We start from the raw sequence: 72,089 nt of genomic DNA, 5'->3' as shown, positions 1-72,089 counted from the left end.
TGAAGTGTTCTGGGTGTGGGGAACCACACCCATTAAAAGACTCTCCACCTAATCCACTATATATTCAGAATATTCCAGAGATCCATGAAGAAACATTTGTGAATGATGTTGCCAAGAATATTCCCAGGATCATCACAATACTAGAAGACAGATAAGATGAGGATCAATCTAACATAATTGAGATTGAAGGTACCAGTTTAAACCAACACATTTTTTTTCAATTAACCCATGGGCTAGCCTAACTTAAATTAGTCCCCAAATTATGGAAAATTGCAAATTAGAAGTTGAAAAATTCAAGAATGCATTGTTGGTCCAGTTAGCAACTGGTACGAAAGGAAAGATGACCATTCAAATCAGATAGTGTTTTTTTTGACATAAATGGTTATCCAACACTAGTATATTTTATTTTTTTCCTTTAGGATACTATGATATAATAATAGGCATGGACTGGTTAGCGAAAGAGGGAGTTGTCATAAACTATTTGGAAAAAATAGTAAATTGTGTGAGTCAAGATGGGAAAGAACACTTAATTAAGCGAAAACGAGAACTGAGATTATTCTGAAAAATTTCAGCTTCACATTTGAAAAGGAATGCAAGAAAAGTATGTGATATATACATTGTATGGGTAGAAATAAATGATTAGAAAATATAAAAGGAAAAATTAGAGACTCTGCTAATCATCAGTGAATTCCAAGATGCTTTTCTAGAGGAAATCGTAGGCTTACCTACTAGAAGAGAAAAAATTTTCCATCGATTTAGTATCAGGTGCCACCCATGTGTTTAGATATCCTTACCGAATGAGTATACCAGAGCTACTATAACTGAAAATGAAATTACAAGATCTATTAAACAAAGGCTGCATCAGAGCTAGTGAATCACGGTCAGAGCCTCTATCCTATTTTTCAAGAAAAAGGATGGCACATTTAGAATGTGCATCAATTATCGTCAATCAAATAAGCTATTTTGTCAAAAATAAATATCCTCTACCCCAAATTAATGATCTATTTGATCAAGTGAGGGGAGATATGATATTTTCAATGATTGATTTAAGGAACAATTATCACCAACTGCAGATAAAAGATGAAGACCTTCATAAGACAACTTTTACAACCATATATGGTCAATATGTGTTCATAGTGTTTCCCTTAGGTCTCAGTAATGCACCCACAACCTTTATGTGGTCAATGAATAATGTACTTTACAAATACCTTGATAGGTTTATGTTGGTCTTCATTGATGATATCTTAGTGTATTCTGTAAATGAATAAGATATCAAATAAAATATATGATCAGAATTACAAAATTTAAGAGAACATTAGCTATATGCTAAACTCAGCAAATGTGAGTTTTACAAAGACATAATACATTATTTGAGTCATGTCATTTCTAAGGAGGGATTGTCTGTTCATCCTGAAAATGTTAGGTATATTATGAATTGGTCCATACCTAAGGATGTGTGAAAAATTCACTCATTTATAGGGATCACAAGATATTGTCAAATATTTATAGAGGGTTTCTCAAAATTGGCTTATCCCATTAATTCCTTATAGAAGAAAGGAAATAAATTTGAATGGACAGTCAAATTCCAGGAATGATTTGAAAAGTTAAAACAACTTCTCACACTAGCTCCTATACTAAAAATTTCAGAACCAAATAAGGAATTTATTGTTTGTATTAATACCTGTTTGTAAGGCCTTAGGGAATTGCTGATGCAGAAAATTGTTGTAGTATCCTATGATTCTAGGAAACTGAAGGCACATGAGAAGAATTATATTGTGTATGATTTCGAATTGGATGCAGTGATAAATGCTCTAAGGCTGCGGAGTCATTACCTTTTAGGAAAGAAATTTACTTTGGTGAGAGATAACATCGGCCTGAAATATTTTTTCAGCCAACCTGATATAAAGGCTAGATAAGCAAGGTTGTTATCTTTCCTTTGTGATTTTAAATTTGATATTAAACACATAAAAGGTAAAGAAAATAAAAATAACAGATTCCTTAAGCAGTCATGCACATGTGTTATTAGGAGTATCAGTGAGAAGTATTAGTACATATTTTGTAGAGAAGATCAAAAATTCAATACAAGAATATTATAAATATCTCGAATTTCAACATAAATTACAACAAAAAGAAATTCCAGAATATGCTGAAAATCATGAAAATTTCTAACCTATAGAAATAGATTATATATTCCCAATGTTCGATGTTTGAAACTAATGATAATAGATGAGTAGCATAACAAACCATATGTACGCCATCCTAATTATCAAAAAATGATAACAAAATTAAATAAATATTTGTTTTGGTTGGGCATGAAAAAAGTAGCAAAATACTTTACAAGCCATCTAGAATGTCAACAATTAAAAGTGGAACGTCAACACCTTTCTGGATTGCTAAACCTATTGCTTATTCCTAAAATGGAAATGGGAAGTGATTTCCTTGTATTTTATTATATGACTTCCAAGGATAAAATGACAACATGATTCCATCATGGTTGTGGTGGGCCCTTTCAGTAAACAACATATTTTATACTAGTGCAGTCTACTTATGGAACATCACAAATTGCCACTATTTTCAGGCTAGATATAGTACTGAAGATGGTAGCGTGAGACAGAGATGCTAGATTTACATGTAAGCTTTCGAAATCTCTATTTGGGGGAATGGGAAGTAAATTAAATTTTAACAATGCATATCAACCTGAAATAGATGGATAAACAGAAAGGACCAATTAGATCCTTGAGGATATCTTGCGAATGTATGCCATGGATAGTCCTACTAAATGGGAGGATTTTCTGCATTTAGCAAAATTTGCATATAACAATAGCTACCAATTTTCAATAAAAATGTGTCCTTTTGAAACTTTGTATGGCAAAAAATGTCATGTGCCACTTAGTTGAATTCAGCGAGAGGATTGAATGGTATTAGGAATGGATGCCTTATAACAAATGGAAAAAGTGGTGCGGGAGATTAGACAAAACATTAAAGCTTCATGGGATAGAGAGAAAAGCTATGGAGATAAGAAAAAAAATCATAACTAACTCAATATTGGATACCATGTTTAATTAAGAGTAAAACCAAGGAAAAGTAGATTAAGAACCTAGACTTATGAAAAATTGGGAAAACAAGTATGTGGGCCTTTTAAAATCTTGGACAAAGTTGGTCTAGTAGCATATCAACTCGATTTTCCTAGTCATATTAAAGTTGACAATGTCTTTCGTGTGTATTTATTAAAGAAATATGTTCATGATAATTCTCACGTGATTGGTTGGAATCTGATACAGGTGGAACGAGAAGGATATTTTCTGCAAGAGCCACTTTGCATCTTAGATTGAAAAGAGATCTTGCTCCGGAATAGTTCTGTTGCTTAGCTTAAAGTTTAGCAGAGGAACTTTACACCCGAGGAGGCTACTTGGGAGTGGGAAGATACAATGAAAGAAGCTTACCCAACATTGCTCAAGAATGAATAAAAAGGGCAGTAAACACCGAGGACCATATTAATTTAAAAAGAGGGGGAAGATGTAATACCCCTCTACATCTATGTAATTATTATTTTTAGATTGAACCATTTATAGATGTGAAGGATAGAATGCCATGACAGATTTGAATTAAAGTGAACAATAAATTAGGATGATGTAATAAAAATGAAAATTTTAATAGAAAATTTGGAAACTACTTGGGAAGGAAACCCTAGAGTAGATAAATTATTGCCAAGACCAGGAAACCAATGTACGTGGACGAGGTAAAACAAATCTTACCTTAAATAACTCCTAAAAATATCTAGGAGTTGATTAGAAATATTTAATATGATTGGAGAGAAAATATATTAAATCACACGGTTCCAGAAAAACACTAAGAAAGGGTTGGAATAAAGCATCATAGGAGAGAAAGGAGGGCTTAAAAAATAATCCTAGGATAGAGGGTTGGCCGACCTTGAAAAGTGGTATGCCGCTAAGAAAAAATCTTCTATGGAAGTAAGGCATAAAATACCTTATTTGGAGTGAAAATAGGTTGTTGATTCCACTAGCAAGAGGTTTTAGCTTGGGGGAAAATTGAAGGATTGGCTCAATGTTGGGAGGATAGTGTTTCCAAAGGGCTATTTCTATAGTAGATTTAGTTAGATTTTTCAGTGTTTTAAATATGAAATTAGTCTTTAATTTTGTATTTGTTCACAAATGAAATTGATGGGGAATTTTTTATTATTTTGGAATATTGTAGGAACAATTAAAGTATATTTAATGTCTACCTATGAGACATCTTGTGCATATGTTCTAATTACTTGCTAATTTATTCTGTTAATATTCGATGTAAATAATTGAGAATGGAATGCCATGAATATTTTTTTCCAAGAGTCAATGATGGGAGAACCCATTGTTTTTTGGTTTAGCATGCTAACTAAGTTATCATTTAGTATATGTATGTATGCGTGTTCTAGAAAATGAAATGAGTGTGCATTGGAGCAAGACATTCATGTTAAAAGAAGAGAATGGAGAATACTCCTTCTCTAATTTCTTCTGTCCGTGACTGTTTATTTTATAAACTCATTGTGGGATTACTAATAGTAGAGACATATTTAGACATTTCAAATGCAAATATTCACATTAATTACTGAGGAACAACGTTGGGTCCCTATAATACTAGTGATTACCCCATTATTATTGTAGTTATACCCCTTATTAATATTGTTGTGCCCCCATTGCCCCCATATTGTTATTATTGTGCCCCATAGAATCCCTTTATTGTTATTTTTGTGGCTTTATATTATTATTGTTATGTCGGTTGGGTTATACTGTGACTCCTTAGACTCCTATATATAGAAAGGAGGTTTTGTCATTTGTATCATCCGAGAATTGTTCATTTATGTAATGTAGAGGAGGTTTTCCCCTTGAAGAGGCTGAATTCTAAGGCATTGATCTATCTTTTCTATCTTTTCTTGAGCTGGTTTCATAACATTTGGTATCAGAGCTTTGGATTCTAGGGTTTCGCTACTCCAAACAGGTCATCGTGAATTTTTGGCTATAACTTTTTTTCTGTGATGTTTCAGAAGCTAAGAAAAAAACCCATTTCAGAAGACATCGCGTTGAATCTCGGTTCTAAATTTCAGAGCATTTTGCACTATATTTACAGAGATATGATCTGAGGAATTTGGTCTTCTTGTAGACTCTTGAATTACATTCCAAATAGGTCACCTGGGGAGATCATCATAACTTTTTCCCTGAGCATTGGATTGAAATTTTGTAATAAGGTGTGGACAGAGGACGGACTGTAGTTTCTTGTATATATTTTTCAGAGCCAAAGGACGAAACAGTGACTCGTGGCACATCGTACAAATTCGCTCTACTGAACTAGTCTATAATTAGGTCACTGTGGGAGATTTCGCATAACTCTTCCTTGGAGAATCCAAATTGGATCAGACTGGTGAGATTGGAAAGACGACACAGAATGCTACCACAGGTTGTAATTTCAGAACTGGATGATCTGAAAGTACAAACATAGATCAGAGGAAATATCGAGCTCCTACAAAGTGAAAAAAAGGTGTGTAGATTCTTTTAAATTTTTGCTTAAGAGTGGTTTGAAAATTTATTTTGAAGGAACTCAAAGGGCTAGTAGAGAATTATTGTCAATCACTGATTCCCCGAGGAAATAAAATGCAAACACCTAGTAAGGAACTTGAAAGCTCTAGCATTACTCATGAAGAAGAAGAAGAAACGCTATATGATATATCAAAATTATAAGAACAAGTGAAACAAGTGTCATTTGCACAAAAAGCAGCAGAATCTAAGATGGATGGTTTAAGGAAAGATGTATAAGTTAATATGGATGGTTTAAAGAAAGGTGTAGAAGCTAAGATGGTTTTTTTAAAGAAAGGCGTAGAAGCTAAGATGGATGGCATGGAAGCTAAGGTGAATGGCATGGATGCTAAAATTGATGGCATGGATGATAATATGGAAGAATTGAAGATAAATATGAATAAGTTGCTACAAGAAATGGTCACTAATGGTGAAAGGGTACTAAAGGAAACTCATGATGAGAACAAAAGAAATGTTAATCATGATTCCATAAACTCTAATGTTGGATCGAAGACTCACCATATTCCAAAAATCGATATGAGGAAGTTTGATGGAAAGGATATCGCCACATGGATATTACCAATGGAGCAATTCTTTGATCTCAATAATGTGCAAAACACACAAAAGGTACGTATGGAAAATTTATATTTGGAACCAAATCAATTTGTATGGTATCAATAGCTTTGCTCTCATAAAAAATTTATCACTTAGGCAATTTTTACGGAATAATTGATAGCACATTATGAGGATACAAAAAGCACCACTTTTTTTAGCCAATTGATAAGTCTCATACAAAAGGGTTCAATAATGGAGCACATTGAGGAGTTCCAAAAATTGAACATAACGGTAAAATATATTCCAGAGGAGCATAGGATTGATGTGTTCATAGGGTCCTTAAAGGATAATATCCAACATGATGTTTGCATTTGGGAGCCTAATTCATTAGAGAAGGCATTCAGGTTAGCAGAAAAAATGGAAAGCAAAATTATGGCAACCAGGAAGCATACCACTCACAATTATGTTCGCTAGATCTCTGCACATCGGAATCATCTATTTCTCCAGATCTCCAGAAAGTCCTGAAAAATCATTCCAAGGTATTTGAGACTCCCAAAGGTCTCCCACCTATGCGTGATCATGATCATGCTATTTATCTGATTCCAGGAAGTGTTCCTCCAAACATCAGGCCGTAGAGATATCCCTATGTTCAAAAGAGTGAAATTGAACATATGGTTGCAGAAGTGTTAGAGGCTGGTATAATTCAACCGAGTCAAATTTCTTTCTTTGCTCCAATAGTATTGGTGCACAAGAAGGATGGATCATGGTGCATGTGTCTGGATTATAGGGAGCTCAACAAGCTCACTATTAAAGAAAATTTCCCCATTCCCGTCATTGATGAATTACTAGATGAATTGTATGGATCAATTTACTTCACCAAGTTGGATCTTCGTTCAGGATATCATTAAATCAGAATGAAGACTGAAGACATTCCAAAAATATCATTTAGAACTCATGAGGGTCATTATGAATTTTTGGTGATGCCTTTTGGCCTTACCAATGCACCTTCAATATTTCAAGGTTTGATGAATTCAATTTTCAAACCATTCCTTAGAAAATTTGTGTTAGTATTTTTTGATGATATACTAATCTACAGCAAGTCTTGGAAGGATCATTTTGAACATGTTGACAAGGTGCTACAACTATTGCTGGAGAAACAATTATATGTAAAAAGATCCAAATGTTTCTTTGGAGTCCAGGAGGTGGAATATCTGGGTCATATTGTATCTCATGAAGGAGTTAAGGTAGACCATAGTAAAATTAAAGCCATTAAGGAATGGAAAATCCCCACATCCATAAAGCATCTGCGAGGATTTCTTGGGTTGACACGGTATTATCGCAAGTTTGTTAATGATTATGGGAGAATAGTAGCACCTCCAACAACATTATTGAAGAAAGATGCATTTTCATGGACTTCAGAAGCAACAACGACCTTTGAACATCTTAAAGAGGCAATGTGCCAAGCACTGGTCTTATCTACACTGGACTTCACGAAAACCTTTATTGTGGAATGTGATGCTTTAGGAAATGGAATTGGTGTTGTTCTAATGCAAGATGAAAGACCCATTGCTTTTGAAAGTAATCCAATCAAGGGAAAGTTTTTAACAAAAGCTATTTATGAGAAGGAAATGTTGGAAATACTCAATGCACTTAAGAAATGGTGACCCTACCTAATGGGACGACACTTCAAGGTAAAAATGGATCATGATAGCCTTAAATACTTTTTAGAACAAAGATTATCCTCTGAAGAGCAACACAAGTGGGTCACAAAGATGTTTGGTTATGACTTTGAAATCATCTACAAAAAAGGGAAGCAAAATGTGGTGGCAAATGCACTCTCAAGAAAGGATGAGAATGTGGAAGCATTGTTGTGCGCCATTTCTATTATCCAACCAGATTGGATAAATGAAGCAAGGGAGGAATGGAAGAATGATGAAGAAGTGTGGGCACTTATTCGAAAATTACAACAAGATTCTAGTACGTCTGATACATTTAGCTAGAAAAATGATTCGTTATGGTACAAAGATCATTTATTCCTTTGTAAGAATTCCCATCTAAAACAAAAGATTCTTATTGAATTTCACACTTCTCCCTTAGGAGGGCACTCAGGATTTTTAAAAACTTACCACAGGGTTAAGAAGGAATTTTTTTGGGATGGCCTTAAATCAGATACTCAAAAGTTTGTGGCAGAATACTTTGTTTGCCAACAAAATAAAGTTGAAACGATTAAGACAATGGGTCTATTACAACCTTTATCCATTCCAAGCCAATGTTGGGAGGAGGTTTCAATGGATTTTATCACAGGTTTATCCAAGTATGAGGGAAAGAGTGTCATAATGGTGGTAGTTGACAGACTTACCAAGTATGCAAACTTTTGTGCATTATCACATCCATTTAGGGCCAGTATAGTTTATACTACATTTATGGAAACAATTCAAAAGCTACATGGAAACCCAAAGATTATTGTAAGTGACAAAGATCCCATTTTCACTGGAAATTTTGGACGAAATTATTTTCTTGTCGTGGTACTCAGTTAGCTCGTAGCTCATCTTATCATCCTCAATCTGATGGGAAAACTGAGATAGTAAACAAATGTTTGGAAGGATATCTTCGTTGCTTTGTATTTGATAAACAGACACAATGGGTCAAATGGTTGCCTCTGGCTGAATGGTGGTATAACACTTTCTTCCATACAACAACAAAAATGACCCCATTTATGGCACTTTATGGGTATTAACCACCATCCATCACATCATACTTAAGAGAAAATTCTAAGGTTTAGGCAGTTGTACATCATATCGAACATCAATGACAAGTCCACCAACTCTTAAAGGATAACCTCGTGTTAGCACAGAATAAAATGAAACAACAGGCAGATCAACATTGCAGTGAAAGAAGTTTTGATGTAGGTGATTGGGTATTCCTACGGCTACAACCATATAAGCAAATGTCGCTCAAGAAAGCTAAGAAGGATAATAAATTATCACCAAAGCATTATGGTCCGTACAAGGTGTTGCAAAATATTGGTACTATGGCATACAAATTGGAGGTTCCTGCAACTTCTCGATTGCACACAGTTTTCCATGTTTCATGTTTAAAGAAGTTTATAGGCGACAAGCTCCCAGTTCAAACAATATTGCTAGAACTTGGTGAGGAAGGAAAATTTATATTGGAACCGGAAGCAATCATAGAAACAAGAACTTGACAGCTACGAAATCAATCAATTTCGGAGTATCTTATCAAGTGGAAGAACTTATCAGCTAAAGATTCCACATGGGAGGATGAGAATTTTATACAGAAGTATCCAGAACTACTCAAGCATTGAGGAAAAAGATTTTTTAGAGGAGAGGGGCATGTTGGGTCCCTATAATACTAGTGATTACCCCATTACTATTGTAGTTATACCCATTATTAATATTGTTGTGCCCCTATTGCCCCCATATTGTTATTACTGTGCCCCATAGAATCCCTCTATTGTTATTTTTGTGGCTTTATATTACTATTGCTAGGTCGGTTGGGTTATACTGTGACTCCTTAGACTCCTATATATAGAAATGAGGTTTTGTCATTTTTATCATCCAAGAATTTTTCATTTACGTAATGTAAAGGAGGTTGCCTCCTCGAAGAGCCTAAATTCAAAGGCGTTGATCTATCTTTTCTTGAGCTCGTTTCATAACAAACAAATGGCTAACATCATACATATTTAGCAGATTCGAGGGAGCCCTGTAGTTAGGAATAAATTAGTTACAGTAGTTGTGATCTATAGATTTAGTAAAGGAACCGAGGATGAGATAATCATTAGTTACTTGGAGGTGGTATCTATAAATTTTAACAAGTACAATTACCCACAGAAATCATGATAAGATCATTAATGTCATGCCAATCAAGAGTATTTTATGTATGTGTGTGTGTGTGTTTGTGAGAGAGAGTATGTGTGTATTTTTCCCATTATAATCTTAAAGAGAGGCCATACTCTTAGATATAGGAATGAATAATTTAACCTACATTCTATTTGTTACTATCATATAATTTAACCATGATAGACACCCAAACAGAAAGGAAACTGAGTAACATATATTCTAGATTATTAGACCATGTAGGCCACTGATTTGTAAAAATAAGAGTGTTGGGAGTTGGCCTATTAATACATATATTATGTTTTCTTTAGTTATCAAGTAAAGAAACCCTAAAGCGGGAATGAATGGCTCAGGATTTAGTTAAGAGTAAGTGCCTTAATTAAGGAAAAAATGGCTTAAGAGCAAATATAGTCTGTTAGTACATGAAATTTGGTTGAATAATATGTATAAGAAACTTGGAAATACACCATGGATGAAAATCAATATCACAATACACATACAACCCAAAGGAAAATTATTAAATTAATAATAATTACATTAACGTTCTATTCTTAAAAAGCAGAGGAATATGGTTTAACTAGTATAGTGAGAACAACCAATTAGGAAATAAATATGCAAAGTCACACCATATCTCCAATAATGGTGAAGCATGAAACAACATAATAAACAAGAGTTGTAATTTCTTAGAAAACTCTTTGTAGACAGGTCTACATTAACACAAAAGAAATTTATACATACATTCTCTGATGGTATATAGTAATTAAAATATGGGTCCCCTCTTGTACCTAGAGGATAAAAAATATCAGTGACAAACATTAAGTCGATGCTATATACAAAACAGTGATATCACTCCCTGATAGAATCATTGAATACAAAACAATAAAAGAAACACATTCTAGAGTATTCTTAAATTCAACCTAGCTAGAGATGAGAGTGGAATCCTCTCTAGGAATTAAACCAAAATACTTGTGTCATACAAGGACTCCCTCAAAAATCATGCATGCAGCACCAACATGTGGGGGGCGAGGGACTATATAGGTCGTTAGAAGTGGCACTCGCAAATTGCTGACCTGTGAACAACACAATCATGGGTTCCGACTATACCTACCATATTAAAGAACCTGAGAACATGGAATTAAGATTTAGAATGTTGAGGTGAATAGAGAAAACGAAAAAAACAAATTTTAGATTGTTAGCGCCTAAATCTACCTTAGGCTGAGAAAGGTAGGATCTTGGGTAACATCAAACCACGCTTAACATGGTAGCTAGCCCTACCAGTTCGCAAGAGGGCTCTCTCCTTGTCAATCTCAGAAAATATGGCCAATGAAAGGTTGAGATGATTGATGCAATGACTGATTTTAGGCTAGGTATGTGTACAAAGGTGTTGGATTGAATTTGATGATGTTTTGTTGGTTAAAATGTGAAAGGCAGATTTTGGGCTCAGGAATGAGGCTTAGTTTTGCAGAGATCTCTATGGGGCAAGGTAGGGAAGTGATTTTGTTCCTCAAATTGAGTGAGATGGATAGGTTTTAGACAGATGACGAGTTGAAAATGGCACGAGAAACTCAAGGATCCTCTTCAAACAGCTGAAAACATAGATAACTAAGCAAAGCCTAGGTAGAGCACTGTACTTTCAATGTATTCTACATTTACCCTTCTTTGATTTAGTTAAGATGAAATAAAGAGAGATAATGGAATACATAAAACACATGTAGACTTACAATTACAGAAGAAAACACAATACCAAAGCAAGATGCCACATGAATCCCATAAAGAGTTGCAAACCATTGGTTTATTCCTTAGCCAAACTGCAACCAAAAGCTCATCCTAGCCTCTAAGGGTCGAACTCATAATATTAGGAGCTGTTCCAACAAAATATAAACTGAGAACTAAAAAGTAGGCAGTGGAATAGCTTGCCTCTAAAAACTAGGAAATTGATTCATTTAGTTGCAAACTACCTTTCGATGGATGAATCTACCTCTATTAGTGAAAATTTAGAATAATTACATCAAAATCCACCATATCACATTAAATTACATCATGAGTTTGAAAATTAGAAGAGGAAAAGTCAAACTGTGAAGAAACTAGGCGAAAAACAGTATTTTTGGCAAAAAATGAGCAAAATTCCTTCAATGCGCTGTGCGAATTTCCCTATGCATAACACTTTTTTGCAACTAATTTTGGAGGCCTTACCGGTGTCCAAAGTCACTCCAAGTGGGCTTGTTGGAAAGGTTTTCCTGTCTACATTCTAGAAGAGGTGGAATATTTGAATTTGGCCTCCATTTACCCCTTCAAAATGGAGTTTTCCCAACACTGCTTTGTGTGTGTCAAAATGGGGGCAGAAAGGTCATTTTTGAGGTGTTTTTGACCTTTTTGGAAGCTGAAAACCTGTGAAAATTTCTTGGCCATTTGTGAGCATGCATATGTTTTCATGGAAAATCAAAATATGCTCACTTTTCCTCAAAAGGAGGTCCCCATCAAAAGTGAGCGCCAGGTGGCATGGCGCATTGGGCAGAAAAGCCTATTTTTTAAGGAAAAAATTCCAAAATTGCAAAAAATGTCCCAAATTTTTCAAATTTATGTTGAGTGTCCTCCATTAAGAGCTGTATTGGGCCAAGGAAGCCTTAGCCAAGATCTGATGTCTATCTTTCTCTTTTCGCCTCCTTGATTCCTTCTTCAACTTGGCTTTCAAATTCCCGATTCTTCTGTTGCACACCATATTTCTTGACAAGTAGTGGTATGCCATTTTTCTCAACATATTTTTCTCGTTGATGGCATTCTCTAGCATCCTTTATAGGTGCATGTTTGTTCTCTCAAGCCAAGATTCACGATTAGCTTGAATTTATTGCTCAAGTGTGGTCAATTTCATTTTCCTCCTCTTGGGAGCTTGCCGGTTTTGGCTTAATGTTTTTGAGCTCCATGGATGAGTGGGACTAATGAGGGGAGGATTTTGATGCTAGCTGCATGTTTTTAGGGAATGAAAGGGTTTATGGGATGATATTTAGGGTTTGGGATGGCAATTAAGGTTTTGGGGATATTTAAGTTGGGTTTGGGATAGTGGGATTAGGGATTTAGTGTTAGTTGATTAGGGATATGGGACATGTGGAATAGGTAGATGAGAATGTAAAGAGAGGGATAAAATGATTGAGGGATTGAAGAAGTGAGGTAGTGAGAAATGGATAGGTTTGGAATTAGCAACAGAGAATACAACTCATAAACCCTATGCAATTGTTTTTTGACAAAAAATGCAAGGAGGTAGGGTTTTAATTTTTATCCATTAAATGACCACAAGGAGCAAGAGAAATTCATTCATTGGTCATGGAGGGATATTAAATTACTTGGGAAATGAAGAATTTATCAATTTGAGAGTCTTTGGAGGAAGATTTGAATGTATTTTATGGTTTTTATCCCAATGCACTGCGCTATCTCAACGTGTAGCGCCAGTTATAAAATTACACTTAGAATGTTGCCCAATGTGCCACGCCATCTTAATGCATAGTGCCTTTTTGTAGACACGTTTTTGAGGCCTTCCCCATGTCCAAATTGTGCATAGGATAGGCCGTTGGGAAAATTATTGAGTCTAATCTCCAACACAACTATAATTTTTCAATTTGGAGTTCATTTAGCTTGCCAAAAGAAAAATCTCCCAAGACTGGTCAAAATGTGAAAAATGAGGCTGCCTCAAGGTAGAGTGCTGTTGTAGTCAACGTTTGAAGGTCTTCCTAAACTCCAAATTGATATCATGATAGCTCACAGGAAAGATACTTGTGTCTAGTTATCATTTGAATCATCAAGCAAGTCATTTGGCTAACCAAGCTAGGAGAAAGCTTGATTTTCCCAAGGTCACTTCAGAGGTGCATCAATTCTCCTGAAGAAACTATATTTTTCACATTTCTCTAAAACCATGACACCTATGTAAAAAGTGAAAGAGGTTTTTCATTATTGGACTATTTTGGAAAAAAAACGTCTCTCAGGTTTCCTAAATTCATCTTTTATTTCTTAGAAAAATCATTGAAGTAAAACCTATCCTGATGTGTGAAACATGGGATTTGTCGAAATGAAGTGAAACGAAGGGGATAAGGGGCTTATAAATTATTGAGAAAATTTTTGGAAGTAGGGAGGGATGTTAAGAAGCGGAGCAACATGGAATTTCAAATATTGAGTGAGGGGAAGGGGTCCAAAAGGGCAAAACACAGGTCTAGCCTAGAAAATTGTCAAAGTGTAGCAAGAAACAAGGGTTTGTGCAAAAATGATGAATTTGAGGAATATCAGTGATGGGAAGTATTTAATAAGGTACATTCAGGATAGGGGAAGGCGTATGAACATCAGGATACAAGTTTTTCCAATGATTTGACCATCCAAGAGAAATTACCTTCAAAACCCGAGGAGAGGAAAATGAACCTTACCTAGGCACAACTAAAGCATGAACAAGATGTAAAATGATCCATTGGAACCTAGCATGATGATGACAACCCTCTAAATGATGGTATACATAGTTGAATGGTGACATGGACTAACATTTGGACAACTTTGACAGGAGTAAAAGAAAACCCTAGACTTAATACCTAGTGACCAAATTTTACTTGAAGACTCATTGAAATGACAAAATTTAACCTTAACACCTTTAAATCACTTTGTAAGATCATGTCTGATCACTAGAGGAAGGCTACAAAGACTGAAACTAACACATATAGGTAGAGAAAATAATATATACCCAGAAATAAGAAATTGTCACCTTTATAAGGATGAGTTCAATAGACCTCTTCCTAGAATCCTGAATATGTGGGCTCCCAACTATAATGAAAAACAAAAAAAAAAATTACATGTTAATTCTTGTGATTTTGGTGTAAGGGAATTTGACTAAGAACAAATAACATGGAGTAATATTAATCACCCTGCTATTGATGGGTTAGAAATTCATTGAGAGAAAACCCAAGTATGTACTAGTTTTGTTAAGAGACATAGGTAATACATTTAACCTTGTGTTCAACATAACTACCTATAGGGAAACAATTCGTCTACGGTAAGGGAAACCCATTAACTGTAGGACCTAGAATTGTAAGATTGTACAAGAGAAAAATTTGTCTCGCTAACAAAAATTACTTGCAAGACAAAAAATGAGCCACTATGCAAATAATTTGGGATTTCTCCCCTATTACTAATTGTACGACCAGGAAAAAGACTTACCTGGTGAGGATTGTGTGAGAACCCAACTTGAACCCTGCATCTCCAACCTTGTGGCTAGCTATAGCTTGAAACTAAAACAACCACAACAAAAAGAAGAAAGAAATCATGGAGGGATAAATTTTCCAGACGTAGGTCAAAAGAACTATAAGGAATGCCATAAAAACAAAAAAGTCTTCAAACAATGACAACTATGGGTCTCAAGCTTACCTTAAAATTTTATCATCAACATTTGGCAAGATTGAGTACAGATGGGTGTTGTGTGGGCATATCGAGTTGCGACAACTCAAATGGACTTGTAGGAAGGAAAGGAGTTGTGAAGGGAAGCCAACGAAAGTGTAGGTTTTCTTTTGCGTGTTTCCACCATTAGGTTCATAACAAAGCATTCACGCCATCCATCATTCATATTATTATATCCATGTGACTTTCACGTGGTCACCATAGAACCCAAAACTCAGGGTGGACACTCCACCCAAGGTACATTGCATGGGAACTTGGAAACCTTTTTGTTTAATCATATAGCTAAGTGAACTAAACTTCCAACACATTAGATTATGGAACTTTTCTAGAGAGTTCCACATAATGTTATGCAAACACATTACGAGTGCCTAGGTATGAAAATACTCATACATATGTCAAATTAATGAAATTATATATAACCGTTAAATCAATGGTAATAAAGGGTGATCCTACTTAATATAAGGGTGATCGGATTTTTAATGTAAGGGTTCACATTCCTAGGGTATAATATTGTTCATATGGTTTATAATTTAACTCATTCGATTGATAATATCAATTTACTATGTTTATTAATTGAAGGGTTGATAATCACAAGGTATAATATTATTCATGGGGTTTATAACACTAATCATTGGGTTATACATAAATCCCTTTTCTGAAATTAATTGACAAAAATAATATAAAATATGAAAAAAAAATATCTATGATTTTAAATAAATTTATTAATAAATTGTTGTTTTACTTTATTATTATTATTATTATTATTAATATAATTATTTATATTTATTACTAATAAAAATATTAATATTAATAAAATATCGCTTTTATTATTAATAATATTTATATTATTTATTTATTTATTTTATATGGAGGAATCAATAACATAGTGATTATCGTACTCACGTTTCATGGGGTTGATAAAACATTGGCTACCACTATAACCCCTTGGTGCGACTGCCCAATCCCCAATAATAGATCACTGGTAAAGCGAGATTTGAACTTGTGACAAACGTAGTGGCATGAATGCCTTAGTGGAATGTTTGCTGGCCAACAGACCAAAGCCTTGGGGGCATTAATATTTATATTATTATTATTAATATTAATATTAATATTAATAATATAATATAATATAATATAATATAAATTATTATTAATAATAATACTATTATTATTATTAATATTATAAATTATATTATTATAAACAATATTAGTTATTAACATTGTTAATAAATAGTAAATGTAGTTAATATATGCCCATCAACATATTTCAATCACTTTATTAATGTGGTTGTGCTAGTTCTATGTGTATTCAATTTATTATATAGTTTAAATGTGTGATTTTATAAATCTCTATAGAATATTTAGAATCAATTATCATATCACTTTATGTATTAATAATTAAAATATACGTAATTTATTTTGATCTAATTGTAAATTAATAATTGATATTAGGTAAAATTATTATTGACTAATTTTAATAAATATAAACAAATTATAATTTGTTTTTGAGTTAAATTTTTTAGATTCAGAAAGGTTTCCCATGAGACGGATATCACAATAAGATATCGTATATATATATATATATATATATATATATATATATATATATATAGATATTACTTTTTAGGATTGTTTTTTTTAAATCTAATCCTAACAACTAAATGATATATCTAAAAGACGTAGTTAGACCTCGAGGGTTTTGAGAAAACTGGAACATACACAAAGTAAGACATGAAACTTAACAACATTTAACCAAAAAATATCTAAGAGGATGGATAAGAGTCAATGGCTTCTACTTAGATTGGATTCTACTTGGATGGGTTCCATCTTGTTTATAGGATAGAGTCCTAGGTTTTGAAGGATGTTCAAGTGTTTTTCAATCTATCCTAGCCTTCTATCCATGGAAACCAGTAAATTACATATGGTTAAAGGAGATTAGCATTTCGATCTAGGAGAACCCTGTAGAGTCGAAGTTTAAGATGTCACTATATGTCCAGTCTAAAAATGTACTAGATCTATCTGCCCCATGTATGTATTGCATTAGGTACTTACTTGGCCACTTCAACTAGCACTTCACAATTAGTTAGATTATTCCATTTATCAATCAAATCGATTTCCATCTAGGTGATTTCATCCTGTGCTAGCTGAGAGGTTAGTTCCTGGTACCTAGTTGTAGATATTTTAGCTCTAAGTTAGGCTCTCATTCACCCAATATCCTCGTAATATGTTGCACCTCTTGAACCCAAACCTATTGGCATGCATTGGCTTCCCTCTCAGGCTGATAAAATGAGTCTGCTACCTGGATAAGAGTGAGAGGTATGAAATCAAGAGTCAAGTGGTCCCTTGATGAGAAGGCTAATCATCTTTGCTTACAAATATGATCCCTATAGCCCAATGAGTGGGTCTAGCAACTAAAGTGACAATCAATTAGACATCTTCCTATATTATAATTGAAAAGTAGAACAATAGAGATGACTAACCTTACTCTGATCCTATTTTGATTTCCTTTGTTGAGATCCTCGAACCACTTGTGTCACAAACTTGTTCTTACTTCTTTTAGCGCTTATGTAACTTCACAAGTGATCAAGAGACAACAAAGCATGCCAAAACCAACAGAAAATCCAATAATAACGTTCTTAGCTGATAAAGGAATGCCAAGCCAATACATACATGAACATATATATTTTGGGAAGATGAACCAACAATTGTATTATTATTGAAATAATAAAGGGAATCTTACAACCATAGCCTTGATGTTGATAGACACTCCTTGATTGGTAACCCAAGTCCCAGCCAAGAAACTCTCCAAAGACTCCTTCTCCAAGTGTAATGAATAGCCTCTAAGCGTAAGCTCAGCATAGGGGTGCAAATGAACATAGATCAACCATTTGGGAAATTTGAGAGGAGGAATTTATAGGCTAGGAGAGGGAGTTAGGACTCCTCAAAAGATAGAATTAGCTCCACATATCAAGGAGGTAACTCATAGGTGTGAGACCAAGATGTCAAATTAAGAGGTTTTGACCTCATCTATGAGAAACCACCTTCAGCACACCGCTCTGGAAGCTTCTGGAGGTTTCAAGGTCCATTTCTTCAGGGAAAGCTGCAGAGATTTTCCAAGGAAAGTTAAAGGAGGGATCTGCGTTGTATGCATGAATGAGTATACTGTATAATGATCATGTTTTAGGCACTTTAGGGTATGTCATAGGGAATTGTTGAAGGCGTGATAAAATACTTTGTAACAGATATCCCCTAAAGCATGAAGGCAGAATGAGGAGTGATGGCTAAGATGCTTTAGGAGCTTTTGGCAAGGATGAGGAAACGCACTGTCAGGAGACCTGCAAATCAAGGAGACATATAAAAGCAATGAATCTACGACATGGAAGCAAACATCCGAATGATGAAGACTATTTGAAAAGATCTATGGTATGGGCGCAACCATATAGATAACAAGGATCATCATAAATATAAAGTCTCACGGTATGGTCACAGCCATCCGTGTAGTCGAAACATGTATAAAATCATGAATGACATATAAATCCATGCAGTCTGAGTCATAATAGACAAGAGTCGGGGTCTTGCTCTCTATCCTGATCCGATCAATGTATGAATTCTAACATACGAATAAAAGTGTTGAAGACAAACATGCTAGAAAACCACCTTATTACCTGCAAATGATGTGGATAATTAACACGTACGAGAGAAACCACCAATAATGACAATGGCTCTCAAGGTACAACAATAAAATCCTTGAAATTGATAATGAAGTTGAGCTCGAGCAGTCATGGAATCACTTGATCGAAAGCCAATAATGAAGACCTGTCATCAAATGTGAAGAGTTGGCTATTAGGGCATGCGAGCTCTAAGGTACTAAAAGGGATTTTCTAAGTTATCTTCATGGACAATGAGCTGAAGTCAACAGGAAGTGACCCGTCGAAGGAGGGAAATGACGATTCCCCCTTCATTGACACGAAGCAAGGAATAACGTGGAATAATATTCAGGATTGTAGTAATGAATCAAAAAAGACAGGTAAATAACTACAGATTGGGCTTCTCTTGAACATATTGGTCACATGACTCCAGAGTGTGGCAGATGTTGGTGTCCGAGTATGAATGATATGATCAAACCCTTTACCACATTAATATGTCAATTCGAAGCCATTTATTATTGCAAGGGTATCATGCACTGTATATGCAGGGTAAAATTCATAATCCAACAATTGTCTAAGAATTCAATTAATTAATTAAACACACAATATTAAATAATAAATAAACTGTAACAACAAATGGAAATGACAGAATAACTAATTTGTAACAACAATGGAAATGATAGAAATAATTAATCGATAACAACAAGCCGATTCACAGAATTCACATCAAACCATTAAAGTGAAAAGAAGAAATACATTAATTAAAAGGAAACTAAGCACACATTACTTCGACAACACCTCATTAGGAGAGCGGGCCCAACTCCCTAATCAAAGATGTGGTAGAAAGTATCAAAGGCTAGATAATCATAATATAAATATTGCATTAATAAAAATGAAAATACAGAAGTCTCATGTTACATTCTCAAAGAAAAACCTTCAATACCTAATTTGCTCCCTTACATGTGTTATGTCTAATTTGTGTCTTTTAAATATGAAAACAACAAAGGGAAATTTAAAGCAAGACTGATTAGAAAATATCAATAAGAAAAATGATATTTGAGAGATCTTTCCATCATGATTCAGTTGGAACAAGTCGAATTTAGTCATTACAATTGTAGCAATCTAGAAAATGGCTACAACATAAAATATGCGAATATATCCTTCAAAGCACCTTGATTTTCTCCCAATCTGAACCAAATTTCAGAAAACTGCTCATTTTGAAACTGATTTGGTCTGTTTTGAACAAAAGTCGTGTCTCAGGTGTTCAAGATTCTTCTTCGTTTACCTGAAATGTCCAATGCAAAACTGTCATGTTTTATTTCAGTGAAATTGTGAGTTGGAATATTTGATTATGCGTTGAAGATGAGATTTGCAATCTGCAAGAGAACTTGGAGGCTAAAATCATGAGTGATGTTATAAAATTTTTATCTACAAATGATTATTAGCAATATCACCCATAATAATCCTCAATTTATTAAAAATAAAGGAGAACAAATATTGCTTATCCACAAGAGCATGATTAATTATGAGATGGAATTATATAATAAATTATGGTCAATAATGTGATAAAAGAATAGTAGAAATGGATCTTAAGAGGTGATAAAAATAATGAAAAATTAGGTACCCAAAATCTCCCCCAAACTGAACATGATGCATGTCCTCATGCAACCCAATGCCTTTGTATTAACGAAGAAGGGGAAGTAGTGGCTGAAAAATAGGAATGAATAATGCTTAGTGGTTTTTTCATGACATTCTCATAAAATTTTAATAAATTAAAACTAATGCTTTTTTGCCTCAAGTTTTACCTCCATAAAAATGTGGAATGGCATGTATGGATTGATATTTATTGAAGTTAATGTATGTTGAGTTGATGTTGAAAGTGATGTGGAAGGTGGAAGCCATGCAAGCTGAAAGAAAGTAATCAGAAAGTGTTGAAATATTTCCTTCCCCCAAACTCATTAGCTTCCCTGTCATCAAGATTTCTACAACACATCTCATGAGTATCCTCAATCAGTAATTCATTGGGATCAGAATCAAAATTAGTCCTCTTTATCCTACCCCAAAATAATAGTAGTGTTTTTAAGCTAGGATTGAATAAAGATTGATTGGGTAAAGCAACTATATTTAGCTAAAGATATGAAGCTTGTAGAATAAAGGAATGATACACTAGATTATACAAAATGTCAAATGTCAAATATCCTAAATGTTTCATCCCGAACATGTAAAGTAAATATTTATAACTCAATAACAGATATAAACCATAACCACCATTATCTAAGAACTTATTTAAATATTACCCCATGAAACATGAATTCTAGCAAACCTTATATATGAAACAATGGGATTTACTAGAAGTAAGTTTTGATAAAACAAGGTAATCAAGTAGATCATAGTATTGAATTAACTTCTATACCATAGGCATGGCCATTGCTGCCAGCAGGCATCCATAGTCCCGAAAGTGATGCCTTTTTATCCCATTCAGATGCGAGTGTTCCATCTATTAGAAATAAGTACATAGTTACAAAGCATTTCAATTTACTTAGATGTCTATTGAGGATCATTTTTCTGGCATTGTAACCAGTTAATAACAATTCCATTCACGAGATCTAAAAAAAGTGAACAAGTCAGCTCATGATGAGACCTCTTGTCCTTCATTTTTATGACTGAATGCCATTAACCTGACTTGGTGACTAGTAGTGGTAATGTTATGAAACCAGCTCACAAAAAGATAGAAAAGATAGATCAATGCCTTAGAAATAAGCCTCTTCGAGGGGGCAACCTCCTTTACATTACACAAATGAACAATTCTTGGATGATTCAAATGACAAAACCTCCTTTCTATATATAGGAATCTAAGGGGTCACAATATAACCAAGTCGACCTAACAATAATAATACAAAGGCATAAAAATAATAATAGAGAGATTCTATGGGGCACAATAATAATAATATGGGGACAATAGGGGCACAACAATAACAATAAGGGATACAATGACAATAGTAATGGGGGAATCATTAGTATTATAGGGAACTAACATGCCCCTCTCCTTCAGAAAAGTGTTGTCTTCGATGCTTGAGTACTTTTGGATGCTTATGTTTAAATTCTCATCCTCCCATGTGGAATCTTCAACGGGTAAGTTCTTCCACTTGATGAGATACTCTGAAATTGATCGATTTCGTAGCTGTCGAGTTCTTATTTCTTTGACTTCTTTAGGTTCCAATATGATTTTTAATTCCTCATCAAGTTCTGGACATATTTTTTAAACTGGAAGCTTGTCACTTATAACCTTCTTTAAGCATGAAACATGGAAAACTAGCTACACCTCGGAAGATGCAGGAAGCTCCAATTTCTATGCCATAGTACCTACCTCTTGCAACACCCTGTACGGACCGTAATACTCTGGTGATAATTTATTATCCTTCATAGCTTGCTTGAGGGACATTTGTTTATATGGTTGTAGCCATAGGAATAAAAAATCACCTACATCAAAACTTCTTTCGTTGTGATGTTGATCAGCCTGTTCATTCATTCTATTCTGTGCTAAGGTGTGGTTATCCTTTAAGATTTGGAGAACTTGTTGTTGATGCTCGATGTGATCTTCCACTGCTTGAACCATAGAATTTTCTCTTAAATATGATTTTATGGATGGTGGATGATATCCATAAAGTGCCATAAATGGGGTCATTTTTGTTGCAATATGGAAGGAAGTGTAATACCACCATTCAGCCAGAGGAAACCATTTTACCCATTATGTCTACTTATCAGATATAAAGAAATGAAGATATCCTTCCAAAAATTTGTTTATTATCTCAGTTCGAAAATCAGATTAAAGATCATAGATGGGCTATGAGTTAACTGAGTACCAAGACAAGAAAATAATTTTGTCCAAAATTTTCTAGTGAAAATGGGATCTCTGTCACTTACAATAATCTTTGGGTTTCCATGTAGCTTTTGAATTGTTTCCATAAATGCTGTAGAAAATGTACTCGCTTTAAATGGATGAGATAATGCAGAAAAGTGTGCATACTTGGTAAGTTTGTCAACTACCACCATGATAACACTCTTTCCTTTGGACTTGGGTAAACTTGTGATAAAATCCATTGAAACCTCCTCCCAATGTTGGCTTGGAATGGATAAAGGTTGTAATAGTCTGGTGGCCTTAATTATTTCAGCTTTATTTTGTTGGAAAACCAGACATTCTGCCACAAAATTTTGCATATCTGATTTAAGGGCATCCAAAAAAAATCCTTCTTAACCCTATGGTAGGTTTTTATAAACCTTTAGTGCCCTCCTAAGGGAGAGGTGTGCAATTCCCTAAGAATCTTTTGTTTGAGTTGGGAATTATTACATAGGTATCACCAATCCTTGTACCATAACGAATCATTTTTCCAGCTAAATGTATCAGATGTACTGGGATCTTGTTATATCTTTTGAATGAGTGCCCACATTTCCTCATCATTCTTCCAGTCATCCCTTTCTTCGTTTATCCAATCTGGTTGGATAATAGAAATGGCACAAATAAATGCTTCAACATCCTTATCCTTTCTTGAGAGTGCATCTGCCACAACAATTTGCTTCCCTTTTTTATAGACGATTTCAATGTCATAACCCAAAATCTTTGTGACCCACTTTTGTTGGTATTCTGAAGATAATCTTTGTTCTAAAAAATATTTAAGACTATCATGATCTGTTTTTACCTTGAAGTGTCTTCTCATTAGGTAGGGTCGCCATTTCTTAAGTGCATGTAGTATTTCCAACATTTCCTTCTCATAAATAGCTTTGTGTAAATACTTTCCTTTGATTGGATGACTTTTCAAAGCACTGGGTCTTTCTTTTTGCATTAAAACAACACCGATTCCATTTCCTGAGGCATCACATTCCACAATAAAGGTTTTTGTGAAGTCCGGTGTAGTTAATCGTGGTGCTTGGCGCATTGCCTATTTAAGATGTTCAAAGGCCTTCTTTCCTTATGGAGTCGATGAAAATGCATCTTTCTTCAATAACATTGTTAGAGGTGCTGCTCTTCTCCCATAATTCTTAACAAACTTGTGATAATACCCTGTCAACCCGAGAAATCCTTGTAGATGTTTTATGGATGTGGGGATTTTCCATTCCTTAATGGTTTTAATTTTGTTGGGGTCTACCTTAACACCTTCATGAGATATAATATGACCTAGATATTCCACCTCTTATACTAAAAAGAAAGATTTGGAGATTTTCACATATAATTGTTTCTCCTCCAATAGTTTGAGCACCATGTCAAATTTTTGGACATGATCCTTCCAAGACTTTCTGCAGATCAATATATCATCAAAAATTACTAACACAAATTTTCTAAGGAAGGTTTTGAAAATGGAATTCATCAAACCTTGAAATGTAGAAGGTGCATTGGTAAGGCCAAAAGGCATGACCCGAATTTCATAATGACCCTGATGGGTTCTAAATGTTATTTTTGGAATATCTTCAGTCTTCATTATGATTTGATGATATCCTGAATGAAGATCCAACTTGGTGAACTAAATTGATCCATGAAATTCATCCAATAATTCATTGACGACAGGAATGGGAAATTTATCTTTAATAGTGAGCTTGTTGAGCTCCCTATAATTTGGACACATGCACCATGATCCATCCTTCTTGTGAACCAACACTACTGGAGCAGAGAAATAAATATGACTAGGTTGAATTATACCAACCTCTGGCATTTTTCAACCATATGTTTAATTTCACTATTTTTGACATAGAGTTATCTGTAAGGTCTAATGTTTGGAGGAACACTTCGTGGAATAAAATTAATAGCATGATCATGATCACGAATAGGTGGGAGGCCTGTGGGAGTCTCAAATACCTTAGAATGATCGTGCAAGACTTTTTGGAGATCTGGAGAAAGGGATGATTTCGATGTGGGAACCCCTAGTGAACATAATTGTGCAATTATGCCTCGTTGTTCTTTCTTTAGATTCTTTGCCATTCCATTAGATCTGATTATCTTTCACAGTTTCCCTGTGATACCCCTTAATTCAAGTTCCTTTCCTTCAAAAGATAATTTTCATGAAAATTTCTTGAAAATTAAACGTTATTGTACCCAAGTATTGTAGCCATTGGACTCCAAGTACTACATAAGCACCACCCATTGGAATGGAAAGCATTGGGCTATTCAATACATACTCTCCCATGGATAGCTTCATATTATGGAACTTTCTTGAGCAATTTATGGTTCCTCCACTTGAAACCATCAGTTGACACTCTAGTGCTAGATATAGGAAGCAATCCAATTCCTTGGCTATCTTACAATGAATAAAACTATGGGTGCTTCCTGAATCAATCAACAATATTACATGTTTCTTCTTGATATGCCCTTCTATCTTGATAGTTTGAGCAGTGGTAATTCCATCCAATGCATTACAAGATATGGTCAAATTCATTTCTCCTTCAAAGGTTTGTTCTTCATGTATATCCTTTTCTTTTGACATTTCTTGTTCCTCTTATTCCTCCTCTTCACTATATATGTAAAATAATTTCTTCTTGTCACACTTTTGACCTTTAGTGTATTTGTTATCACAACTGTAACAAAGCCCTTTTGCTCTTTTTCCTTCCAATTGTTGTGGTGTCAACCTTGTTGGTTTTTGATGGCTAGGGGGAAGTAAAACTTCCATCTTTATGATTGTGCGTGGTAGGCTTCCTTGTTGCCATAATTTTTCTTTCCATTTTTCTTGCCAACCTGAATGTCTTCTCCAATGAATCTCGTTCCTAAAGGTGAACTTCGTGTTGGATGTTATCTTTTAAAGTCCCTATGAATACATCAATCCTATGCTCCTCTGGGATATCTTTTACCCTTATATTCAATTTTTGGAAGTCCTCAATGTGTTCCATTATTAAACCCTTTTGTTTGAGATTTATCAATTGCCTAAAAAAAGTGTTGCTTTTTGTATCCTCATAATGTGCTATCATTTCATCTGTAAAAAGAGCCCAAGTGATAATTCGTTTACGAAAGCAAAGCCATTGATACCATACAAACTGATTTGGTTCCAAATATAAAGTTTCAATGCGTACCTTTTGTGTGTTTTCCACATTATGGAGATCAAAAATTTCCTCCATCTGTAGTATCCATGTTCCCCAATCGTTGCCATCAAACTTCCTCATATCGATCTTTGGAACATGGTGGTTCTTTGATCCAATATTAGAGTATATGAAATCATGATTAACATTTATTTTGTTCTCAGCATGAGTTTCCTTTACTACGCTTTCGCCATTAGTAAGCATTTCTTGTAGAAACTTTGTCAAATCTATCTTCAAATCTATCTTAAAATTTTCCATGCCTGTCTTCAAATCTGTCTTCAAATTGTCCATCTTAGCTTCTACACCGTTCATCTTAGCTTCTACACCTAAACCATCCATCTTAGCCTCCATGCCTCTCTTTAAACCATCCATCTTATCTTCTACGTTTTTCTTTAAAACATCCATCTTAGATTTTGTTACTTTTTGTGCGAGTGACATTTGTTGCACTTGGTCTTGTAATTTTGATATATCATGTTTCATTTCTTCCTCTTCTTCATGAGTCATGCTAGAGACTTTTGGTTGCTTACTAGGTGTTTCCATTGTCCTTCTTTGGGGCATCGATTACTGATAATAATGCTTCACTATGCCCTTTGAATTCCTTCAAACTGATTTTTCAAACCAAGCTTATGCAAAAAAAATAAAAAATAAAACTACACACCTGTTTTTCAGTTTGTAGGAGTTTGATATTAAATCTGATGTATTTATGCAATTTTAGATTTCCAAGGTCTAAAATTTCTTCCTACAGTATCCCTCTAAGTAATATTTCTAACTCTGCAAGACTGATCAAGATTGGATTCTCCAATGAAGAGTTATGCCAAATGTCCCACGATAACTTGAGTATAGACTTGTTCAATAGAGTGAACTTGTATGACATCATGTGGGTCATTGTTTCAACCTTAGGATTTGGAAATGTTACCCACAAAACTACAGTCCATCCTCTTTCTATAACTTCTTACGAAAATTAAATCTGATGCTCAAAGAGAAATTGATGATGATTTTACCAAGGTGACCTGTTTGAAATGTAATTCGGGCGTTTCCAGAGGCCCTAACTTCCTCAGATTATATCTCCGAAAATATAGCGAGACAGAATATGAAATTTGGAGCCACAGTTCAGACCGATTTCTTCTAAAATGTTTTTTTTATCTTTTGAAACTTTGTATCGAAAGACTTATAGCACAAATTCTAGGATGACCTGTTTTAGATGAAATTCTAGAGCTTGCAAAATCCCTAACTTCCTCAGATCATATCTACGAAATATAGTGAGAAAAGATATGAAATTTGGACCCGATGTTTAGAAATATTTCTTATCAAATGGGGTTTTTTTTAGCTTCTGAGATGTCACAGAAAAAATGTTATAGTAGAAAGTCCACGATGACCTGTTTGGAGCAACGTAACCCCAGAATCCAACCCTCTGATACCAAATGTTATGAAACCAGCTCATAAAAAGATAGAAAAGATAGATCAATGCCTTAAAAATAATTCTCTTTAAGGGGGAAACCTCCTTTACATTACACAAATGAGCAATTATTGGATGACTCAAATTACAAAACCTCCTTTCTATATATAGGAGTCTGAGGGGTCACAATATAACCAATTTGAACTAACAATAATAATATAAAGGCACAAAAGTAACAATAGAGGGATTCTATGGGGCACAATAATAACAATATGGGGATAATAAGGGAAAAAAATTAACAATAAGGGATACAACGACAATATTAATGGGGGAATCACTAGTATTATAGGGACCTAATAGTTAATTGTCACTCTATTAGGACCTATGATCATGGTAGGTCGACTCATCATGAGACCTCCTATGCTCCATTTGACTATTTATGTTTAAAATTAAACTATTGTTATTGTTAATCAACAAAATATTACTTAATAGATGGGGTGGCAAGCCAGCTGCTTAAGAGCTAGGGATGGCGTAAAAGGTTTTGTAGTAATTATTTTCAACTTGGGTAATTTTGCTTCTAAAAATCTAATAAGCTTCAAATGATTGTTGATAAATATATTTTGCTTTGTTAAGATTGGGGTTGAGGAATAGCTCATTAGATAGTGACGGAAAGATTTAAGTACAATTTTGTGGTCATCATCATAAATTTTACATGATTACGGACTCAAAAAATTAGGAAAGTTGATAGTTGGCATGATGAAATCATCTTTCCATAATTATTCCTTAAATATGATATTATGTTTATTGATAAGAAAGGATAAACTAGTTACCCAATCATTTTGTCAAAGAGGACCTAGACACTTAAAAGTATTTCCAATTCACCAAGTTAATGTTGTCGTGCATGATTCAAGTTCCAATGTGCATGGATAAGCAAGGGTTATAGATTTTTATGGATTATAGTAGTAATAATCGTGATATGTACGAGTTGACATGAAATTTTAATAAAAATGATGACATGACATCATTATGATATATTTTCTATTAAATGCAACACCTCCCCCTCTCCCCAAAACTCACTTATGACCATCCTCAATCATGGTTGGTCATGTCATAAGTGAAACGTGAATCAAATACATGGAATCGATTAGGGACGTACCTGGTGACTTACCTAGGCAGAGTATCAACACGGGTGGAGTAACATCACTAGGTTCTTAGAAAAATTTTCACGACGAAGTAGCAGCACCGAGGAGTAATTGCATCGGAGGAGTAACAACATCGAAGGAGTAAAAACATCAAGTACTTAGAAAACTTTTCACCACAAGGTAGCAGCATCAGAGGAGTAACATCATCCAAGGAGTAACAACGTCCAACATTTAGAAAATTTTCAAGAGTAACAAGAATGGTGGGGTAATAGCACCCAAGGAGTAACAACATCGCCGGAGTAACAACATCTAAGGAGTAACAACATCTGACACTTAGAAAATTTTGAGGAGTAACATTAGTGGCGGAGTAACAACACCCAAAGAGTAACAACATCCGATACTTAGAAAATTTTCGGTAGTAACATCATCGGTGGAGTAACAACATTAAAGGAGTAACAACATCTGACACTTAGAAAATTTTTGCGAGTAACAACAGTGGCGGAGTAACAACACCCAAGGAGTAGCAACATCCAAGGAGTAATAACATCTGATACTTAGAAAATTTTAGCAGTAACAACCTACAAGGAGTAACATCATCAAACACTTAGAAAATTTTCGGGAGTAACAACATCATCGAGGTAACAACATCCAACACTTAGAAAATTTTTGGGAGTAACAGCAGTGGCAGAATAACAATGCCCAAGGAGTAACAACATCCAAGGAGTGACAACATCTGATACTTAGAAATTTTTCAGGATTAACAACATCATCAGAGTAACAACACTCGAAACTTAGAAAATTTTTGGGAGTAACAATGGCGGTAGAGTAACATCAACCAAGGAGTAACATCATCTGATACTTCAAAATTTTTCGAGAGTAATAGCATCGGCGGAGTAGAAACATCCAACGAGCAACATCATTTGAAAGTTAGAAAATTTTCAGGAGTAACAACAATGACGGAGTAACAACACTCCCAAGATCTAAGGAAGCCATATACTAATAAGACTCAGGAACAAATGGATAAATATGGAGCAACATCATGGAAATTGAGAACATCCTTTTATTTTGAGGAAGGAAAAAAATTTATGACTTTCAACACCTGAAACATAAAAACATAAGAGGAATCAGAAAGGAAACAACAATTTTATTGAAAAACAATCATTAAATAAATAATTTAAGTTGCAATGGCTAAGATTTTGAATGAAACAATGTTGTTTCCTAAGGGAATATCAATCCGTTTCAATAAACAACAATCTATCAATGGTAAATGAATGGAAAAATGTTTTTGCGGAAATGACTTGGATCTTCAAATGGAAATCAATTCTCCATTTCTCTTGTTATGAATCCATAGGGTAATGAAAAAGTCTTCATGTTGTTGGTGAGAAATAACATGAATAATTTGTAAAAAGCTCTTATGATCAATTTCCATGGCACCTCAAACGAATGAAAATTATATGATATTAGATTTTTTAATAGATTCCTAGATGAAAATCTATTGTTTCATTATCATTGCCTTCAATTATCACTCATTCAAAAACAAATTGACCTCCTTTATTCTCTCGGGACTTGAAAAAACAAGTGTCTACCTGCAATGAAACATATAATCATGGAATAAGAGAGGTGAACGAGCTCTCTAAATCCAATAAATATGAAAAAAAATAACAAGTAGTTTAATATGTAAAAAAATCCATGGAAAACAAATGACAAAGTAGAGATAATTTATTACCTGCGGGTGAGCGGTGGCCAACCATACTAACTAGTAGTATTTTAATCGTAACTTCTTTGTTTTTCATCTGATTTGCGTGATTCCAAAGCCACAAGAAATTGAATTCATATGGATATCTCCAATTCAAACAAGTTTGAAAAAATTGCATGATATGATATGTCAAATTTACTAGAACAACCTGCATAACAAAGTCATTTTTTATTTCCCAACTTCGACCAATAGTTGATATTTTAAGCATAAATTTTTCATTTCATGACGGATTCAACCAATTCAAATTGAATATTAAATTATATTAATGTAAATATATTTGATAGGAACAATTTTTGAAATCATGAAGAATTGATGGGTCAAATGTGCGAAGGAATAGTCGGAAAAACAAAGTTTTAAAGGTGTTGATTTACGATAGACAGTTATTATTTTGGTAATAAATTTCTCATATAATACCAAAATGAAGTGATTAAAATTGAATTCTAAACTATATCAATAGGATAATATACCTCATAAACAAGTTTCAAAAATCTAGTAATTTAGGCCTCCAAAAATGGATTGTCCCAACTTTGTTCCTGAGCTGCCTACTCAACATACTGTCAATGTTTTGGTCATAAATTCTTCATTTCAAATCCAAATTGAGTGATTCAAATTGAATTAGAAAGTATAAATAAATATCTACTTAGGATAGAGACAAGTCTTGGAAATATTCCCATTTTGTCCCTCAAAACATGACTTTACTGATTGTGTTTTCAGTGGTTCTCTCAAGCTCACACGCCATAAGATATGATAATCAAACAAATTTTCTTTTTTCAAAATGATGATGAGTGTTTGTAGAAATATTATTTTCAATATAATACATCTACATACATAATTAAATTCAAATATTTACCAATGATATTGATATACTCAGCAAGTTGCAGCAAACAGATCTCTTTCTACATATAAAGAAATTTATTTATTTATGTACTTATTTATTCTATTTTCTACACTAACCTAATCTACCTTGAAATACTAACGTATAAGAGCACTTTAAATGGAACCGTTTTTGAAATAAGGCCTCAAGTGTGTATGTACCAGATTTTAAGAAATGCATGTCAAGAAATACTAGGGTATGAGAGACGAACTTCCTCTTTAAGGATGGTGCAAAGAGTCGTTGAAGTAGGGAGTGATGTTGCAAGAAAACAATAGAGTGCAACGAGTCTTAAATATAATCTTGATTTCCCATAGTTTTTAGATCATGAAGTTCTTCGACTATGTTCCAAATTATGTTGATGCTTTCTTCCTTGACTTCCACGCATGAGTTTTGAGGGCCTTCCTCTGGTCCTTTTGTTTGGATCTCTATGCATGCAACTAAAACATTTAAAAGTCACACAACTAAGGACCTAGAGTAGGGCAAGAAAACTCTTTCCCTCCCTAGGATGAGAGAGTGGGTCTTTCAAAATCAAAATAGACAAAACTGCAGGAAACTTCTAAGCTCAGGACCTAGAGCAGGGTGAGAAAAACCTTTCCCTCCCACGATGAGAGAGTGGGTCTTTTAAAATCAAAACAAAAAAAACTGCAAGAAAATTCTAAGATGAGGACCCGGAGTAGGGTGAGAAAACTCTTTCCCTCCCCAGGATAAGACATCGACTATAATGTCGATTATGTTCTTGCACCTTGATAGCCTTGTTGGCATTATGATTCAGGTGTTGTCCTTGATGGCAACCCATTCAGGTGATAGATCACTATTCTTGATTATCAGCTCTCTATTTTTAAGAAGGACGCAGGCAATCTGTTCAGAAAGTGCGTCCCCGCAGGTATACCATGCAGAACCCGCGTCCAGGGACGCAGGCCAGCCGTTCAGGGGGTGCGTCCACCCATTGCACACATTTCAAGACAGAGAAAAGCACGTGGGGGTTTCTTGTGTGGTTTCTAGCCGACGGTTTTGTGTTTCTATGGTGTCGGCTCGTGGTATTGTTCCATGTTTTGGGGAGGAGCTTGCCTATATAAAGCAAAGGTTTTGATTTGGATTTATCATGTTTTTGGTTGAACATCTTATGAGGGTAAGATCTGGTCTAGATCTAAACAAGGCGAATCTGATGGACCGAGATCTCTCCGGCTCTTGCTCGGATCTGTAGATCTGATTGTCTGGGTTACTTCTAAAGTCTTGAAATCATGTTTGCCCAGAGGGACACAGGTGCAGTAAGGGTTCAGGTGCGTCCGGGACACAGGAGCGAAGCGTTTCAGGTGCGCCGGACGCAGGTGCAGGAAGGGTTCTGGTGCGCCGGGACGCAGGCAGTTCAATAGACTCAGTGCGAGGGACGCAGGCTAGCAGTTGAGCAGGGTGCGTCCGGGACGCAGGCTAGCAGTTGAGCAGGGTGAGTCCAGGGACTCAGGCTAGCAGTTGAACAGGGTGAGTCCGGACTCAGGCTGGCAGTTGAGCAGGGTGCTTCCTTCTCTTAAAATCCTTGTTTATCATTGTTGTGTTCTGGGTTTTGGTCCTATTATTGTTGATCTGGTTACTACAGTTGATTGGGTGATTCTCTTACACTTGATGATCAATTAATGCTTATGGATCCAGTTTGAAAATTTATGAAAAGTGGTCCTTGTATGAAAAGAAGTAGGGGGTTGTAGCTCCCTTCCAGGAGACTGGAAAACGAGAGAGAGTTGTAGCTCTCTGCAGGTTGCAGCCTGCGTACTGGTAAAGGACTGCACCAGTACAAAATCATTGTAAAAGAATTTCTAAATTGAAAGAAGATAGAGACATATTGCAGCAGGTGGTTTTCTCCCACATTGGGTTTCCACCTTACATCTTGTGTTCTTTGGTGTGACTGTCTATTTTCTTTGTTCATGCTCATTATTTTATGGTACTGATATGCAAGAATAATTCAAAAGATCAAATAAGGAAGATTTGTTAAATTGCTAGATAATACTGATTCACCCCCCCTCTCAGTATTATTTCCAACAATTGGTATCAGAGCAGGTCCTTCAAAAAAGCTTGATCGCTTGAAGGTAGATCGTTCATCATGAGCAACTACGAGAGAGAAGCATCAATCAGGCCACCGGTTTTTGATGGGACAAACTTCAATTATTGGAAGGTAAGAGTTACTGCATATCTTCAATCTCTTGGTACAGAAGTTTGGGACATTGTAGAAACAGGCTATGCTTTTCCTTCAGCTACTCCTACAGATCCAGCTGAGAAAAAGAAGTATGAAACAAATGCAAAAGCAGTCAGTACTCTATTAGGAAGTATATCCCAAACAGAATTCATGAAGGTAATGCACTTCAAATCAGCAAAAGAAATATGGGACAAAATGATCACGAGCTATGAAGGAGATGAACAGGTAAAACAAGCTAAACTTCAAACTCTCAGGATTCAATATGAGACTCTCAAGATGTATAATGATGAAAGTGTGGCTAATTATTTTCTTCGGGTAGATGAGATTGTTAATTGTATGAAAAATTTGGGTGAAGAAATAAAAGAGTCTATAGTAGTTCAAAAGATTCTAAGATCATTATCCCCCAAGTTTGAATCTAAAGTATCTGCAATAGAAGAAAAAGAAAATCTCCGTGTTCTCACTATGTCTCAGCTACATGTAATTCTAACTGCTTATGAAATGAGAAAGGGAGGTCCATCAGACAGAAGGGAGGCTGCTTTTAAGGCATCAGGCAAAGAAGATCACTATGAAGCAAGCCATGTTCCAGAAGAAGAGGAAGAAGAATCAAATTTTGTCAGAAATCTTCAAAGGGGTTCTGGAAGGTTCAGAGGTAAGCTACCTTTCAAATGCTTTGCTTGTGGAAGAGTAGGTCATTATGCTTCAAAATGTCCTTATAAGGATAAAGGAAAGGAACCAGCTAGATGGAACAAGAAACAAAGTGCAAATAAGAAAAGCTACTACACCCATGAAGATAGTGATGGCTTATCAAACAGTGATGAAGATGAACAAGGTAATAAATATAGGTTGTTAATGGCATTTGAAGATGATGATTATGAGGATGCTGTAGATGTGGATAACCTTTATGATGAAATTACTAGACTCAAGAGATGTATAGAAGAAAAGAACATGATCATTGATACTCTACAATTTCAAATTGATGAAACGGAAAAACATCTTGAAAAATTAGAAGGTGAAATTGTTGGTCTTAGAAAAGAAATTGAGAAAACAAAAGCTATTAATCTCAAGTTTGTCAAAGGATCTGAAACTTTGGATGAGATTATCAGTGTGCAGCGGTCTCCACTAAATAAGACAGGTCTGGGCTATAATGGAGAAACTTCTCAAGCATCCACTTCAAAAAGTTATCTTGATGCAGCAAGAAGAAATGAGCAAAAGCACAATGAAGATCATCAGGTAAAGCAGGGACAAACTTCAAACAGAAACTATCAGGGGCAATCCAGCTTAAGGGTGAACAAAAGCCACAACCAGCCACAGGTAAAATCTTCCCAGTTTGGTTCAAAAATAGATGAAAATAGAAATTACAATCAGTTGGCTGGTAGATTCAATAACCGCAGAAACTTCTTCAATGGACAATGCTTTTCTTGTCATAACTTTGGTCACAAAGCAGCTCAATGTGTTGCGTATAAAACAATCATGACTAGGGAAGCTCAAAAACAAAGAAGTATGACAGGGATTACAAAAAAGACCTATAACAGCTTTTCGGCTCTTGAAAATGAAGTTGAATGTTCTATTTGCAATAATTTTGGTCATGAAGACTTTGAATGCAGAAGCAGGTTTCAGGAAAGAAAGGAACAAGAACGGAAAAAGGAACAAGCCTCAGGAACTAAAACATGGAGAATAAAGGAACCTCAAACAGAAAGATGTGGGATAGCATTTTATGCAGAAGGACAGGAAAATCTATGGTACATTGACAGTGGATGTTCGAAGCATATGACAGGTGATAAAGAAAAACTTGAGTCTTATTCTATTTTAGAAAAGGGAAAGAAAGTCTCTTTTGGAAATGATACTCCTGCAACTATAAAAGGAAAAGGTATTGCTCCTTTAAAAGAAGATGTTAAGGCCGGAAATGTTTTGTATGTTGATGGATTGAAGCATAATCTACTAAGTGTCAGCCAGATGTGTGATCAAAGAACCAAGGTTATATTCAAATCAAATGGATGTCTTGTTCGTGATCTTGATACAGGTAAAACAGTTCTCAAAGGGAAAAGAACTCCAAATAATCTATACATATTTGAAGAAGGACAACAACAATGCTATCTAAGCAAGGATGAAGAGCACTGGTTATGGCATCGAAGGTTGGGACATCTAAGCTTCTCACAAATAAGGAAAGCATGTAAATATCAGGCAGTTCGCGATCTTCCAGATATCAAAATTCCTGACAACACCATATGCAGATCATGTCAGTTTGGAAAACAAACCAGGACTAACTTTCCAGAGAAAGAAGGATCAGCTAGCATGCCTCTTGAGCTAGTACATACAGATGTATGTGGACCATTCAGGAAAAGAACACCTAGAGGAGAGGAATACTTGATATTATTTATTGACGATTTCTCCAGGTTTGTTTGGTTAGGACTTATGAAGCACAAAGATGAAGCATTCGAAAAATTCAAATCCTTCAAAGCCTTGGCTGAAAATGAATCAGGTCACAAAATTAAGTGCCTCAGATCCGACAGAGGTGGGGAATTTACTTCAAATGAATTTTTCGATTTCTGTGATGAACATGGGATAAGGAGAGAATTCTCTACAGCTAGAACTCCTCAGCAAAATGGAGTTGTTGAAAGAATGAACAGAACAATCCAACAAATGGCTCGTGCTATGCTTGATGAATCAGGAACTCCCGCAACTTTCTGGGGTGAGGCTGCACATACTGCGGTTATTATTCTCAACAAGACAAATGTCCGGGTGAACAGCACTCAAACTCCTCATGAGCTCTGGAGTGGTAAAACTCCTTCAGTAAAGCATTTCAAAATCTTTGGGAGCAAATGCTATATCAAGAATACTGAGGAGCAGCTTGGCAAACTTGATCCTAGAGCAGATGAAGGCATTCTTCTTGGCTATTCTCCACATAGCAAAGCATACAAATGCTACAATAAAAGACTGGGCAGAGTTGTTGACAGCATTGATGTAGTGGTTGATGAGAAGGGATACATTCCTAGGCAAATACATCGTGAAGACATCGAAGAAGATGAAAGCTACCCTCAAAGACAAAATGATGAAGAAGAAGAACCTCAAGAAGAATCTCAAGAAGAACCTCACGAAGACGCAGAAGAACGAACAAGAATAGAAGAAAAGACTCCATCTAGATATGTTCAGAAGAACCATCCAGAATCTCAGATCATGGGACAGAAAGAAGCAGGTATACAAACTAGAAGAATAGTTGCAGAAGCTTCAAGCTATTTGGCATTACTCTCCTCTACTGAACCACAAAATGTGAAAGAGGCATGCAAAGATGAATGTTGGGTGAAATCAATGGATGAAGAACTTGAGCAAATCGAAAAGAACAACACTTGGGAGCTGGTTCCTAGACCAAAGGATAAGAATGTTATCGGAACAAAATGGGTCTTCAAAAATAAATTGAATGAAAATGGAGAAGTAATTAGAAACAAAGCCAGACTTGTTTGTAAAGGGTATGCACAGCAAGAAGGAATAGACTTTGAAGAAACTTTTGCTCCTGTTGCAAGACTTGAGGCCATCCGAATGTTCCTTGCTCTCTCAAGCTTTCAGAACTTCAAAGTATTTCAAATGGACGTAAAATCAGCCTTTCTGAATGGAGACTTGGAAGAAGAAGTGTACATTGAACAACCAGATGGGTTCATTCTTGGAAATGATCCAAATCTTGTATGCCGATTGAAAAAGGCTCTCTATGGTCTCAAACAAGCCCCAAGGGCTTGGTACTACCGGTTGGACAAATATCTTCATCAACAAGGTTTTTCAAAAGGTTCAGCAGATAGCAATCTATATATAAAAGTTGAAAATGACAAATTGCTAATACTTGTTGTGTATGTAGATGACATTATTTTTGGCAGCAATGAAGAAGCTATGAGTCAAAACTTTGCCTCAGTCATGCAGAAAGAATTTGAAATGTCCTTGCTAGGAGAACTGACATACTTCCTTGGTTTGCAAATCCAACAAAAGGAAGGAGGAATCTTTTTATCTCAAACCAAGTATCTCAAGCAGATTTTGAAGAAATATGGCATGGAAGATGCAAAACCAGTATGTACACCCATGGTCACAGGATGTAGTCTCAGTGCAAATGATGAATCTGCAGCAGTACATCAACCAACCTACAGATCTATGATTGGAAGTTTACTATATTTGACAGGTACCCGACCGGACATCATGCATGCAGTTGGAATAGTTGGAAGATTTCAGGCAAATCCGAAGGAAACTCATCTTCAGGCAGTGAAGAGAATTTTCAAATATCTTCAAGGGACTCAAAATTATGGCTTATGGTATCCTAGAGATACAGATCTCACTCTTCATGCTTATACAGATGCAGATTGGGCCGGAAGCGTGGATGACAGGAAAAGCACAAGTGGTGGTGCATTCTTTATGGGTTCCAGACTGGTATCTTGGTTCAGCAAGAAACAGAGTTCAATTGCCTTGTCTACAGCTGAAGCAGAATATGTTGCTGCTGCATCTTGTTGCACCCAACTCCTTTGGATGATGCAGACTTTGCAGGATTATCAAATCACTTGTACACCTCCAATCCCTATCTTATGTGACAACACAAGTGCAATCAGCATCTCAAAGAATCCGGTTATGCATTCAAAAACCAAGCACATACCAATCAAGTACCATTTTCTCCGGGAACAAGTACTTGAACAGAAGGTCAAGTTGGAGTATGTTCCTTCTAAGGAACAAGTTGCTGATATTTTCACCAAACCGTTGCCCAGGGACACTTTTGAATACCTCAGGCAAAAGCTGGGGGTTGTTGATGCATCATCTTATTGTTGAACATCTTCTTATTGGTGGTATAGGCTTAGGGGGAGCACATAATGCATTGTTGTCATTATGGAGAAGGAGATCTTGGAAATAGCTGCAATATGTCTCTATCTCTTTCATGGTGGTACATTGCTGCAGATCAGGTTCATAGGGGGAGCATGAGCGTAGGGGGAGCATACCCTTTGCCCTTGATGTCAAAGGGGGAGAATGAAGCTGAAGATCATGAGGTTGCCATCAAGTCCAAAGGGGGAGATTGTTGGCATTATGATTCAGGTGTTGTCCTTGATGGCAACCCATTCAGGTGATAGATCACTATTCTTGATTATCAGCTCTCTATTTTTAAGAAGGACGCAGGCAATCTGTTCAGAAAGTGCGTCCCCGCAGGTATACCATGCAGAACCCGCGTCCAGGGACGCAGGCCAGCCGTTCAGGGGGTGCGTCCACCCATTGCACACATTTCAAGACAGAGAAAAGCACGTGGGGGTTTCTTGTGTGGTTTCTAGCCGACGGTTTTGTGTTTCTATGGTGTCGGCTCGTGGTATTGTTCCATGTTTTGGGGAGGAGCTTGCCTATATAAAGCAAAGGTTTTGATTTGGATTTATCATGTTTTTGGTTGAACATCTTATGAGGGTAAGATCTGGTCTAGATCTAAACAAGGCGAATCTGATGGACCGAGATCTCTCCGGCTCTTGCTCGGATCTGTAGATCTGATTGTCTGGGTTACTTCTAAAGTCTTGAAATCATGTTTGCCCAGAGGGACGCAGGTGCAGTAAGGGTTCAGGTGCGTCCGGGACACAGGAGCGAAGCGTTTCAGGTGCGCCGGACGCAGGTGCAGGAAGGGTTCTGGTGCGCCGGGACGCAGGCAGTTCAATAGACTCAGTGCGAGGGACGCAGGCTAGCAGTTGAGCAGGATGCGTCCGGGACGCAGGCTAGCAGTTGAGCAGGGTGAGTCCAGGGACTCAGGCTAGTAGTTGAACAGGGTGAGTCCGGACTCAGGCTGGCAGTTGAGCAGGGTGCTTCCTTCTCTTAAAATCCTTGTTTATCATTGTTGTGTTCTGGGTTTTGGTCCTATTATTGTTGATCTGGTTACTACAGTTGATTGGGTGATTCTCTTACACTTGATGATCAATTAATGCTTATGGATCCAGTTTGAAAATTTATGAAAAGTGGTCCTTGTATGAAAAGAAGTAGGGGGTTGTAGCTCCCTTCCAGGAGACTGGAAAATGAGAGAGAGTTGTAGCTCTCTGCAGGTTGCAGCCTGCGTACTGGTAAAGGACTGCACCAGTACAAAATCATTGTAAAAGAATTTCTAAATTGAAAGAAGATAGAGACATATTGCAGCAGGTGGTTTTCTCCCACATTGGGTTTCCACCTTACATCTTGTCTTCTTTGGTGTGACTGTCTATTTTCTTTGTTCATGCTCATTATTTTATGGTACTGATATGCAAGAATAATTCAAAAGATCAAATAAGGAAGATTTGTTAAATTGCTAGATAATACTGATTCACCCCCCCTCTCAGTATTATTTCCAACAAGCCTCGCATGAAATAGTGCTAAAATGTTGGTGTTCGAGCGTGAATGTTATTATTCAACCCTTTATCACATTAATATCGCAAGCGTATCATGCACTATATATGCAGGGGAAAATTCATAATCCAACAATTAATGAGGAATTCATTTAATTAATTAAACATGCAATTTGATATAATAAATAAAGTATAATAGCAAATGGAAATGACAACAATAAATAATCTATAAAAACAATGAAAATGATAGAAATAATTAATATGTAATAGCAAGATAATTCACAACGTTCACCTCAAACCATTACAGTAAAAAGAAGAAATACATTAATTAAAATGAAGCTAAGCACACATTACTTCAGGAACACCTGATCAGGTTTACGGGATGAACCCCCTGATCATGGTTGTTTCAGAAAGGATCGAAGGCTAGATAATCATAATATCAATATTGTGTTGATAAAAATGAAAATACAAAAGTCTCATGTTACATTCTCAAAGAAAAACCTTTAATATTTGATCTACTCTCCTACATGCGTTCTCTCTGATTTGTGTCTTTTAAATATGAAAACAACAAAGGGAAATTTACAACAAGATTGATTACAAAATATCAATAAGCAATATGATATCTGAGATATATTTCCATTATGATTCAGTTGGAACAAGTCGAATTTGGTCATTGCAATTATGGCAATCTGGAAAACGGCCGCAACAGAAAATATGTGAATATATCCTTTGAAGAACTTTTCTCTTCTCCCAATCCAAATTGAATTTCTTAAAACTGCACATTGGGAAACTGATTTATTCCATTATTGAAAAAACCCATGCCTCGTATTTTTAAGATTCTTCCTCATTTGCTTGAAATTTTCAATGCAAAACTATCACATTTTACTGCAGTGAAATTCTAAGTTGGAATATCTGATTATGAATTGAATATCAGATTTTCAATCTGCAAGAGAACTTGGAGGCTAAAATCATGAGTAAAGTTAGAACAAATCTATCTATAAACCATTATTAGCAATATCTCCCATAATAATCATTTATTAAAAATAAATGAGAACAAATATTACTTATCTGCAAGAGCATAATTAATTATGAAATGGAATTATATAATAAATTATGATAAATAATGTTATAAAAGAAAAGTAGAAATTTATGAAATGGATGTTATGAAGTAATAATAATAATGACAAATTAGGGACCTAACAGCAACATCTCACTCAACATAGGACTAAAGGTCATGATGACATTGTGTAATAGTCAAATGAGAGGCATAATGGATCACCCAAACCTGGGAAGACAACTGACTGAATGAAGATATCCCAAACTCAACCCGAGAGCAGAAGAGTGTCATGTTGAAGAGTAACATGTTGTCTATACAAATAATCTATCATCCTCAGTTTTCCCCACTGTTTCTTGTCAGTACCCCAATTATTTTTATCACAATATTGAAGGGGATAACATATTGTTGTTACGTAAGTTCATTATTCGAATGGATCTGTCCTAGTAAGTTTTACGAGCCCTAGGAAGGATAATCTCAGGCTCATCATGGTGAAAAGTATTTTGTCATAAATTTTTAACGATCTCAATGTAAGAATAGCTTGGTATATTTTTCATATTTAGAAAGTTTGAAAGAGAAATGGAAAAGTAATCTCCATCATGTCCCTTTTCTTAATTATCCCTCGACCCTGAAAAGGTAGAAAACAATATCCGAGGGAACCTCTTTAGCATGTTGACCAAGGTGTACCCTTTTCATAAATAGTCAATATTATCCCAGAAAGGGTTAAACGTATACTGAAGTGACATCGATTCATTTACTTTAACAAGTGCAAAACAACAAGTACTCGGCAATCTTTTCAATTTTCGAGAGTTAGAAAAGAGTTGAGATTATTTAATGAGTGTAAAAAAGAGATAAAATAAAACTCTGAGAATCGGTCAATAATGATTACCTTTCACATTGAAGGCACTTGTAACTACACAAGAAACACACCCATCACTGATATCGAGAGAAAATATTAAAATATTACGAAAATATTTGACAAAAAGACTTGAAAAACGTATAAATAAGTAAAAGTAATTTCATTTTTTACCATTTTACCAAACTGAGCTCTGAAAGTGTTTTTTTGCCCTAATTCTATTGATTTTCTAATGGTTACTATGAGGGATGTAGGGTACTATTTAACGATCCATCTGTGACAGGTAAGAGCCTCGTCCCTGCTCTTGCATTTCAGTACTTTTTGACTCATTTTAAACGGAAAATTTTATGCTAAAATGGAGGATTTTAAAATTTTAGGGTGTTGGCAACCAACGCGGGTATGGTCATTGGATAGGCAATGGTTACGCTCGAGCATAAAGGCTTGCATAATTCCATTACACTTTTAATAAAAACTGGCATGATGGCACCAAGAGCAATTTTTTGAGATATAAAACTATCTTTTAAAGAAAAAAATTGATTTTGATTCACGTAAAAAACATTATTAAGTGTTTAAATCTTGTTGGAGGAGATTATGGTCTTCGAGTGGAAAGAAAGAGGCAATGATGCTAAATATCGTAAAGAAGCTGAAGGCCTTGCATGCATAAACATTCTGAGGGATTGTGGACTGCTAAAATTCTTCAAGACCACAAGGTTAAGGGCTCACGTAGAATTACTACCTTATTTGATTAGCCTTTGGGATGTAGATCAAGAGATATTCATCATAAAAGGGCATGAACTAGAGCTTGAGGAAATGGACATCTATTTCATCATAGGATTATATCATTGAGGAGATGTAATTCAACTCTTTGGGTCGTTCCGAGGTGGTGAGAGTACCAGGGGTCTAGTCTAGAGATATTGTCGTGGTGCCGAAATAACCAATGAAGGTAATGTGAAGATAGAAAAAATGACCAACAACCTCATCTTGAGAAATATTTTGTTCACCATGGTGTCTGTATCTGGCACACAAGCTTTTCATGAGGCTTCAAACTCTCAGTTCCAATATGCTATCACATGTTTGAACCCCGCCGTCTTAAATTGGTGTGGAGGCCTTTTGGAAAACTTGAAACAACAACCGGCCAAGGGTGTGCATGGACGCCTCAAGAAATTCACATTTGGTCCTATACTGGTGACCTTTTTTTGGAGCGAGTGCCCTTCTTATAGTATCAGCGGGCAGAAGTACCACATCCTACCCACCGAGATCTAAGACTTGTGAGATGGAGCCAGTTTATGCCTCGAGGAGAAACGGGTCAACAAATGAATTACACACCACATTTCTTCTCTTGGCTTGAATGCCAACTACTTGTGCTAGATGACTATACTTATGCTGGGATAGATTTCAGGTGGGACCCAGATCTACCTTTTCCACTAGGCGAACATTGGACCGATGTAGGTAAAAACTTGTTTGTTTTGGATTTTTTCAAGTTTTATGACGTTTTATAAAAGTGTAAAATGAGACTCAAATTGTGATAAATATGAAGATGTGGGACAAGAGAGACCACTAGGCATGTTGCCAATATCACAGCAAATTTCTCATCCAATTGTGGGTGTAGACTATGAGGAAGGGGCTGACCCCCTCGCTGAGATGGAGTGCAATTTGGAGAAAATAACTTGAGGAGTACTAGATTATGCCATTATTGATGATGTCCCACTGTGTTGGAAGAGACACACTATGGGAGTATCTATAGGACTGCATCGGCTTCTTGGCCGAGTGATCACGACGGTTTCATGCTACAATGAGCATTGTACAGTATGATAGTTTGTCTAGTCTTTTACACATTTTGTAGGCTTTGAAAATCGAGTGTACCAAAAAAATCTATATTTTTTTAACACTCTAGTAGACGCGATATATATATGTGTGTGTATGTGTCTGTGTGTGTGTGTGTGTATGTATGTTTGTATGTATGTATGACGCAAATTTCTATCAAGAAAAATATTTTCTAATGCATCAATTAATGTATTTAAATTACATCGAATATGTTGATGTATAATGTAATCGAAATTTCTTTCCTGTGATATAACATGTAGATACATACACAATATTTTTGGATTCCTCACTAAGTAATGATTGTTTAATTGAAACTCCATGAGTTGTGAATCCAACTTGACAACTAAATCCCTAATGCCAAGAGCAACTTCTTTTGACAAGAGTTCAATAAATGCACTATATTCAACAATATTATTGCTTGTTTGACTAAGGCAGATACCTTGTATGTTAATCAGCTCGCCATTAGGGTCATAGAGTACCCATGCAACAGCAGAGAGGTTTCATGTGCTATGAAAAGCACTGTCAGCAAAACCAAAGTAATTACCTTGTGACGTCTGCAAACCGAGTGGAACACAGGGTAAGGAGAAAGACATATGTTTGCAAAGCAAATACAAATAACAAAAATAAAAAATGCACACTAATGAATTAACACACTAATGTACAAAAGTTATTACACGAGTTTCATGCATAATACTTTTCAAGATACAACCAATTACAAGGTTGTGACAATGTATTTCCATCATAATCACATAGCTCATAGGCACATTTCTGTAAGACATGCTTGAAAATGTAGGGCCATGCCACATGTGTTCGAAGTTTCCTACCCCCAATTTATTGTTGGCTTGATTGCAAAGATGGATCAATTCACCTTCAAAAAAAGTGTGAGGAGAAACGTTTTGGTAAAAATGAGCTTTGACTCACTTCTTTTGAGCTTCGATTACCATCACAGCAATGTGACGAGTCTCATCAAGTCTCTCATGATACAATAACCTCTCCTCCTCAGGCAAGGTATTCATAATAAGTTCGATAGCTAGATTAAGTGAAGGGATTTCACATTTGATTGGAAGAGTTGCCTCTAAGATCTACACCAGTTGGAATAGAGTGAATCTAATCGCTGTCTTAGTAGAAGTTATGTAAGACCAAAGAGCCAATAATAACATTAAATTCCAATCCTTTTTTTGCCTCCCAACGATGCACTGAAGCATAATAATCAAAAACTTATTGACTACTTCAACCTTGCCATTGGCCTGTGGATAATAAGGAGTTGAGATATCATGTTGAAGGCCTGACTAATCAGTCAACTCTGCCATCATGTGCTAAAGAAAATGTGATTCATGGTCAGTCGTGATAGCTTGAGAGACATCAAAACATGATATGACATGGTTAAAAAGGAACTGAGCAGCAGCAATACCGTCAACATTGTATGTAGGCATCGTATCAGCCCATTTCGTAAAATATTTGATGGCGACGATGATATAACCATAACCCCTGCCCGAGCGAGGGTTACATGTCATAAAACAATGCCCCATATGGAAAATGGGCAACCGTAATTACTAGATGTAAGTGTGCTGGTGGGGAACACTGCTGGTGATTGAAAATCTTGCATTCATGGCATTTTTGGACAGCTAGAATTTAGTCTTTAAACATATAACACCAGAAATAACAATGCAAATGATTTTATGAGCAGTGGCCTATCCAGACATATGACCACCGTAGGCACAATATTAGCAATTATTTAATACCAGCTCAGCCTCTTCTAGGGTGAGAAATATGTGAGGGATAGAGTACACACTGACCTGATACAATATATCACCAAGGATCTGATAGGGTTGGGACTGGTGTGAGATGCGGCATTGGTTGGATTAGGGCAACTCAGATAAGAAGGTTTGGATTTGGAGATAAACAATAGTTTCTCCATATCATTGGTCAAGATTGTTGATCAAAAATAGAGTTTCATTGGGTATCTACTTAGTAAAATCAGTTGGAGTGCTTATAGATGTAGGAGCACAAATTAACTCAGCAAAGATGAGCGATATCTTTAACTTGCTAGTAGTAAACTCCAAATCAAAATCTTGCAGGATCATCATCCATTTGGAGTATTTTTCCCCTAGTAATTGGCGAGTCAGTATATATGTCATGGGATTACAATAAGAAATCACATTGGTTTTCCGTAAAAGGATATAGTGTCAAAATATTTGGATGACTTGCACTGCCACCAAAAGAATCTTCTCAACATGAGCATATCGAGACTCATTATCAAAAATATTTCAGCTCAGATAATAAACCATGTTCTTATTGCCATCTTCATCGTCCTGAACTAACACTATAGCAACAGTGATATCAGTTGTAGATGAATATAGGAAATAATCACAACAGTAATTAGGCGGATGTAATAAAGAATCACTAATCAATGAATTCTTTAAAGCATTGAATGATTCTTGGGAAAATTCATCCCAAATAAAATGGATGCCCTTCTTAAGTAAGCGAGCAAAACCTTTGGAAAGTTCGGTGTAATTATCGACAAATCAACGAAGAAAATTAGCTTTTTCCTGCAAGATCTACAATTGTAGTAGTGATGTGGGGGGGGTGAGAGATTGACTATGGCCTCAACTATCAAAGGATGAATCTTGATACCTTCATGAGACACCACAAAACCTAAGAGCTAGCCAGACTCGATGCAAAACACACACTTATATGGATTGGGATGGATATTGTAATGCCGACATCATAAAAATATGACTCTTAAGTGACCTGGATGGTCATGATGTTTAGCCAAATGAGTTGGTAAGTCATTGAGGTATGGCTGAACAATGTGTTGAATTTCATGGAATGCATAAGACATTGCTTGTTGGAAGGTAGTGCCAGAATTTGTCAAACCGAAAGAAATATTTTTGTAAGAAAAGGTACCCCAGGGATAGATAAAGGTTGTTTTATGATGAGAAAAGGGTGAAATGTTAATCTGGTTATAAACAGTAAAACCATACATGAACAAGAAAATCTCACTCCCAGCACATTCGTCAATGACTTGGTTGATAAAGGGAGTAGGATAATTTTCCTTAGGACATGCACGATTGATATCGCCGTAATCAACACAAACACTTATCGTGCCCTACTTTTTGGAAACATGGAAAATATTGGATACCCAATTAGTTAATGGAATAGGATAGATGAAACCTACTTTCAAAGATTATCTACTTTTGCTTTGATGGCAACAACCTTTCAAGGGTGCATAAGGCGAAGCCATTCATGAACAAGATTAGCACCAGGATAAGTTGGAATCTCATGCACCACTATGGCTGAATTGATACCAGGAATTTCCTCATATGGCGAAGTGAAAACGTCTCAGAATTCTTTACAAAGCTGAGTATAAATCCTGATCTCATCTAGAGAATAGGAAACCCCAATATTAATGTTCGTGACCATTCCTGGTTTAACAAAAATATCAAGAGGCATTATAGCAATGGTGTTTCCCATATTAACCTCCAACAACAATTCATGCACTGAGACAGTTCTCTGAAGTGGAGGTGTAGGAAAATGAGAAACAGATGCTTCAATATAGTAAGGCATCTCATCGAGGCGAGGGAGAAAACAAGAACGATGATGTAGACCGTTCCATGGAACTTCATCTAGAGACATGACCTCCATGATACTCTCATGAGTGGGGAATGTCTTGTTCAAAGGATCAAAGGAATCCCAAGAACCCAGCCAGTGAGATGGAATGTAAGTGTCAAGGTTCATATTGAAGATAATATGACTTTCTGAAATGTCCATTGAAGCTAAGACAATTTCTTGATAATTTATCTCGAATGGACCTAAAGGCACAACATCACCAAAATAGTCAATTTGATCATCGGTAGGGATCATCCAAGGATCCGTAGAGCCTGAGATCATATTGACTGAATGGAAATTCGAGGTGGGAGGGAAACAGGTGAGAAAAAGTACCCATTAAAGCAAAGTCTTTGAAGAGACCTACTCCCTCACTCTTGTAAGGAATCTTGGTATTTCCAATGTAAGGAATGTTACCGTTTGATGAATCAGAAGAAAAGAAGGACAGATGAACAATGTGACAAGTTTCCTTCATGAGGAAAATGAAGTACAAGGAACAAAGAAGACACCACAAAAAACATGGCTTGAGTCTAGCTTCGCTCGATAAGAAGGTTGTAGTTGAGATTTGCATCTGCAACTTCTACTTATAATTCAATAGTCTTTCCTTCTAATGTAATCGGCAAGTTCGTGAGAATACCATATGGATGTGAACCTCTACCATCAAAGGCTTCCAAGGTGTTCGGAGATTAGCTAAGAGGAGGAGAGCCAATGGCTTTCCAACATGAAACTAACACGATGTAGGTGGAGGCACCCTCATCAATAACGATTTGATGGATTGTATTTCCTTTGATAAGGACTTGTATCAGAAATGCAATCTAAGGAGGAAGATGAGGCACATGATTTTATAGATTGAAAGTAATCAGAGTCGAATTAGAAATATTGATAGCACGTATAGCAAACAACAATGACTTTTGTTGTGTTGGATAGGATTGAAGAACCTCCAAGGCAGACATCATCGAAGGTGCCTGAGCTAAATCCTCAATAATATTGTAATGTTGCGAATCTCTAGCATTTTGATTAAAAGATGACCTCCAAAGAACACCTTTGGGAGGTGGTTGGATTATAGACCCATTGTTAGGGCACTTGATATGGAGTAGACCAAAAATGGAAGAGTAGAAGTATAAGGAGCATCAACGGCTTCTTTCTCCTTCGTCTGATTATATGCCGCTTGACAGTCCTTAGTTCGAGTAGGGATCGAAATAGGTGATGAACCTTGGATCATGGACACTTGGGAACTGAAAGAGGTAGAAGACAGAGGTTGGTCTACCAATTGGGTCTGCTGTGATGGGAAGGGTTCTTTTAAGATAGTCGAAGTCCCTTTCAACAACCGACTAACTTTAGTTTGTCAAGGATAATATTTAATGTAATGATCCTCCTCACATATGAGGTAAGGATATTTTCGCTTTCTTTGAGAAGCATCATCAATAAAAGATTTAGGAGGGTCCTGTTTAGGGGCATCAGATTTGGCCTTACCTTTTCCATTCCTTTTACCTTTAGAGGTCTTATGTGCTGTGGTAGGCTAGACAACATGTACCTCAGAGGTTTTACCAGCACTAAATTAATTCTTAGAGGAATTATTGGAACAAGTGTTCGAGATAGATTTCTACTTTGAATAAGCTTTCGCGGTAGTTTGAGACAAAAAACCAATCACACCATCAACAAGTGGTGTATCCGGGGACTTCGATGTTGTTAGATCTAATGATGGTCTCAGAGCATCACGTAATATCTCATACAATGTGCCAGATTGCGAATAGACAAAGTCTAAATAATTGGAATGGGCAATAGCTTGCTCTTCAGTAACACATCCACCCATGGCTATGTCCTTAGCAATTTTCTTGACGAATGATTTTTTGAACCATTCTATTAGTGTTGGTGTTTTCATGATGCCATTAGTGATCAAAAATCATCTTTTCAAATGATTTTAAGGTTCCCAGTCAGAATTTTTTTATCATTCCACTAGGTCATGCAAAAAATAAGTCACTAATGGTAGTCCTAGTCCAAGAACATCACTCTTCCCTAAATGTGATTACTTGCTCGCATAGTATCATTTATTATTGAATGTACATCATCCATAAAATTAATTTAATCAGGCCATTTGTATCAGTCATGAGGTCATCATGTCATCTTGAAATTCAGTCCTTCAAGGTCTCATTAGTTATTTAGGTTTTTTCAAGCTGTCAATAGGTCATTAGGGTTTCGAAGGTTCCAATAAAATTCCATTCCATTGCATAATACCAGCAAGTAATGGGCGATCAAATAACATCTCTTCACCATGTGAAGATGATTTTTAAAGAGAAATGATTATTTCATCTTGTAATTTTGTGTTTAAATGTAAATTTTTTATATTTTCACTATGTAATTTTATGTTATTCAATTTGTAATAAGTTCATGACTCCCAAGCTACCGACTCAGAGTTCCACATGCCAGGCATGAAAATCTCAAATTCAAATGACAACTAGACTGGAAGAGCTTTCGAATGAGATATCATGAGCTCAATTTGGAGTTAAGGATGGCCTCCAGAAGTTGTTTGCAAGAGCACACTACATTTTTACACACCCATTCTGCACTTTTTGAATATGCTCGGGAGAATTGATTTTTTTAGGTGCTATACATGATCATTTTTAGTGTTTGATAGGTCCTTTGTGTATCTAAGAGAGTGATATTTCCAATGAGTTATCATGAAATCAATTTGGACTTTGGGAAGGCACTCAAAAGTTTATTAGATGTCGATGTTGCGCACCTAGACATCTTGATGACATACATTCCCAATTTCACTTGTGATCTTCCAAACTTTGTCTAGGTCATCCAAACCATTGGAAAATGGTTTCTCCACCTTCTATAAAGTAAGTAACATCTAATTCCATATCTTAGCATTCCTAAAGGAAAATATTTAGGTAAATGGACCCAATTAGGTGTAATGAATCAATTCCCTTAAGTTAGGTATGAGTGACTTGGACCTCCCTACACTTCAACTTTTAGCTTAGTTTTTCGTATAAATTCTCCTCCTCTAATGGATGCAACCCCTGAGGCCGAGGGGAGTTTGTTTGAGTCCTATATGATGTAATTTTTTAGCCATTCCATAGATTTAGAATCAGTTGGATGTTGGCATATTGATCAGAGACTCTATTATAGTCATTTTGGCAGGAACATAATAAAGTGTTGCAGCTATTTCTTTGGGATACCTGTGGTATGGTTGTCTAGAATTGTTTTTTCTTCAATTTCATTTCTATGAATGTATTGTTGGTCCATATTGCATTTCATTTCTATTGTATGATCCCATTCAAGGTGATAAAAAAAATTCATCTCACATGCTCTGTTTTGGGGAAGTTTTCATATTGTATTCATTTTTCTTCAGTTTACGAAGAATTCATCCTTCACACTCTTCCTAGCTCATCACCTGTCTGAATCATCCCATCCCAAGAAAACCTAATGTGCTAGCCTACCTACCTAGCTTGCCCCATTGAATGTACTGTAAACCTAATCTTATTTTCCCTGGACTAGCCTTTTTGACCTAATATCATCATCTAGCAAAAACCAAATAAAATCAAATCTAGCCTAAAACCCTAATTCATCCTTCCCTCTTGGCTTTGATTTTGTGGATAGAGCCCTCTCTGACTTCTTAGGGCTATATACCAAGTCAAAAGGCTGGTCTATGGTTACCTCAGTTAGACTCTTCCTTAGCCTTGGAGATATGGAGGAGTGATAACATACCAACATCGTTGTGATGGAATGAAAGATTCATTTTCCCTGGGTGTATGAAAAATTTTATATCTAATTGTTGATGGTGGATAGTGATGAGGCACACAAAGTATGAAATCATTCACATGGTGACTCCAATTTAGTTTCGAAATCAAATCCAAAGACTCCACTGGAGGATGAACCTTGCAAAGAAATATGAAAGGACAACATGAGAAGATCAGGTATTCAACTTGTACTTTTATTCAAGACATCATGTTGTTTATCATGAAATATCTCTTCTCTTTTCCTCAGAATTTCGAGAAATTTTTCCAAGGTATATTATGTTTGTGAAAAGATCACGAAATGCCATTAGATTCCTTTCCTTTGAAGGTTATAAATACAAATTTCCCATGTTCCTTTGATCTTGATCCAAACCTTTTTTTTGAATCTTATGATGACCATCTTAAAATTGATGAACCTCAAGAGATCAAGACTGATCCTACAACTTCTATACATACCCCTACACCTTGTAAAATTCCAGATAGATACAAACCACTCATCCTACCTCCTATACTACTTGCTTTCCCTGAAAGTAATTACCTATATCTATCAAGGTTTGATGGTGATTGTGACAAAATCACTATTAAGAGACATATGAATAATTTTGAGACTCTCCTAGAACTTTTTGAAGTTGATGAAGATGATGTGAGTATTAGGCTATTTTCTCTTTCCTTGCAAGGCAAAGTTAAGAGTTGGTTCAAAAACTTACCTACTACAAGCATCTCAGATTTCCCGCAGTTTATCAAAGTTATCCTTGACAAGTGGGTGGTCAAAGAAAACCTTTTCCTAATTCTAGAATAGGATGACCAGCTGAAAATATGGCTAGCGTAGGCAATACAACAATTTTCTGCGAAATTCAATTAACTCTATTGTTTGATACCTACCAATATAAGACCTCCTCCTAGCTTAGATCTCTTACATTATCCGGATGCCTTTGATCCAGAAATGGAGTTTCAGCTAAGATAAAGGAACCTTGCAACACTTGAAGAGATGTAAAATAGTGAATTAGATGTAGAGGCTAAACTACTGATGAGAAGGGAAAAGTTGAAGGAAGAAAAGAGGGAGAACATAGATGCGGAGAACCTGATATCTTCAGAGGTAAAACTCGACATTTTTGTGAGTGCATTGGAGGAAATAATGCAAAATATCGCCGTGAGAGATGAATTTTCCATTCAAGATCACCGTGACCCACTTATCCTAGAAAAATAAGAGGTTGCTGGCCTTAAACACTTTCCTGCTAATCCCAACTACCATATATCAAAAAATGGATTTATAGATCAATCTGAATAGAAACAATCTGTTGATCTAATGTATATGTTTGATGAAATTACTTTAGATGATTTCTGAAAGTTTTATTAGTATGACGATGATTATGTTCTCCAAATCGAAGCTAATCTTGTAGACCAATCAACAGCTAGTTTGTGGGAGGCGGAAGTTTAGTTTTAGCGGCTCTAATATAGTGATGATTCGATGCATATCAGCTATGGCAGTGAGGAGGAAAGTGTAGAAAATTTGGAAGTAAGTGAAGCATCTTTGCCTCTTTTTTTTACTTCATTTTAGTTCATAAGGGACAACTTTGATGCAATCAGAAATCAGAAGTCATTAAGTTTTTATCTTAACAATCAAGAGGATAATGAAATTCTTGATCAGAGCTCCTTACCCTTGTGTTTCTCCTCATTTGCAAAAATAAGAGAAAACTATAAGAAAGGAGATAAGCAAGTGGTCAACAATATAAATGTTGAGGAAAGAATTTGCGATGTAGAATCCTCCTTAGCCCTAGAGTTGTAGGCACAAATTTCCATTGAATTTCAAATTGAAGATGAAGGCTTGGAAGCTAAAACATGTGATCAAATAATGCAAGATGATTTTTACCGTTATGTTTTGAAGCATTTCATTTTTTAAAGGAAAATTTTCATAATATCTCTAAAGAAAAAGATGAGCAGCCTATAGAAAGTCATACAGTCTCATTAGAACCAATGGAAAATAGGTTGTAGTAGTATTTTCAAGTTTCTCATGATCGTATAGCTAATGTGTTGGATGATGTCTACAATAAAGGTCCTTCTCTATTAGCTAACGGTGAGCATGAAAAGTGTGTTGATATAAACTTGATCCGACAGTCAGTTTCATTGTCATGTTCAACAGGAGTCTCATTACAAAGCTCATCAAAACATTTGCATTCATATCATGATGGTAATGATGAATATTCTTATTTTTTTGTTGGTCATCAAGAAAAATTAGTCATTCACGACTTTCAAGATCCTTTTGGTCAACTTACTACAGTCATCAAGGGAAGAAAGAATAGATGTTGGGAAAATTTTAAAATGAAGGTACGAAGACTGCCTAGAGTAGAACAGTAATGTATTATATGGGCTGGAAATCAATATGTATCCCTATGAAGATCCTTTTGCAGCATTCTTCAGGTCAGTTGGTGGGCTCATGCTTTGCAATTTCATTAAGATTCAATCTAATTACAAGTTTTCATGGGAGTTTCCTTTCAGTAATTCTCTCTTCTTTCTCATAAGAAATCACTTGCAGAGAATTCAAATAGGAACCAAAATCCTTACATGGCTGCATTGGTTGTTCCATTTCACCTGATTAGGTGATGAATGGATCAGTTAGAGTAGGTTTTGTTGAATAAGATTAATTTTGAGCATCTCTTTTCAGTTAGATTTCATTCAGTCTCGAGTTAGTTTATTGAGTCAAGTTTTCAGTATTCAGTTAGTCTTTCGCTTTTGACTCCATGCCTAATGCATAGGCACTTGGTCTATGATGTTCTTGGCACCTCCAAGGAGCTACCATCCCTAGTTGGAGCCAATGTTAGTGTCATTATTCGCATCCTACCATCAGTGATCAAAAATCATCTTTTCATATCATTTTAAGGGTCCCACCAGTTTTTTTTTATCATTCCACTAGGTCATGCAAAAGATTAGTCACTGATGGTAGTCCTAGTCCAAAAACATCAATATTCCCTAAATGTGACTACTTGTTGGCATAGTTCAATATATTGTTGACTGTACAATAGGCATAAAGTTAATTTTATCATGCCATTTGTATCAGTCATGAGGTCATCATGTCATCTTGAAATTCACTCCCTCAAGGTCTCATTAGGTATTTTAGGGTATTTCAAGGTTTCATTAGGTCATTAGGGTTTCCAAGGTTCCAATAAAACTCCATTCCATTGCAGAAGACCAAAAATTAAAGGGTGATCAAATAACATCTCTTCACCATGTGAAGATCATTTGTAAAGAGAAATGCTTATTTCACTATGTAATTTTATGTTATTCAATTTGTAATAAGTTCATGACTCTAAAGCTACCAACTCAAAGTTCCAGAATAGAAGCATCAAAATTTCAAATTCAAATGATAGCTAGACTGGAAGAGCTTTGTAATGAGCTATCATGAGCTCAATTGGGAGTTGAGGAAGGTCTCCAAAAGTTTCCTACAAGAGCACACTGCACTTTTGCGCCCCCATTCTGAACTTTTTGACCACTCTTGGGAGAATTGATATTTTAGGGGATATACTTCATATTTTTCATTTTCTGATAGGTCAATTGTGTATGCAAGAAAGATACATTTCCAATGAGCTATCATGAGCTCAATTTGGACTTCGCGAAGGCACTCAAAAGTTGATTAGACGTCGGTGCTGCGCACTTGGACATATTGAGGGTGCGCCTACCAAATTTCACTTGCAATCTTTCAAAATTTGTGTAGGTCCTCCAAACCCTCAAAAAAGTGGTTTCTCCACCTCCAAGAAATTAAGTAACATCTAATTCGACCTCTTATAATTCCTAAAGGAAAACTTTAGTTGTGTTTGAATCTTTTATAAAAATTTGGTGTCTTCCTTGCTAAAAACCATTGTTTCATTCCCAGTTTCGAAATATACTTCCTAATACTTTCACTACCCTTCCTACATATCTAAAAACCCTATCCCTATTGCTACACTACCATTCCATTTCCCCATATGCCTTTTACCATAAAATCCTAAGACCTAGGTTTCCAAAATTCCTAGGCAGCCTCTACCATAAACCTATAATTTAATTATCATTCCCAACTCCCTTGACATCTCCACCTCCTATCACATCCCTCAATTTGATAATAAATTCCCCCATATCCATATTTTTTTCCATCCCATTCCATATGCCCTAAACCTACATTTCACTCCCAATCCATCTCCCTAGGGTTTCTAGCCAAGACACCATGGAAGGAGAGAAACATAGATTTCATGGGGGAATAAGAGAGGGAAGAGAGAAGGACACATAAGGGAGCAAGGATTAACCAGAATTTGGAGAAGCTCGTGGACAAGGCCAAAAAATATAATGACATTCAAAGAAATATGGAAAAGCATTATGTCGTGAGGAACAAAATTGCAAGGTCAAAGCTTAAGAGGGAAAATGGCAAAATGGAAACCCTAACCATGAAAGAAGAGAAAAGGAGGCTTTATATACTCGTTGATGCCTCACTCCATGCCTAAGCCATGTCATAAGTCATCATTCACTAATGTTTTTCAAATTTTCATCATTTTTTCGAATATTGGAAATTTTGTACATTTCTAGATAGATTTGTGAGAGCTGGAATGCTAGGCGCGCAACGCCCTAGGCACTTTGATTCTGTTTGAGGCATATTTTTGCCAAAAGGAGACCACCATGAGATTTAGAATGATGAATACATTCCAGAAAATAACCTCTATAGGCTTTCTTTGCACAAATTGCAGGTGAAAAGGTGAACAAACATGAAAAAAATCAATGTTCTACATCCTTTTTCACCTTTGCGTTGTGCGTTGAGTAGTCTTGGAAGAAACAACTTTTTAGTGGTAAAATTAAGTCCACTATAAAAAATAAATACATATATGGAAAGTATAGTAGATAGGCTTTCCAGCAAGCGATCTTGAGCCCATTTTGGACACTGAGAAGGCAATCAAAGCTTGGTTGCAAGATAGAGGGCACTCCTGGCACCAAAATGGCACGTTTGACAAAGGTCTGGTTTTTTTCAATTTTCAATGCATTTTTTACTTTTGTCTTGGGAAATGATGATTTCACTTATGTAATTAATGTAGTAAATCTAATTATCATGATTTTACTATTACTTAGGGTAAATACATTAGGTAAATGGAGTCAATGACGTGTAATTAATTAGTTCACTTAAGTTAGGGATGAGTCACTTGGACCTCCCTACACTTCAAATTTTAGCTCAATTTTTTATGGAACGGCTCTTCCTCTAATGGATTCGACCCCTGAGGCTAGGGAAATTTTGTTTGAGGCCTATATCATGTAATTTTTCATCAATTCCATAGGTTGGAAATCAGTTGGATGTTGGCATATTTATCAGAGACTCTATTGTAATCGTTTTGGCAGGAACTTAATAAAGTGTTGTAGCTATTTTTTTGGGATAGTTGTGGTATGGTTATCTAGCATTATTTTTTCTTCAGTTTAATTTGAATGAGTGTATTGTTGGTCCATACTCCTTTTCATGTCTATTATATGATCTATTTCAAGTTGATAAACATAATTCTTCTCACATGCTTTGTTTTGGGGAAGTTTTCATAATCTGTTCATTTTTCCAAATCATCACATCCCAAGAAACCCTAATGTGCTAACCTACCTACCTACCTATCCCCATTGAAGGAACTGTAAACCTAAGCTTATTTTCCCTAACCTAGCCTCTTTGACCTAATATCCTCATCCAACAAAATCCCAATGAAATCAAATAAAAACAACCTATGCACTCATACCTAGCCTAAACCCCTAATTCATCCAACCCTCTTGGCTATGATTTTGTGGAGAGATCCCTCTCCAGCTTTGTAGTGCTAGATACTGAGTCAAAAGGTTCATTTGTGGTTACCTCATCTGGACACATCTTCAGCGTTGGACATCTAGAGTAGTGATAACACATTCTGTAAACAACTCATTAGCAATATCTAACTTGATGAGGTGACAGCGACGTCTCCATTCATGGATATGATGGGAAATGTGGTTCATGGTGCCTTGCTTAAGTGACGTAAGAAAATGAGTGCCAATTTCATACTGAACTATCAATGGAAAATGAGTGAGGAATGATGTAGCAAGAAAGTTGAAGTCACCGTAGGTACCTCAAGGAAATTTGATGTACCATTTATCAGTGAAACCTATGAGATTTCATTGAAAGAGTTGAAGATGGGTAGACTCATCGACATACGAATTGGAGGACCACCAAAGGTGATATGTCATCACGTGGGCTTATGGATCCTCCTTTTCTTTTCCCTTGAATTAGGGGCAATCTCTTGGAATTTTCATCAGAACTGGAGGCCAGTAAGGCAAATGAAGAACATGATCATTCATTAGCCTCGAGACATTAAGCAGCTCCAATGTAGACAAGAAAAGCAATTGTGTGTTAAACGACATATAGTGATTTTGAGGAAACCCAAACTGTGGAGTCCACCCTTGTTGGCAAGGATATTTCCCCCAGAGTGGAGGATTTTTTCCATATGTAATTTGGTTTATCCCCACTAAGGGTTACCTTGCTCGTAAGGCAAATTCAGTCGAGGATAGGTTTGATACCTCACTCCCATAGGCTATTGATAAGAATTGTATGTGTCATATGGGTTATAAGCCTGCTGAACCTATTGACCCTAGATGCAAGGAGATTGACCTTGGTGATGCAGGGTTGACCTTGACCTTGCAAATGTTGACCTTGTTGATAAGCATATAAAGCTTCCTACTACCAAGGCTAACCTTATTACTACAAAGGTTTGATTTGCTGTCGGAAAGCTTGACTTTGCTGCTGCAAAGATTGGCCTGGCATGGACAAAGGTTTTGAGGACTGTTAAGCATAATGAGTCTGAGACTACAAAGGTTGATGTGACTACAACAAAGTTTTCCCCTACTGTTGTAGCAGTTGCCCTTGCTGCTGTAATGATTTCCCTTTCTGCTGTGAACGTGGCCCTTGCTGCTGCAAAGTTTGTCCTTGTTGCTGCAAGGGTAATTGGATAGTTCTTGGGTTATACCATGAGGGTATTGATAGTTCCCAAATTGAATTTGGCCATATCCACCAGGAATAGCGAATTGACCAGGCTGAACATATGGTCCAGCCTGAAGAATGTAATGCGAATTAACCAAGGCTTGCGAACCATATGGGACATAAGAATATTGAAATGGGACCTGAGCCATATACGGCTGCTAATATTGAATGTTACCTGAACCGAGAAAACCAGTAGGGTTAGGAATAGTGCCATAAAATGGTTGATTCATTCCAACCATGTGATTTTGCAATCCACTCACACTGCTTTCTCTTGACATAAGGGGAATATTCAGATCTTTCCCCTCAATCGATCACAGAATCTGTCCACTCGATGGAGGGATAGAAGAATTTATTGAGACCTAAATTGAGACAGTCAATTGAACCAGAAGTGTTGGTTGAAATAATGAAACAGGTTGTGACAGAATCGTAGGTTGAACCCGAACTAAAGTGACTATAGTTAGTACAGTGGTTCGAGAGGTCATGTTCTGAACAAAAGGACTTGATGTAGTCATAGCATTGGAAGAATGTGTTTCTAATACAATGATGTAGGCATAGCATTAGAGGACCATATGGTGTTACAAGGTCGTAGACTCGGCTTCCTATGGATAGAGGATTGCAACCTATGGGGTTCTCCCTTTATACACACGATGGTATGGGGAGTTAAAATCCATGCTAGTGTTGTCTAATGCCAAAGAGAATGACGACAACTAAGTTTGTAAGATTCCATAACACATTTCTAACCTAGACCACTAGATATGATCATTAATGTTTCAAATTCCACTTAGATTAAATGATAGATTTTAAATTTGATCTTCCAATTATGTTTAAATTTCAAGGCCTTAACGATGTTACCTATTCCTGAAATACAAACTAGTTGATGAAATGAAATCCTTTAATTCAATGAAATCTATCTATGTAGGGAAGAAGGTCGCTCAAATCACGCATCAAACCAAATGAAAAAATACATCCATGACAATATCCAAATGCTAAATGCAATACACGAAATATAATCCTTCATATGATAAGAAAATGCAATGGAAAAACAAATCTTAAGGCAAAATTTCCTTAAGATATTATGATGATTTTTTCTCTTTTTCAAAATGCAACTAATATAATCTAGTGCAAAGTAAAAGAGAATGCAAGAAAGTCAACAAATATGAAAATATCTTTCACATCAATGATCTGAATGCAACTCAGAATTCTTTAGAAACTATGAAGATAATATCACTTCGAATTTTACTTTGAAACACGAAAACTTCAAATAAAACACTTACTTTCGATTCTAATGGGACAATCGATTTGTAATCTATCATTCATCAATTGAAGCTTAAGCACTAATGAAAGAAACTTAAGGCAAAAGAGCCAAAAGGTTATCTCTAAAGTATGTCTTAATGCACCAATACTTTTTAACATAGGTAATGGATCTCTAATCATTGATGGCAAGACCGACCAGTGGACGAAGGTTGACCTAGAAGACCTAAAACCCTAAAAGGCTAATCAAACTTCAATGACAGTCAAGCCAAGTTAAAAGACCATCATAATCAAATAATGAGAGAGTCAATGAAGAACACACTAAACCACAGGAAGAAAGAAAATAGAACTAGAAATAAGAGACAAAACCCTAAATTTCTTAATTTTTTGCAATCATCGTACCTATCAAGAGGAAAGTAGCAAACGTTGCTACTGTAACAAGAAAACCCATGATATCATCACAATTGTGAGAGTCAAAATTGCGATAGTTAAGAAAAATAAAAAGGAAATCCAAAACCATAAAAAACAGCTCAAGTTAACAATCTTTAGGCATCTACCAGAAAGTGAAACTAACTAAAGACAAACAATGAAGTCTAAAAATCAATGGTTGAGCAAACTCATCAAAAGACAAGGTGAGGGAAGGGAAGGAAAGGGTCATAGGTTCCCTAGTGGAGTCACCATTTTCTTTACAAGGTTAATCCTCTTTGTGGATAGAGACAATTCATGTAGACCAATGAGTGGGTCTAGCAACTGAAATGACAATCAACTAGACATCTTCCTAGATTATAATTGAAAAGTAGAACAAGAGAGATGACCTACCTTGCTCTGATGCTATTCCGATTTCCTTTGTTGAGATCCTCAAAATGCTTGTGTCACAGACTTGTTCCTGCCTCTTTCAATGCTTATGTACCTACACATGTGATCAAGAAACAACAAATCATGCCAAAACCAATAGAAAATCCAATAATAACCTACTAAGCTGATCAATGAATGCAAAGCCAATACATACATGAACATATATATTTTGGGAAGATGAAACAACAGTTGTATTATTATTTAAAGAATAAAGGAGAGCTTACAACTATAGCCTTGATGTTGAAAGGCTCTCCTTGAGTGGTAACCCAAGTCCAAGCCAATAAACTCTCCAAAACCCCTTCTCCAAGTCTAATGAATAGCCTCTAAGCACAAGCTCAACATAGGGGTGCAAACAGAAATAGATCAACCATTTGGGAATGGGAGAGGAGGAATTTATAGGGTAGGTGAGGGAGTTAGGACTCCTCCAAACATAGGATTAGGTCCATATCTCAAGGAGGTAGCTCATAGAGGTGAGACCATGAGGTCAAATTAAGAGGATTCTACCTCATCTATGAGAAGCCACCTCTAGCTCGCTGCTCTAGAAGCTTCCAGATCATGAAGCATCTCATCCTCTTTGGGAAAACTCCCTTTCTGAGACCATCACAAGTATGAAAGGGAACATAGTGATGCCATGACTAGCTTAGCATGGGGCAATAGGAGATCATCATGGTTTTGAGCTTCATAAGGGTGATGACCCTCATTTTAGGATTTCAAGAGCCATTTATTTGGGGAAACCTCAAGAGACTTTTGAAGCAAATTTAAGGGAGGGATCTGAGCTATACACATGGATCAATATACTATATAATGATCATGTTTTATGCACTTCAGGGTATGTCATAGGGAAGGGTAGGAGATGTGACAAAATACTGTGTAACTAGATGCACTGTGAAAATGTACTAGATGTATCTACACCAAGTATGGACTGCATTAGGTACCTACTTGGCCACTTCAACTAGCACTTCACAATTAGTTAGATTATGTCATTTATCAATCAAATGTATTTCCATCTAAGTGATTTCATCCTGTATTGTCTGAGATGTTTGTTCCTAGTATCTAGTTGTAGATATTTTAGCTTGAAGTTAGGCTATCATTCACCCACTATCCTCGTAATATGTTGCACCTCTTGAACACAAACCTATTGGCATGCATTGGCTTGCTTCTTAGGTTGATAAAATGAGTTCACTATCTTGAAAAGAGTGAGAGGTATGAAATCAAGAGCCAAGTGGTCCCTACATAAAGGAAATGGAAGAGAAAATGAAAATGACTAGGAGTTGAGATACCTCGCTTCAACAATGATGTCTGAGAGTGGAAAAGGACATGTGAATCACTAGAGTGTTGAGAGCTCGATGCTAGTAGTGGAAGAGAGAAATATGAAGCACCCAAAAAGGAAACTGAATGAGCAAGGAAGTAGATAAAGGGAATGAAAAATGAGATTGCAAGGACGAAATTGGAGCTAGAGATATTTCCCTACCTAGACCATGACCGAAAATTTGGAGGAAATATGTTTCCCCATGAAATTTATATATATCATCATCATAGATCTTATTATTTTGATCCATTTTTTTATGACAAGGCTGTTGAGTTTGTATCAAAAAAATAATGTTGCTTGCGATATCATAAAAACTCTAATTCCAAGTCAACTTATGGGTTGTAATCACCATGATATTTTTCTTGGGTAAGATATCTCTATTTATTATATGTTTTGTAGTCCCCTTTGCACTCTTATATGATATGCAATAGTTCCAAACCTTGGGATACTAGTTGCTCTTATTTTAATAAGTTAAGTAATTCATTTAAGACTACATCCCTAATGTCATTTTCATCATTTTTCCATTCATATGAGTTTTTATTTTCTACCGCTTCCTTTTGGTTGAAGAGCGTAGGAGCTTGTTTTATAATCCATCTTTCATTTCTAGGATCTGAGTGCAAAATATCCTTGTCAAAATTGATTTTGTTGAAGTTTTTCTATACTCTCATTTGTGTGACCCCATATTTTGTGATAACATTCAAGTTTTAGGAAACAAGGACTGTGTGTGTATATAGTCTAAAGAACATCTAGAATTCTCATATTCCATAATTTTTTATGGATTTTTGGGCATTCCTCATGTGATTTATTTCCAACTCCACAAATGTTACAAAATTTTAAGTCAATTAAATCTTTTATGTAATAGTCAAGACACATGTCATCATCTTTTATGTGAATAGAATAATACTCTTTGTTGAACCTTCCTCAATCATGATGATGCCTTCCATACTAGCCATGGTATACCCATTTTCAACTGCCTCTATTATGGTCATGTCACCCTCATCATTTATAATAGCTTCCTCAAACATCACAATAATGTCCTTTATTTCCCTAGACCCGACTCTAGTTCCTTGGTTGTGATTCATAAATAATGTGAAAAATGTCTTTTTTTTTACCATTATGTTAGCACTCTTCTGTGTTATGTTTTCTTCTTCCCAAATAGTGCCCCACTTTAGCCTTCTGTTTTTAAATTATTCGGAAAGTATTTTTTGGTGTGTTGGTAATAGTTTTTTACGTTTCATAGAATTATTTTTCCTAGATCCTTCTAAGCTCTTTTATATTCATTTTTTTATGTTTAGAAAAATTATTCGCATTTCCATCATTCATAAAATATGGACACCAAAGATCACTTCTTCATAGATTTAAGTTCTTGAATTATTTTTGGAGTATTTTTAATTTTTATTTAACTTTTTTATATGATGATGGGGGAATCCAATCCAATTATCATCTAAGTCTATTTTCTACACCATTTTAGGCCATATTCATAAATTTGTATCTTGTCCATTGAAAGTAGTTCCTAATTTTTTGATAGAAGTCGTTCCATGAACCATTGTACTAGTAGGTTCTAACACATTACGGAGGAAATATAATTGTGTATATCTTTAAATATTTTGTCATAGTGCCTCATATATTCTCTTGGAATTTCCTTCAATTATTTTCAATTTTATGAAATAAAATGCTTAATACCTTGATTTTTAAAAAATGAAAATAATTTTTTCTTGAATTGTACATTTAGATTTGACTAATTTAATATACGAAATCCATGAACCATTGTAATGTTATTTTTTCTAATTTCTATGGCATATTTATCTATTTCTTCACCTCACTGATTATGTTAATCACGTCCTAAAATTTCTTACAAATGAACCAGTGTCATTCAAGGTCTCCCTTGTAGCGAAGTAACTAATGGTGGAACATGTATTTTGTAAACAGGGGCTTTATATTTGACCAAATTATAACTAGAGGAGTTTATTATGTTACATGTTTCATATTCATCATTAATTGCTTACTTCTTGGTTTGTCAACTTTTGTTGTTTTTACTAGAAAATTTATTTCATGCATTTAGAAAACTTTGTATATATACTATATGAACTATGGACATTTCTATTTCTCCAATATTATAACATAAAATATATGGTCTTATTAACGTGTAAATCTAGCCAAGAGGTGTGGTACAATCATGAGATTTGTTATATGAAATAGGATATTTTCATCACTTTTAGTGCTCACCTGGTTTCCTTGTTTGTGAGATGTTTCAATGAAAAGTTCTAATACTATATTTCTATGGTCATCTAGTAAAAACCAATTTGAAGAGTAGCTAGAATGTACTTGCTAATATTGGTGTAGTAGGAACTTCGGGGCTTGTTTCATATGAGTTTATATGACTACATAAAGCAATTCCTTAACCATCAACATCTATGTTTCCAACATTGTGTGCTAATGGAAGGCAAGAAATCCAAACCTTTACAAGTTACAATTGTATATCTAATTTTTGAACCATCAAACCTATTTCTTTTTATGAAACCAACTCACAAGAAGATAGAAAATATAGATAAACGCCTTCAAAATAAGCCTCTTCGAGGTGGAAACCTCCTTTACATTACCCAAATAAAAAATTCTTCGATGATACCAATGATAAGACCTCCTTTCTATATATAGCAGTCTAAGAGGTCATAATATAATTAGTGTTGACATAACAATGATAATGTAAGGGCACAACAATATTAATAGTGGGCTTCTATGGGGTAAAATAATAACAATATGGGGACTACATGGGCACAACAATATAATAAGGCAGTTGCAGTAATAACAATAAGGGGTTACACTAGTAGTATAGCGACCTAGGATGCCCCTCTCCTTCAAAAAGTGTTGTCCTCAATGCTTGAGTAGTTTTGGATGCTTTCGTATAAAATTCTCATCCTCCCATGTGGAATCTTCAACAGGTAATTTCTTCCACTTGATGAGATACTCTGAATTTGATCGATTTTGTAGCTGTTGATTTCTTGTTTCTGTGACTACTTCAGTTTCCAATATGATTTTTCCTTCCTCGTCAAGTTCTAGCAATATTAATTGAATTGGGATCCTTTGCAACTTTTGAATGGATTCCCACCCTGCTTCATCATTCTTCCATTCATCCTTTGCTTCGTTTATCAAATTTTGTTGGATAATTATACCAACCTCTAGCATTTCTGCAGCCATATGTTCAATTTTACTCCTTTGGGCATATGAATATCTATAAGGCCTGATGTTTGGAGGAACACTTCCTGGAATCAAATGAATAGCGTGATCATGATCACGAATAGGTGGGATACCTTTGGGAGTCTCAAATACCTTGGAATGATTGTCCAAAACTTTTTGGAGATATGGATAAATAGATGATTTCGGTGTGGGAACCTTTAGCGAACATAAGTATGCAATTACACCTCATTGGTATTTATTTAGAAGATTTTTCATTCAGTTAGAGATAATTATCTTTCTCAATTTCCTTGTGATACCCTTTAATTCAACTTTCTTTCCTTCCAAATAAAATTTCATGAAAAGCTATTGAAAATTAAAAGAAATTGTACCCAAGGATTGTAGCCTTTGGACTCCTAGTACAACATCAACACCACCCATTGGAATGGAAAGAATTGGGCTATTCAATACATATTCTCCCATGGATATCTTGATATTATGGTACTTTCCATAGAAATTTATGGTTCCTCCACTTGCAGCCATCACTTGAAACTCTGGTGCAACTTGTTCATCCACTGGTTCCTTCGATACACGTTCACCGCTTATCTGAAATACACGTTGGCTTTTGTCAGGTTCTTATTTCCGTGACTGATTCAGGTTCCAATATGATTTTTCCTTCCTCTTCATGTTCCAACCATATTGATTTAATTTGGATATTGTCACTTATAAACTTCTTTAAGAATGAAACATCGAGAATTGGTGGCACTAGGGAGGATGCAGGAAGCTCCAATTTGTATGCCATAGTACCAATATTTTGCAATGCCTTGTAAGGAGCATAGTACTTTGGTGATAATTTATTATCCTTCTTATCTTGTTTGAGGGGCATTTGTGTGTAGGTTTGTATTCCTAAAAATACCTAGTCACCTATATCAAAACTTCTTTCACTACGATGTTGATCTCCTTGTTGTTTCATTTGATTATGTGCCAAAGTGAGGTTACCCTTTAAGAGTTGGATAAATTTTTGTTGTTGAGGGTCTACGTTAAAACCTTCATGAGATACAATATGACCCAAGTATTCCACCACTTGTACTCCAAAGAAAGATTTGGAGGTTTTTGCATATAATTATTTCTCATCCAATAGTCTGAGCACTATATCAACATGTTGAACATGATCCTTCCAAAACTTTCTATAAATTAGTATATCATCAGAAAATACTAACATAAATTTTCCAAGGAAGGGTTTGAAAATGGAATTCATCAAACCTTGGAATGTAGAAGGTGCATTGGTAAGGCCAAAAGGCATGACCAATAATTCATAATGATCCTCATGAGTTCTAAATGTTATTTTTGGAATGCCTTCAGTCTTCATTCTGATTTGATGATATCCTACATGAAGGTCCAACTTGCTCAAGTAAATTTCTCCATGAAGTTCATCAAATAATTCATCAATCAAAGGAATGGCAAATTTATCTTTAATAGTGACCTTCTTGAGCTCTCTATAATCGAGACACATGTGCCAGGATACGTCCTTCTTGTGCACCAATACTACTAGAGTAGAGAAAGAACTTTGACTAGGTTGAATTATAGCAACCTCTAGTATTTATGCAACCAAATGTTCAATTTCACTCTTTTGTGCAAAAGGATATCTTTAAGGCCTAATGATTGGAGGAAAACTTACAGGAAAATGAATAGCATGAACATGATCAAAAATAGGTGGTAGACCTTTGGGAGTCTCAAATACCTCAAAATTATTGTCCAAGACATTTTGTAGATCTGGATAAATAGATGTTTTCGACGTGGGAACCCCTAGCAAATATAATTGTGAAATTACACCACTTTGTTCTTCCTCTAGAAGCTTTTTCATGCTATTATAGTTGATTATATTTCATGGTTTCCCTGCGATACCCCTTAATTGAACTTCCTTTCCTTCTGAAAAAAGAATCAAGAAGAGATCTTGAAATTAAAAGTTATCATACCCAAACATTGTAGCCATTGGACTCCTAGTACAACATCAACACAACCCATTGGAATGGAAAGAATTGGAATATTAAAAACATATTCTCCCATGTATAGCTTCATATTATGGCACTTTCTAGAGAAATTTATGGTTCTTCCATTTGTAATCATCACTTGACACTTTAGTGTTGGATATAGGAAGCAATTCAATTCCTTCATTATATTACAATGAATAAAACTATGGGTATTGGCCGAATAAATCGTTATGAAACTAGCTCACAAAAATATAGAAAAGATTGATCAATGCCTTAGAAATAAGCCTCTTTGAGGGGGGAACCTCCTTTACATTACACAAATGAAAAAATATGAGATGATTCAAATGTCAAAAGCTCCTTTATATATATAGGAGTCTAAGGGGTCACAATATAACCAAAGCTAACCTAACAACAATAATATAAAGGAAGGGCTCATAAGTATATCTTCGTTTCTTATCTATTAAACAAACTCAATGGTTAAAATGGTTGCCTTTACTTGAATGGTGGTATAATAGGGCTCTTTTTTGTTGTAGTATGGAAGGAACTGTTATACCACCATTCAAGTAAAGGCAACCATTTGACCCATTGAGTTTGTTTAATAGATAAGAAATGAAGATATACTTCCAAACATTTGTTTACTATCTCAGTTTTCCCATCAGATTGAGGATGATAAGATGAGCTATGAGCTAATTGAGTACCAACATAAGGAAATAAATTTGTCTTAAAATTTCCAATGAAAATGGGATCTTTGTCACTTATAATAACCTTTGGGTTCTCATGTAGCTTTTGAATTGTTTCCATAAATGTAGTAGAAATTGTACTCACATTAAATGGATAGATAATGCACAAAAGTGTGCATACTTAGTAAGTCTATCAACTACCGCCATGATAACACACTTTCCTTCAGACTTGGGTAAATCTATGATAAAATCCAATAAACCCTCCTCCCAATGTTGGCTTGGAATGGATAAATATTGTAATTGTACCAGGGTATTAATTATTTCAACTTTATTTTGTTGGAAAACCACACATTCTACCACGAACTTTTGAATATCCCATTTAAGACCATCCCAAAAAAAATTCTTCTTAACCCTGCGGTAGGTTTTTTGAAATCTTGAGTGCCCTCCTAAGTGAGAGTTGTGCAATTCCATAATAATCTTTTGTTTGAGATGGAAATTCTTTGCAAGGTATAACTGATCCTTGTACCATAACAAATCATTTTTCTAGCTAAATGTATCAGATTTACTGTGATTTTGTTGTATATTTTGAATGAGTGCCCACACTTCCTCGTCATTCTCCCATTCATCCCTTCATTTATCCAATCTGGTTGGATAATAGAAATGACGCAAAGAAATGCTTCCGCATCCTCCTCCTTTCTTGAGAGTGTATCTACCACAACATTTTGCTTCCATTTTTTGTAGATAATTTTGAAGTCATAACCCAACATCTTTGTCGCCCATTTTTGCTACTCTTCTGAAGGTAATATTTTCTATAAAAAGTATTCAAGACTACCATGATCTGTTTTTACCTTGAAGTGTCTTCCCATTAGGTAGGGTCACCATTCCTTAAGTGCATGTAGTATTGCCAACACTTCCTTCTCATAAGTAGCTTTGTGTAAATACTTTTCTTTGATTGGATGACTTTTTAAATCAATGGGTCTTTCATCTTGCATTAAAACAGCACCAATTCCATTTCCTAAGGCATCACATTCCACGATAAAGGTTTTTGTGAAGTCCGGTGTAACTAAGACTAGTGCTTGGCACATTGACTCTTTAAGTTGTTGAAAGGCCTTTGTTGCTTTTGGAGTCCATGAAAATGAATCTTTCTTCAATAATGTTGTTAGAGGTGCTTCTATTCTCCCTTAATTCTTAACAAAATTGCCATAATACCTTGTCAACCTGAGAAATGCTCGTGGATTCTTTATGGATGTAGGGATTTTCCATTACTTAATGGTTTTAATTTTGCTAGGGTCTACCTTAGCACCTTCATGAGATACAATATGACCTAGATATTCCACTTCTTGTACTCTAAAGAAACATTTGGAGGTTTTTGCATATAATAGTTTCTCCTCCAATAGTTTGAGCACCATGTCAACATGTTGGACATGAACCTTCCAAGACATGCTATAGATTAGTATATAATAAAAAATACTAGCACACATTTTCTAAGGAGGGTTTTGAAAATGGAATTCATCAAACCTTGAAATGTAGAAGGTGCATTAGTAAGGCCAAAAGGCATGACCACAAATTCATAATGAACCTAATGAGTTCTAAATGTTGTTTTTGGAATGTCTTCAGTCTTCATTTTGATTTGATGATATCCTCAATGGAGATCCAACATGGTGAAGTAAATTGATCCATGCAATTCATCCAATAATTCATCAATGATAGGAATGGGAAATTTATCTTCAATAGTGAGCTTCTTGAGCTCCCTATAATCTAGACACATGTGCCATGATCCATCCATCTTGTCAGCCAATACTACTGGAGCATAGAAAGAACTTTGACTGGAATGGAAAGTGTTGGGCTATTGAATACATATTATCCCATGGATAGCTTGATATTCTGACACTCTCCTGAGCAATTTACGGTTCCTCCACTTGTGACCATCACTTGACACTTTGGTGCTGGATATAGGAAGCAATTCAATTCCTTTGCTATCTTACAATGAATATAATTATGGGTACTTCCCAAATCAATCAACACTATTCACATTTTCTTCTTGATATTCCCTTCTATCTTGATAGTTTGAGGAGTGTTAATTCCAGCCAATGCATTACAATATATGGTCGGATTAATTTCTTCCTTTTTCTAGGGTTTGTTCCTCGTGTATATCATCTTCTTTTGACATTTCTTGTTCCTTTTCTTCCTCCTCTTCACAATCTATGTAAAATAATTTCTTCTCGGCACACTTGTGACCTTTAGTGTATTTTCTATCACAACTATAACAAAGACCTTTTACTCCTTTTTCTTCCAATTGTTGTGGTGTCAACCTTGTAGGTTTTGGATGCTAGGGGTAGAAACACTTCTGTCTTTACCATTGTCAGTGGTAGGCATCCTTGCTGCCATAATTTTGCTTTCCATTTTTCTTGCTAGCCTGAATGCCTTCTCCAATGAATCTGGTTCCCAAAGGCGAACCTCATGTTGGATGTTATCTTTTAAAGTCCCTATGAACACATAAATCGTATGCTCCTCTGGAATATATTTTATCCTTATATTCAATTTTTGGAAGTCCTCAGTGTGCACCATCATTTAACCCTTTTGTTTGAGATTCATCATTTGGCTAAAAAAAGTGTTTATTTTTGTATCCTCATAATGTGCTATCATTTCATCCATGAAAATAGCCCAAGTGACAATTTCTTTACAAGAGAAAAGCCATCGATATCATACAAACTAATTTCATTCCAAATAGAAAGTAGCAATGGGTATCTTTTGTGTGTTTTGCTCATTATGGAGATCGAAAAATTACTCCATCTGTAGTATCCATGTTCTGGGGTCCTTGCCATCAAACTTCCTCATATCAATCTTTGTAACATGGTGGTTCTTCGATCCAACGTTAGAGTCTACGAAAGCATGATTAACATTTATTTTTTTCTCATCATGAGTTTCCTTTACTACCCTTTCGCCATTAGTAAGCAGTTATTGTAGAAACTTTGTCAAATATGTCTTCAAATCTATCTTCAAATCTTGCATGCCTTTCTTTAAATCATCCATCTTATCTTCCACGCCATCCATATTTTTTCCATGCCATCCATCTTATTTTCCACATCATTCATCCTAGCTTCTACGTCTTTCTTTAAACCATCCATCTTAACTTACACGCCGTACATCTTAGCTTCTATGCGTTTCTTTAAACTATCCATATTAGCTTTTGTTACATTTTGTGCTTTTGTTACCTTTTCTTTAAACTATCCATCTTCACTATGCCCTTTGAATTCCTTCAAACTAATTTTTCAAACCAATCTTATGCAAAAATTTAAAAATAACTACACACCTTTTTTCACTTTGTAGGAGCTCGATATTAGATTTAATGTATCTTCGTAATTTTTGGTCTCCAAGGTCTTAAATTTCTTCTTGCGGTAACCCTCTGAGCAATATTTTTAACTCCATAAGTTTGATCAAGATTGGATTCTCCAATGAAGAGTTATGAAAAATCTCGCACGATGACCTGAGTATAGACTCGTTTAGTAGAGAGAACTTGTACAATGTGTTGCGGGTCACTGTTTCAACCTTAGGTTCTGAAAATGATGCTAAAGAGTGACTCCATAAAGGTTGGTTGATTTCAAAATATTCATGGAAAATCATGTTAAAGAGTGACTCCATACAGGTTGCTTAATTTCAAAATATTTGGGGTTGCCATGGGCTCTCCTTTATCTACAATAATTGCCAACTTATATATGGAACACTTTGAAAAAATTACCCTTAATTCTTTCCCATTCACCTATAATGAATGGAAAATATATGTAGATGACATATTTGCTAAATGGAGACATGGCTTGGATAAACTTAATATTTCTTAGCTCACATAAAAAATCTCTCTAAACACATTAAATTCACAGTTGAAAATGAAAATGACAACCAAATCCCTTCCGTAGATGTCCTCCTCACCAAGGTAAATAGTAAAGTAAGCCACCAAGTCATTATAAAACAAACTCACACTAACAAATATCTGCACTCAAATTCCCACCACCATCCAAAACAAAAGGTGGGCATCATTAAAAGCCTAGCTACTAGAGCTTCTAGAATCTGTGACCCGGATCACTTAGAGGAAGAACTTAACTATCTCTTCAAAGTATTAAAAAATAATGGTTATGAGGAAAACATAATCCATAAAACTATTAAAAACTCCACAACCAAAACTCAAAAAAGAAAACTTGTCTAAAACCCTAAAATCTCCTTACCCTATATAAAATGAACCACCGACAAAATTTCTAGAATTCTCAACAAGCATAACATTATGGTGCATTCATTCCCCCTAACACCATAAAAAACATGCTTGATTCTGCCAAATATTTAATTGACCCTAAAAATCACAAAGGAGTATACTCGATTCCCTGTTCATGTGGGAAAGTATATATAGGTGAAATAGGGAGATCTATGGCCATAAGGATAGAAGAACACATAAATGACATTGCAAAGAATAAGTTGGAAAAATCAGCCCTGGCGAAACATGCATATTCGTCCTCACACTACATTTGCAAGGAGCATGCTAAATTAATTCACATCAATAACATTAATTTAAAATAATAATAAGTTATTAATCTTTTATAACTTTTAATTCTTTATATATGCTTTTAATTTAATCATTAAACAACAACAAACACTTATATATAATATTAATAATAATCTAGGCATTTATTTATAATAGTCCTAATAAACAAGAAAAAAGTACATTAATAAACCTTCATTAATATTATTAATTTTAAAATAGCTATTAATATTTTAACACTATTAAAAATGAATGATGAAAAAAGACATTTATAGGTAATATTAACGACAAACATTCATATAAAAATATTTATATTGTCCGAAGCATAATTAATAGTTCTCTCGCTTTAATACAATTACATAAAATACTACATAAATAAACCAACATTAATAACATTAATTTTAAATAATAATAAGTTATTAATATATGGTATATTTTTAATTTTTGAGTTAAGTTAATCATT

The sequence above is a fragment of the Pinus tabuliformis genome, chromosome 1_2 (assembly GCF_031772625.1).
Source record: "Pinus tabuliformis cultivar Carrire ecotype Pingquan chromosome 1_2, CPIR1, whole genome shotgun sequence".
Classification (NCBI taxonomy): Eukaryota; Viridiplantae; Streptophyta; class Pinopsida; order Pinales; family Pinaceae; genus Pinus; species Pinus tabuliformis.
Note: the sequence above shows the minus strand (reverse complement) of the source record.